This window comes from Arachis ipaensis, chromosome B8 (assembly GCF_059453495.1).
Source record: "Arachis ipaensis isolate K30076 ecotype BB chromosome B8, ASM5945349v1, whole genome shotgun sequence".
Taxonomy (NCBI): Eukaryota; Viridiplantae; Streptophyta; class Magnoliopsida; order Fabales; family Fabaceae; genus Arachis; species Arachis ipaensis.
Genome location: NC_142443.1, coordinates 23,480,065 through 23,552,153, shown reverse-complemented (window position 1 = coordinate 23,552,153; position 72,089 = coordinate 23,480,065). Strand labels below are relative to the sequence as shown.

Below are 72,089 nucleotides of genomic sequence, written 5' to 3'. Positions count from 1 at the left end.
ACGACCATTCCACAATGCATGCCAAGACACTAGTTATGGTGGACCCTTTCGTGACAAACCATCTGCACCAAATTACTATGATCAAGAGCCATTCCAGGGAGCGTACCAGGATGATGAATATGGTGGACCCCCTTGTAGTTACCAACAAGGCCCACCATATGCTTATGAACCACCTCCCCAACATACCTTTGAACCACCAAACTCGCAAGCCTCTTTACACCATTCACCTCCATATGACCCTAATCTTTATCCACCACACCAACCACCATATGAACCATACCCAGAACCACCACCTCAATATTTACCATCTCCATATCCTTATCAGGAAGAACCACCTCCGTATTATGAGCCCTTTACCCTAACAAATAAACCCTCCTATCCACCCCAACCTCCATTGGATAACAACACACTCATCTCTAACATCATTGATCTCACCTCTACACTCTAAAATCTTATATCCCGCATGAACCAACCCTCTACCTCTAATATTCAACCCTCAAGCTCTAGTGCACTTCCTTTTCAACCACATAATGATATTTCTATTCCATCACCACCCTCCATGGAAGAGCACCCACATCCATCAATCTAAGAGCAAGATGATCCCAATTATGCTATTGATATAGAACAGAAAAGAAGGAATCATCTTCGCAAATCCATACTTCATAAGAAGCTAGAGGAGGCCCTACAGATGAAGGTAGTAGAGACCCTTGAAGTCGAAGGAGTGGTTGAAGAATTAGTGAAGGAAAACATCAAGAATGAGTCTGATTTTGTCTTAGAGCAAGAAGAGACCCAAAATGTGGAGATAAGGGAAACCCTTGAAGATGAAGGAATAGCTGAAAGGAGTTGTCATGGAAAGAAAATCATCAAGGATGAGTACGATTTTATACTAAAACAACTGGACAAAGCAGTAATTATTGAAGAGAAAGAAGTGGTTGAAGACTTGGGAGATGCAGAACCTCCATGGGAAAGTCCAGTCATAGAACCTCCTTCCAAGATGTTTGAATTTGATGTTGAAGAGGGTGTACAACCTCCAAGGCATATCATGGCTAAAGACTTTGAAGAGGTTGATCAAGAGATGGAGATTAAAGAAGAAGAAGCACAACCTCCCATGCCCTTGGTGAGCAATAAAGAAGAGATTGAATTGGAGAAAAGCTACCAAGAGGATGAGATTAAAACTGAAGAAGCTTGCAAAGAGGTGGAAGTTATCAAGGAAGAGCACAAGGGAATGGAGCTTGAAATCACATTGCCAAAGTTGTTGGAGACCTCTCCCCAAAGCCATTACCATCCAATACAACATTCAAGTGGGTAAAACTCTTATCCTTAACTTTTACTTTTCCACTTGAATATGGTTTACTTGAAAATGATGGTCAACTTAGAGCTCTTTGTGGATTGAGGAGTAAGAAAGAGTCGTGTAGTAGTTGGAAACACAGTCCTAGGTTCATTATGATAGGAAGCTAAGAGCTGAATTATCATGGTTGGAAGAATGCTAAAGTGTATGGGTCTAGGAAGCTGTTTGGATGCCTTAGTAAGAATTCGGATTGCTTGTCACCCGGATAGAATCATCATGATCCACTTGAAGACGGGTGCAGAAACAAGATTTGGGATCCAGGCATACATGAGGATCAGATTTGGGAGCTCAAAGCTTGTGAAGAACTCCATCAAAGCTTGAAGAATCTACCTGGTATTGATAAAGTTTATTGGAAGTCCAAGCATTGCTGGAAGTTTCAAGACGAGTTCAAGCACAAGCCACCATGACAAGGAGCTCACCAAATGTCCAACTTAAGGACTTTAACTAAAAGTGCTAGGTGGGAGACAACCCACCATGGTATATTCTTTCCTTTTTGTTCTTAGTTTTATTCTATTTTATTTTTCATTCGTGTTCACTCATAATTTCTGCATAGTCATCCGCATATATTCTGTATTTTGCATTCTGCATACTGCATAAAAAAAAAAACACGCACGCGATGCGTAAGCGTCGCTGCCGCGTCCGCGTCATAGATGCGTTCTGAAGAAAAGAGAATTGAACAGAAAGTCACGCGAAAGCGTGGCTAGAGGCGTGCCTTAGGCACAAATATGATCACGCGACCGCGTCCCTGACGCGTTCACGTCGTTTGCAAAATAGCCTCCCCACGCGTCCGCGTCACCCACGCGAACGCGTGGCCTTGTGAAATCGACGTAAATGGGTGTATGGCAGTAAGTTATGATGGAGTGGGGCTGGAACCATGCTAGAAGCGCATGCCCTACCACGTGAACGCGTGCCCCATGCATCCGCGTCATTTTTAAAAGAAAGGCCATTCATGTGTGCGCGTCACCCACGCGCACGCGTCACCCTGAATTTTGGCAATATGCGTTTGAGACACAGAGTTGCGCGAACGCGAGACTGCTCTCGCGCCACTAGCACGAATCAAGTCACGCGTCCGCGTGACCAACACGTCCGTGTCACTTGAAAATATCGCAACTCACGCGATCGCGTGACCCACGTGTCCGCGTCGCCTGCACTGCACAGTTTATCCAGATCAGTGCCAGAATTCCTATCTTTTCTTCTCCAATCCTACTTATCTTTCTAATATCATTCTTTCTTCTTTCTTTTATCTTTTCTTATTCTTTCTTCCTCCTTTCTTACTTTCTTCTTCTTCATCCCTTTAACCTATCATCCCTCTTCACTTCCATTCTATTTTATTTAATTTATTTGCATGCTTTCATCCATTGCATTTTAATTTTGCTCATATTTTTATTTTCTTTTCTAAGTCTATTATTTTTCCATTGGTGTTAAATTTTCTTATTTAACTGTTACATCTTTTCTTGTATTATTTTGGTGCTTAGTGACTTATTTTCCACTGTTGGGTAATATTATTTAAGTCAATGTTGATCTTTTCTGATACTTGTATTCCTTTTGCATTGACATGAGTTTATATTGTCTTTCATTACCCACACTCTCTTCTTCTTTGTTGCAATTCTTGCACTATTGATATGCCGTATGCTTCTACTATTTTCTCACTACATGTTGTAGCTACCGTGTAATTGAGACTCTTATTATTTGGCATTACCCACTCATATTTTATTTGTTTTCTATCATTGTTTTTGGGTTCTTATTCTTTTTTTTCTCTTCTTTCAGGCTGGTCAGGCTGGCCACCGAAGAAGAAAAAAGGGAGAAACTTCTATATGGGGCAACAGACAAGTCCATCTGCACAATATCTAGAGAAAAACATCAGTTGTAGCAGCCCGTCCATCTGCACATCTCAGCATGCACCGAGGACGGTGCAATCTTTAAGTGTGGGGAGGTCGATACCGATCTCCGTGGGTTAGTAACTTCCTGTCTCAACACCAATGTTTTATTTTCTTTGTTTGTTGATTGTTGCATTTGCATGTTTGATTGCATATTTGTTTGATTTTGTGCATATTTTACTACTTGATTAAAGTAATATTTTCTTTTTAAAGAAATTTTTTATAGCATTTCACTAATTTGAATTAAAATTTTTATTGAACTTGTTTGAAGAAATATTATGCTGGAACATGGTTTAGAGCTCGAACATACAAAACCAGTGAGATTTTGAGCTTATTTCATTGGTTGCATTTTATCAACCAATATTTTATTTTTGGTGTGTGTTTTTCTCTCTAAAATTGTGATCTTTGTCTTGCTTAATTCTATATTTCTATTGTTTGATATATGCATGCACTTATATGATTGAGGCCTTTGTTCCAATGAGCTTACATACCCAAATGGCCTTAACCTTTCATTATCCTTTGCAAACCAATTTGAGCCTATTTTACCCCTTTTATTCTTTACTTTAGCACATCACTAACTCTAAGCGGAAAACAATAATGTCCTCAATTTGAATCCTTGGTTAGCTTAGACTAGTGAGATGCTTATGATTTAAGTGTGGGGAAAGTGGGTTTGGCAACGTTTGGTTTTGGAAATTAAGTATGTTAAACTTCTTTATGAAAATATGAAAGAAATGTTTAGGACATGTTCATGCATTCAATAATTTAATCATATGCATTAAGAAAAAAAAAGAAAAAAAAAATATATATATATATATATATATATATAAAGAGAAAAAGAAAAGAAAAATAGCAAATAAGTAAAAGCGGACAAAATGCCCCAAAGTAAGTGGTGAAAGCAATGCATATGTACTGTACTCGAAATTAGGATGCATGAATATGTGGAAAATATGGTTAATGGATAGTTAGATGTGGTATTATGATTACATGGATTGTCTAAAGTTAGGTGGAAAGTTTAAGTTAATTAAGGATTCAGATTTTAGTCCACTTGGCCAAATACAATCCTACCTTGACCATAACCACATTACAACCCTTAAAAGACATCTTGATATGTGTATTTGTGCATTAAATTTCTGTTGATTAGTAGAAGAAGAGCAAGCCTTAGAAAGCAAGATTAGTAGAGAATTGAGAGAATCAAACCTCAAACACCTGAGCGATTAGAGTGTATACACTTCCAGTGAGAGTTCGATGCTCGATTCTTTGTTCCCGGCTTTCATAAGCTATTTTCTTCTGCAAGTTTACTTGTACTTTATTTTGTGATTTGAATTAGTGAAATTCAGTTCATATTTGTTCTTAAAAGATTTATTTACTTTTAACCAAGTAGGTAGAAACATCTTAGCATGTAGTTGCATTCATAATAGGTTGCATTTCATACATTCTACCATTCATCTTCACTCCTTTATAGCTTTTCTTGAGCTTAGCATGAGGACATAATAATGTTTAGGTGTGGGGAGGTTGATAAACCACTATTTTATGGTTTATCTTGTGCTCAATTGAGTGGATTTTATCAATCTCTCATACACTTATTCATACAATTAGCATGTTTTACAATTTCCTTCCTGATTTTGTTCTATGATTGAAAACATGTTTCTTTGATCTTAATGTTACTAATTTTAATCGTCTCTTATTACCATTCGAAGCCTTGATATGTGTGTTAAGTGATTTCAGAGATTATAGGGCAGGAATGGCTCAGAGGATGGAAAGGAAGCATGCAAAAGTGGAAGGAATACAAGAAATTGAAGGAACTGCAAAGGTGTCAGCCTAACCCTCTCGCACTAAATCGATCATAACTTGAGCTACAGATTTCCAAATAATATATAATATGTCATAGTTGCCCTAATGATAAGTGACACAAACGCGTGATTCACGCAGATGTGTCGCAGTGACGAAAAACCAGCGTGGCAGATTTCGCCCCCAGCGATTTCTGGGCTGTTTTAAACCCAGTTTTCGACCCAGAACACATATATTAGAGGCTATAAAGTGGGGGAATCCATCCATTCATACAACAATTCATACAACATTCATAATTCACAATTTTAGATTTTAGATGTAGTTTTAGAGAGAGAGATTCTCTCCTCTCTATTAGGATTAGGATTTAGAATTTCTATTATGTTTAGGCTACTTTTCTTCATTCTAGGTTCAATGTTCCTTTAATTTAATTTCTCTTCTACTTTTTTTTACTTTATCACTTAGTTATTTATTTTTCCAATTTAATTTATGAATTTTCATGTTAGATTTGATTTCTTTTATTTAATATAATTTGAGGTATTTCAGACTTATGATTATTTTCTTTAATTTATTAATGCTTTCGATTTATCCAAATTATTTTCATTCAAGTAGATTTTCTTCCCTTTTGGCTTTGGTTAAATAATTGGTGACACTTGAGTTATCAAACTCAGCTGTTGATTAATATTTGAAGCTTGCTGGTTGATTTAGATCCCTCTAAAGCTAGTCTTTCCATAGGAGTTGACTAGGACTTGAGGAATCAAATTAATTAATCCACTTGACTTTCCTTTATTTAGTATGGGTTAACTAAGTGGGAGCAAAATCCAATTCTCATCACACCTGACAAGGATAACTAGGATAGGATTTCCAGTTCTCATACCTTGCCAAGAGATTTTTTAATTATTAATTTATTTTTCTTATCATTTAAATTACTTGTTCCTTATTTTAAAAACCCAAAACAAAATATAATTTTTTCATAACCAATAATAAATCATAATTCCCTGCAATTCCTTGAGAAGACGACCCGAGGTTTAAATACTTCGGTTATAAATTTTATTGGGTTTTGTTATTTGTGACAACCAAACTTTTGTACGAAAGGAATTCTTGTCGGTCTAGAAGCTATACTTACAACGCAATTAATTTTATAAAAATTTCTTTACTAGCAAGAACCCTCTCGTCAAAAATGGCAGCAAAATCCAATTCTCATCACACCTGATAAGGATAACTAGGATAGTAATTCCAATTCTTATACCTTGCCAAGAGATTTTCTTAATTATTAATTTAATTTTCTTGTCATTTAAATTACTTGTTCCTTCTTTCCAAAACCCAAAAATAATGCATCCATTCATCATGGAACAATTCATACAACTTTCATATACATAATTTTAGGATTAGATGTAGTTTTTAGAGAGAGAGGTTCTCTCCTCTCTCTTAGGATTAGGATTAGGATCTAGGATTTCTATTATGTTTAGGCTACTTCTCTTCATTCCAGGTTCAATGTTCCTTTAGTTTATTTTCTACTTTTATTTATTCTATTACTTTAATTGTTATTTATCTTTTCAATTTGGCTTATGAACCAATCATGTTAGGATTTTCTTAATTAATATAAATTGAGATATTTCAGATATAAGATCGTTTTATTCTATTTATGTTATTGATGTTTTCGATTTATCCAAATTATTTTCATTCAAGTAGATTTTCTTCCCTTTTGGCTTTGGTTGATTAATTGGTAACACTTGAGTTATCAAACTCAGCTGTTGATTGAAATTGGAGTTGCTAATTGATTCAAATCGCTCTAAAGCTAGTCTTTTCACAGGAGTTGACTAGAACTTGAGGATCAAATTAATTAGTCCACTTGACTTTCCTTTATTTAGTAAGGGTTAACTAAGTGGGAGCAACAAACAATTCTCATCACACTTGATAAGGATAACTAGGATAGGATTTTCAGTTCTCATACCTTGCCAAGAGATTTTCTTAATTATTAATTTATTTTTCTTGTCATTTAAATTAATTGTTCCTTATTTTAAAAACCCAAAATAAAATTCTACCTTTTTCGCAACCAATAATAAATCATACTTCCCTGCAATTCCTTGAGAAGACGACCCGAGGTTTGAATACTTCGGTTATAAATTTTATTGGGTTTTGTTACTTGTGACAACCAAACTTTTGTACGAAAGGAATTCTTGTCGGTCTAGAAGCTATACTTACAACGCGATTAATTTTAAAAAAATTTCTTTACTAGCAAGAACCCTCTCGTCAACTGTTCATGGAAATTTTAAAATAAAAAGAAACTTAAATATTAAAAAATTTATGATTTATAATAATGAGCCCATATCATATGAACAAAATTTATCTTACATAGGCCCAAAAGGTGGTTAGTGCAAGCTTCAACCCATTTCTCCATTTTTCAATCTAGAATTTTCTAGGCTTTGTACAAGCCTTCCTTTGAAGATTTCATCACTTGTCCAGTTTTGTCTCCCTGCTATCTACGAGACAAAATAACATAGAGAGCACATAATCATCATTTAATCAACAGAATTAAAATCAATCATTCCCAGTTCTATTCTTAGCTTGCAAAATCTATTTTCACACAGAGGTTTAGTAAAAATACCAGCTAACTGCTCTTCAGATTTTACAAATTAAATATCAATAGTTCCCTTTTGCACATGTTCTCTAATAAAATGATATCTCACTTCAATGTGCTTAGTTCTAGAGTGCAACACATGATTTTTTGAAATATTTATAACACTCATATTATCACAAAATAAGGGAATACTATTAATTTTCAGTTTGTAATCTTCAAGTTGAGTTTTAAGCCAAATTAATTGTGAGCAACAAGCAGATGCGGATATATATTCAGCTTCAGCCGTGGATAAAGCAATAGTGGCTTGCTTTTTTGCTTAACCACATATTTAGGGAGTTTCCAAGAAAACAACACATCCCCGAAGTGCTTCTCTTATCCACACGATATCCCACATAATCTGCATCACAATACCCTACTACACCAAACTCATTATATTTAGGATACCACAAGCCGACATCACATGTGCCTTTTATATAGCTAATGATTCTCTTAACGGCTGAAAGATGTGACTCTTTTGGGTGAGATTTAAATCTAGAGCATACAACCACACTTTGAACAATATCCAGCCTAGAGGATGTAAGATACAAAAGAGATCCTATCATTCTTCTATACCTTGTTTCATCAACATCTTTGCCATTTTCATCCTTGTCAAGTTTAGTATTTGGATGCATGGGAGTATTTGTAATCCTTGTTTGATTTGAAGTCCAAGAAAGAAAGTTAATTCTCCCATCAAACTCATTTCAAACTCACTAATCATTAGTTTTCCAAACTCTTCACACAATTATTCATTTGCCAATCCAAACACAATATCATCAACATAAACTTGAACAAGTAAAATATCATCATTAGATGCTTTTATGAATAAAGTAGTATCGATTGTACCCCTTTGAAATTTATTTTCCAATAAGAAGGCACTAAGCCTTTCATACCAAGCTCTTGGAGCTTGCCTAAGGCCATAAAGGGCCTTTGAAAGTTTAAAAACATAATTAGGAAAATCTTTATTTTCAAAACCGGGGGGTTGAGCTACAAATACTTCTCTATCAATAAATCCATTTAAAAAGACATATTTAACATCTATTTGGAACATTTTAAAACCCTTGTGGGCAGCATAGGCAAGTAGCAACCAAATTGCTTCCATTCTTGCTAACGGGGCAAATGATTCATCAAAGTCAATGCCTTTCTCTTGATCGTAACCTTGGGCCACCAATCTACTATTGTTACGAACACCATTACCATTCTCACCCAATTTACTTTTGAAAATCCACTTAGTACCGGTTACCTTTTTATCATTCATGTACGGTACAAGTGTCTAAACCTTATTTCTCTGAATTGGTTTAGCTCTTCTTTCATGGTCTTCACCCAAGAGGGATCTTCAAGAGCTTGTTTCACATTGAGAGATTCTAATTGGAACAAGAAAGTAACGTTGTTGGCTTCCACTTGCTTCTTGCTAGAGGACCTAATGGTTATGCCTGGTAAAGGATCTCCAATGATAAATTTATGAGGATAATTCTTCAAAAACTTCCATTCACGTGGCTTTTGAGAAAAGGCTTCAGGTTGACTTTGGTAAGGTTTGGATGAGTTCACTATTCTAAATTCTCTGGCCTGGTCAGAAGACAAAATGGAAATGTCTCCTTCATTTTAGGAGCAGTTTCTAGACTGACGTTTTCCACAGCTGGAACAGATTTGGGATTTGCTTGATTTTCTTCAGGGCTTACTTTTGCTTCACTTCCTGCATCATCATCTAGAATAGCGCTGGGTATGGAGTTAGCATCACAAAAAGATACATGTATAAACTCTTCAGCAGTTCTATGTTCTTTAAGGTAAAGTTTATAAGCTTTGCTAGTGGTTGGATATCCAACAAACATACATTCATAAGAGTTTGAAAGCATAATTTTTATGAGCTAAGAAAAGAACCCATCTATATCTAGAATAATCATCAACCACCACCAACCATAGTGTTTTCCTCCCAAACTTTGAGTTCTAGTAGGGCCGAAAAGATTAATATGCAACATTTTTAATGGCCTTTTAGTAGAAATTCCATCTTTGGGTTTAAAAGAGGATTTTGTTTGTTTGCCTAATTGACAAGCATCAGAAATAATATCTTTATCAAATTTAATATTTGAAATTCCTCTAACCAAATTTTTCTTAACAAGTTTAGAAATTTGGTGCATGCTAGCATGTCTCAATTTCTTATGCCAAAGCCATTTTTCAAGTTCTAAAGATGTAAAACATGTTACTTTTTTATCTTTTAAGTCCTCTAGAGTAAGTCCATACACATTGTTGCATCTTTTTGCCTCAAACAAAACATCACCGGATTTCTCACAAACAACTAAGCAATCTAATTTTCTAAAAATAACTCAATATCCAAGATCACATAGTTGGCTAATGCTTAGCAAGTTGTATTTCAAACCATCAATAAGAAAAATATCATTTATGAAGGATGAGAAATTCTTACCCACTTTACCTATGGCCACTATCTTTCCTTTTCCATTGTCACCGAAGGTTACAAACCCTCCATCATACTCGTCTAGCTTGATGAAGAATGTAGACCTTCCATTCATATGCCTAGAGCATCCCTTATCCAAATACCACATGTTGTCCTTTCTTTTGGATGCTAGGCAAACCTACAAAAAATTCTCAAGTGATCTTAGGTATCCAAATCTTTTTGGATCTTTTGATGTTAAACCATCTCTTTTGTCCAAGACCATTGTAGTTCCCAATTATTTTATACACTTTTCCTTCAATCATTCTTTCACTCATGAAACATTGAATAGGAAAATGATCATTCCGATTGCATAACCTACAAAATCTTTTATGTTGCTATTTTTTCAAATTTGTTGGGTTTTAACATCTTATGTCATCCGAAGTGGAAGCCATATTAGAAAGAGGGGATTTTTCCATAAACATTTCAGATTTATTATGAAAATCAAATCCAGCTTTATCAATCTAAGAGTTGATTCAAATTTTCAGAACTTTGTGCAAAGTTGGCTAGGTCCTCTTTTATACTTTTTACTTCTTTGTACAACCTTTCATTTTCTTCAAAACAATTTAAGTATGCAATCACAGAGTGTTGTTTCTCACAGCCCTTAGTTTCAGCCTTTAATCGCTTGTTTTCTTCAACAAGATCAACAGCGGTTTCGGCTTCCCTTAATTTATCTTTGAAAAAAATAATTTTCTGCCTTTAGAATGGTATTTTGAGACTCAAGTTCATAGTTTTCATTCAAGAAGCATCTAAGTTTTTCAGTAAGATGATTGATCATAAGATGAAGATCTTCAGTGGTAGGTTCAATGAAACGTACCTCATCTGTTTAATCGGCCATGAGACATGTTTGAGATTTTCTGTCTGATTCTTCCTCCTCCTCAGAGTCATTCTCCAAGTCTTCCCAAGACGCCATGAGTCCCTTCTTCTTTTCACTTTTCGGCTTGTCCTCTTTCTTCAATTTTGGACAATCAAACTTGTAGTGCCCAACTTCTCTGCAGTTGTGGCAAATGACCTTGCTTAAATCCCTTTTTGGTTTCCTTGAACTGCCTCCTTTGTTTCGTTCCTTTTGCTTCATCATTCTCCTGATTTTCTTACCAAACAAAACAAAATCATCGTTAGATAAATCATCACTGGATTCTTCATCCAAAGATTCAGTGACTGATTTGAGAGCAACCCCTTTCTTCTTTGTATCCTTTTTCAAATAAGTGTTTTCAAAAACAAGTAAGCTTCCTCTCAGATCATCATAGGTCATTTAATCAATGCCATTACTCTCAGCTATTACTATAGCCTTAGTTTTCCATTCTTTAGTGAGACATCTTAATATTTTTCTCACAAGCACAGATTCAGAATGTTTGGTTCCCATAGCATCCAAGCCAGTGATGATAATGTTAAATCTTTCAAATATTTCATCAATTGTTTCTCCTTCCTTCACTGAGAACATTTTGTACTCTCTGTTTAGCATGTCTATTCTGGTTCTTTTGACTTGGGTTATGCCTTCATGAGTGACTTGGAGCTTGTCCCAGATTTTCTTTGCTATTGTGCATCTTGATACCCGTCGGTATTCCTCGAAGCTGACAGCACAATTAAGCAGGTTGGCAACTTTGGGTTGAGCTCTATTTTTTCCTGTCATCGTCATTCCAATCAGCCTCAGCCTTGGGAACAATCACACCATTAGCTCCTGTTATGGTTGGGACTTGTGGGCCCTCCAGAATTATCTTCCAGAGTTTGTAATCTACAGATTGAACAAAAATCTTCATTCTCTCCTTCCAGTAGCTGTAGTTCTTTCCATTGAAGAACGGAGGTATGTTACTCGATTGCCCTTCTGTCAGAGTATAGGTCACTACATTATAACCACTGTTGTTCACCATCAGAATTTTTTCTCTAAGCTACAAAGCTTGCTCTCTTTGAGACCAAGCTCTGATACCAATTGATGGTTATCAGTGGCTAAGAGAAGGGGGTTGAATCTTAGCTACCTTTTCAGTTGAATATTACTTTTTCTTTCTCAAGGGAATATAGGAGATATTTTCACTTTTGTCTTGTGGTCAACTGAGAGACATTTTTATTTTTGTCTCCTAAGTAACAGAAACAGAAAAGTAGAAGGGAAGAAGAAATAACACCCAGATATATCCTGGTTTTGCTACAAGGTGCAATGTAGCCTACATCGAGTCTCCATCACAACAATGATAAAATTTCTCTATCTTTTACAAGATTACAAACACCAATTCTTCACTAGGATCTATCCAATCCTATCAAGGACAAATTCAGATTCTAACCTAATCCAAATTTGACTAGGACTCAAATCCTATCTTTTTGCCTCTCATTGGCTTTTTCTTACAAACCTCACCATGTTTGCCTTTTACCATGAGACTCAGACAGACAAAACTAAGAGAAAGAAACTAAATAAACTTCATCGAAGGAGAAAAAATCAGACAGTTTTTGGGTAGCTATGAGAACTCTGTGCTTTCTCACTTACTCTTCTTATCTCAACCCTTGGCCGTTCACCCTTAATATAGAGGGGTGAAGCTTCCAAGGTTGAAACTGGTTCTACCTTCACAGCAACTTCTTCTCCAACCTTAGAGCAGCAACGGCTTCAACAGAGAGGAGAGAAATAACCCGAATCTGCTGCATGCATGTCACTAGATCTCTCTCATTCTCATCCTTTCTCTTCCAACTTCTTCAAAACCCAAGTCTTGATTCTGATCGTTGATGTGGTTCTGACCCATGTAAACTTCACGTTCTCCATGGTTACCTCTTTCATGCATGAGATCTTGAGGCTTTCTTCTTTGATCCTTGGTAAAGCACAAATGAAGAAATAAACTTTTTGTGTGCTTTGACCGAGAGAGTAGCTACGGTTTGTAGCCTTCCTTTCTTCACTTTGATTTGGCAAAAACCTTTTTGCCTATCTTCAAAATCTGATCTCTGATTCTTCCATTTTCTTCTTTCTTTTTCTTAGATAAACACATGATGTGACCGAAGTAAGAGAGAGGAGAGAGAAGAAAGGAAAAGCTTTTGGTGGAAGCTTTCAATGAAATTAAATCAAACTGAATTCCAAGTTCCAATTACCAAGGGATGGAGTAACCGAAGCATGCTTTGAGAACCTTAGGTTCCTTTCATCGATTTATCCATTTTGGTTCATGGAATTGTGATTTGGGCTTGTCTATTCTTCCTTAGTCTCAAGGTTCAGCCACTTGATTTAAAATACTTTGGTATGAGGCCACCTTTGTTTGGTGATCAAGATGGGCTTTCATCAAATGAGCTATAAGGAGAAATAATTTTCTTTCCTACACACTAAACAAAAAACATCAAACAATCAATTGGAAATATTTTAATAAATACCTAATTTATATTTTAATAATGTTTGATCATCATTTCAGTTTTCTAAACTCAACAAACATAACTCTATCATCCATGATAATATACTTATATTGAATACTCTCAACCTCGGTATTATTTCTTTTGAAACAATGGAGAGGAAGAACAAGAGGAGAGGAAGAAGAGGAGTTTCAGAAGATCTGAGAATTGAGAGATGAAGAAGAAGTGGAGAGTTTGGCCAATCTAGGGTATATATAAACAAAGAAATCGGACAGTTCAAAAACCTGTTTACCATTTCAAATTTTTTAAAGAACTGAAATCGGACTGTCCGGTTAGTGTTCTATCGAAATAAAAAAATTAAAAACCTGATCGGTAGGTCCGATTTGCATACGCTAAAAGAGGGAAGATTATTTACTCCACACAAATCAAACTGTCTGATTTGTGTTCCTCTCTCTCTCATCAAAGAAATCGAACTGTCCGATTTCTTTTTCGTCAATTTAAAAAACCACTGCCGTCACAACAATGTATAACCCCTTAATGTCCATAACCCAATATAACACATAGCTAATTTTCATATAAAAAAATTTATCCTTTTATGTACGCCTTATCATTAAAATATATTCCACTTCCAACATTGTACAACATATCCAAAATCTTCAGTTTGCTTATTTATTTCTTTTACCAGCAAACACTAAAATTGATAACTAGAAAATTTAATATCAAATACTTTGATTTTTTAAAAATTTTTACTATTTTTAAAAATTACTCTCTTCAAATTTATTAGTTTTTCTGCCGCTTTAATTTGACCTGTCAACGACGGGCTAACAATGGGATTCAATGTGGCCACCAAGTGGCTCTAGTTTTGTTACAATATCACATGTTTAAGTCGGTGACAAATAAACTCCTAATTTAAGTAATATAAATAGAGTAAAATATCATTTTTACTCACAAATATTTAAAATATTGATAAATCAATTTATGAACAAATAAAATTAACTTTGTACTTATAAAAAATAAATTTTGGCAGACAAAACTAACCAAATCCTAAAATTTTATCTAAAATTTTTAAGTTATTCTTCTTGAGATAATCTATCTTACCTTCAATTCTCAATTCTTCACCACTATCACCACCATCCAAATTTCCAATCAATCGTTTCTCATCTATAGCTATCATCACCACCACCATGATTGCCATTACCAACACCACTACCGCCTCTTTCTCTTTACCCCGTGGACAACAAAATCTTATTACATGAACCTGTACACCATCTTAAATACTTCACTTTCTTCTTATTTTATTTATTTATTTATCTACGATCTCTTTTTTTTCATAAAGGAGTTGCCAAAGTATCCATCTCTCAAAATCACATACATATGAACTGTAATTGTACAATTTGCGAGTTTTAATTTGATAATGCAAATGTATTTCATTGTTAATATAGCTCGCAGTTGTTGCGGCCCTGTGCATGCAATATGAAGTTGAGTTTAGGCCAATATAAGCCTTGTTGTCAAAGCACCCCATGCACTTCTCAAGACTTCTATACCTAAAGTTAAACCAAACTAGCACAAGTATTTTTTAACTCTTCTTTAAAGTTTGATCTAATTATCCCTAGATTTTATTGAATGCTGCGATGGTAGTGGTGACGAAGAATTGGAATTTGAGGGTGAGGTAGGTTTGGTTAGAAAGATAATTTAGAAAATTTGAATAATCTTTTAGGGTTTCATTAGTTTTGTCCGTTAAAGTCTATCTTTTAGGTACAAAGTCAATTTCATTTTTTATGGGTAGATTTATCTGCGTTTTGAATATTTGTAGATAGAAACGGTAGTTTACTCAAAATATTGTGCTTTAATGAGATAGATATAGACGAATTTATCCCAAAATCATGAAATAATTTTGTTTTGAAAGAAAGCTAATTTGTCTTGATAGTATTTTTTTAAAATTTAATTGTTTTATAATAAAAATTTGTTAAAATTTTGTTTTTCTCCACACACATTAAGATTTTAAATTAAAATTTCGATAGAACAATATAACAAAAACAATTAAAAATATATTGGTGATATGTGAATAGTTTTAAATTATAATTTTATTCCATATACGTGTAGTTTTTCCAAATTATAACTGGAATGAAAGGGTTAAAAAAGAAAAGAAAAAACCTTTGACTAAACAAGGTTAATTTATTGACATATTATTCTTTTCCTGAAATTTAAAAGTAGAATCATTTTCTTATAATAGACTACGTATTTAACTGGTTGATGAAGAATGGTGAGAGAGGCAAAGCTATTCTCATCATCTCTATAGTATGAGTTTAAGTGTGGAGAGAAAAGAATAGAGACAGAAAAGTGAAGGGAGTTGAGTTGAGAGAAGAAGAGAGAGGGGGGATTTAAAGATGAAGAAATTGGTATTGACAGATTCTACATCTCATAAAATAAATCATAGTTAATTAATTACAACTAACACTCTTCTATATATAGTGTTTACTTCTCAAGCTAATTAACTTACTAGCTCTTTAAGTTGTAGGTTGCTAACATGACTCGAGAACCTTCTAATATGTAATTAATGTCCTAACCATACAAACCTACTAACTACTACTATACACGTGATCAATAGCTCCCTTAAGTAACGCTCCCTCTCAAACTTAGACTGTGTGTTTAATAGTCCTAGTTTGCCTTCACATGCTTGAAATGGTCTTAGTGTCAAAGTATTGGTTAGAATATCTGCAAGTTGTTCACTGCTGCTGATGGGCAGCAACTTGGTAACCCCTTCTTGCTATTTATTCCTCACAATGTGGTAATCGACTTTGATATGTTTGGTTCTCTCATGATATACGGTATTGGCAACTATGTGCAAAGCAAATTGACTATCAAAATATATTATCATAGGTTTCTCCCACTCTATTCGAAGCTCCTTCATCATGTATCTTAACCATTATGCTTCCATTGTTGCTGAAGCAAGTGTCATATACTCTGCCTCACAAGAAGATGCTACGATCGTGTCCTGTTTTTTGCTCTTCCATGAAACAATTGATGTTTCCAAAAAGAAACAATAACCCGTGACTGAATTTTTGGAATCTAAAAAACCTGAAGGAGTGAGATTAGTGGTGGCTGAGAAGAATAATTCTTTTGATGGTGCCTTCTTGAGATACTTAAGAACTCTCAGTGTTGCCTCAAAATTCTTATCCGTTGCGCAATCCGAAAACTGACTCAATTTGTTTACTGCATAACAGATGTCTAGTTTGGTATTTGTGAGATATAATAGCCGTCCAATAATCTTTTTATACTCTAAGCATGAAGTCAACAGGGTCCCTGAACTTTTTGGACAAGTGTGTATATTCCATAAGTGTGGAAACCGGTTTCGCTACTAGCATACCATAATTTTGAAAGAGATCAAGGCAGTATTTGCATTGGCAAACTGCTATCTCCCTCTTGCTGTGAGCTACCTCCATCCCAGGAAAATATTTTAGCTCTCCAAGATTCTTAATCTTATACAAATCATGAAGATATTGTTTCACATGATTAATTTTGGCCAAGTCATCACTTGAAGGGACAAGATCATCTATATACACAAGGAGTACATTGAAAGCACGGTCAGATTGCTTTGTGAATATACTATAGTCATGTTTAGATTGTGTATAACCATTAGCAACAAGTGAGGCATCAAGTTTGGTATTCCATTGCCTACTTGCTTGCTTCAAACCGTATAAAGATCTGTCTAATTTACACACAAGATCTGGTTCTGGGAGATGCAAGCCAAGAGGAGGTTTCATGTATACAGCTTCATCCAAATACTCATATGAAGAAATACTGTATTTATATTTAATTGATGTAAGTGTCAACCCTCAATAGCTGTAATAGACAGAATAATTCGAAAAATATCTTTATAATCCACGCCTTGTATTTTAGAATTCTTGGGCAGTTATCTTATTAACATTTTATATGATACTTAAAATTAATACATTTTGAATTGTTTCATTAATAGAAACAATTATATAAAACTGTAATTTGTCTTATGATATAATAGGGTAAAAATTGCATATATTAACCTAGAGTTTACATTACACCATCTGAAATATGCATGTTAATAGATGGGATGGATTTTGCAACTTTTATATTTAGGCATATTATGCTCTATATTTTATAAGAAAATTATTTTGTAGAATTTATTTAGATAATCATTTTTATAACTATTTCGCAATTGTAAGTTTTGCTATTAAAACCAATTAACAATTTAAAATCAATAATTAAACTTATCTAACAAAATTTTATCATTTTTTCACCAAAGAACATCACCACATTTCAATTGCATCTACAACATCATGTTATCGACTAAATCTCCATTTTGGTCCCTGAGATTCACGTAATTACCTATTTTAGTACTTGAAATTCAAAATTACCTATTGGTGCTCCAGATACAGGTCTTGGCACCATTTTGGTCCATAGCCTCTTTTCGGTGCTGAGACAGCAAACGGAATGCTTAAGTGGCACCCTCCTTGCCACGCTAGATGCAACAATGACTAGCTAACGTGACAAGATTTGTATCTATACCTAATGTGGTCCCTGAAACCCTAATTTATTCATATTTCTTTATCCTCCTTCCTTCTTCTTCTTGTGTTCTTCTCCTTCAATTTCTTTTTCTTCTCCTTGTTCTTCTTTGTCGTTCATCGCCATTAGTAGAGAAACCATGATTTGATGTAGGAGTACTACAGCTAGAAGCTCAATTCATTCTCCTTCGAGTGGTTGATAAGAGAAAAACCGTTGGTTAAGAATTTCTTCTCGGTTAGGAGGAAAATAGCTTCGTTGCAAGTATAATTCTCAACCGACAAGTAATGCTCAAATCAAATTTAAATTGTTGGTTGTCACAAGTACAAATCCCAAATAAGAATTAACCAAAGTATTTAAACCTCGGGTCGTCTCACAAGGAATTGCAATGAAGTGCTCAATTATTGGCTATGAAGATGCAAAAAGGGGGGTTTGATTGATAAAGGGGGACAAGAAAATAAATGATAAGAAAAGTAAAGCAAACAACTAAAGAGAGACATTCATGGCAAGGGTTGAGAATTTAGGCTTTCTATCCTAATCATGCAATGATTAATTCATCTTATTTTGTCAACTCAAACTAAGAAGAGGTATAATCAATACTTCCCACGAAAGAAATTCAAATAAGACTAGTTAATCACATCACAATAATAAACAAGAGCTTCTCCTATTTTGTTAACCCAAACAAGGAGAAAGGTATAATATTATCTTCCTTGTTCAAGAACGTCAAATAAGATTTTCACAACTCTAGATCGCCAACATGAGTTGGTTATTCATGACTTAAGATTGCCTATTCTCTCTTTCCAAGCCAAGAATGCTCAAAAATCTACTCTAAAGCCCAACTAAGCATTTTTTCAAACACTTGGTGGGTGCAAAAGGAAAACATGGTAAAAGTGCAAGAATAATAAATCTACCAACTACTAATTGCAAAGAGACAAGAGTATCAACTCAAATCAACAATAAAAGAACATAAAAGAAACATCAATTGCATTAAAGAAAACCAAATCCAACAAGAGCATTCATAAAACTAAAGAGAGGCATGAAAGGAAATTAACAAGAGAAAACAAGAGGATTACACCACTAGAGCATGAAATTATAGAAGGAACAAGATGAAAACAAGAATCAAAACCTAGATCTAAGATGAAAATAACCCTAGGAACCCTAATTCTAGAGAGAAGAGGGAGCTTCTCTCTCTAGAAACTAAACTACATGATGCTATCTTACAACTAATTGCTCCCCCTTTTGCTCAATCCTCAATTCTGCATGAAATAGCCTCAGAAACGAGTTGGATTTGGGCCTGGAAAGCTCAGAAATCACCTCCAGTGAATTCACTTTAATTGAGTCACGTGCCTGACGTCATGCATGCGCGTGGGCGACGCGTGCGCGTCGATAGCCAGACTCCCTTCTCACGCGTACGCGTGGGTGACGCGTAAGCGTGGCTTGCAAAACTTCTTTTCACGTGTACGCGTGGCTGACGCGTGCGCGTGGCCCTCAATTCTCCAAATGCTTATTTCTTCATGCTTTCTCCACTTTGCATACTTTTCTCTTCACTTCTTCCATCCAATACTTGCCTTATGGATCTGAAATCACTCAACAAACACATCAAGACTTCGAATGGAATTAAGGTGAATCAAAATTAGCTATTTTAAGGCCTAAAAAGCATGTTTTTACTCTTAAGCACAAAATCAGGAAGAATTATAAAACCATGCTATTTCATTGAATAAATGTAGGAAAAAGGTGATAAAATTCCCTAAATTAAGCACAAGATAAACCACAAAAATTGGGGTTTATCAAACCTCCCCACACTTAAACCAAGCATGTCGTCATGCTTAACCAAGAAAGAAACAAAGGGTATCAACATTTATTCAATGTAAACTATCTAAATGCGACCTACCTACATGCAATCTATCTAAATGAATGTAACTACTTGGTCAAAATAAATCAATTCCCAAGAATACATATATGCACATGAGGGCTAAAGATATTAACAACCGGATCAAACCCACAATTGAGTTGAGTTATTGAAAGATTTTTTTTAAACTTGCAAGAAAATATGATCAAGGGTGGAAACATGTAATTGAGTAATCGAACCCTCACCGGATGTGTATCCGCTCTAGGCACTCAAGTGTTTGGGGTTGATTCACTCAATTCTCCCCTAATCATGCTTTCCAAGATTTGTTTTTCATCTAACAATCAACAATTATTTCATGCATGCATACAAATATCATGAGGGCTTTCCCATAGGTTGTAATGGGGTTAGGGTCAAGGTAAGGATGCATATGGTTAAGTGAGCTAGAATTTGAATCTTTGATTAACCTAAACTTCCCACCTAACCTTTGACAACCTATACAATTTCAAAGTTAACCTAACTACCCATCCTTCACTTTTTCACACACTCATGCATTCTCTTTTTGATCACTACAAATATGCATTGATTCTTATTTGAGCTTCACTCTGGGGCACTTTGTCCCCTTTTTATTACTTCTTCTTTTTCTTTTCTTTTCTATTTTTTTCTTTTCATTTTATATATTTTTTTTCTTTTTCTTTTACTTTTCTCAAACTAAGATATATACACAAGAGCATCAATGCATATGGTTTACACATAATTGATACATGAGTATGTACTCAAATTCCCAAAATTTTGACAAAAATACAAAAATACACTCTTTTATCCCAACCAATGTTTCCAACTCTCCCAAACTTAAACAATAAGCACTCTCACTAGCCTAAGATAATCAAAGATCCAAACAAGGGACATTTATTGTTTTTCACTTAAGGCTTGTAGTGTGCTAAAATTAAGAACAAATGGGTTAGGCATAGGCTCAAAATCGGCTAACAATGGTAGATAAAAGGTAAGGCTATTTGGGTAAGTGAGCTATTTGAAACAATGACCTCAATCATATAAATGTATGTATACACAAAATAATAGACATATAGAATCAAACAAATCAAAGATTACAATCATAGAAAGAATAATGCACACAAGAATGAAAATAAGTGTTTATATAATGTAACCACACAATTAGGCTCAAAACTCACATGCTTGTATTCTTAGCTAAAAAACACGATCCACAATGTATATAATTCAAGCAAGTTCTATTTTTTTTGGGTGCCCTATAGATAGAATTCTTGAAAAATTTCATCATTTCGACTAAGCTTATTATATATATATATATATGCAAAACAAGAAAATGTAACTAAAAACCCTAAAAGGCCTAAGAAAATGAGATGCAAAAGTGTTGGAATTAGAAATTGTCACACAAAAATGCCTAGTGGTCAGACGACCTCCCCACACTTAAAAGTTTGCACCGTCCTCGGTGCATCCAAAGATGAGCAAGGGGGTACGGCGACTCTCTGGGTTGCTACCTTCAGCTAGTAGGTCAACCGGTGCTGTGTGTTCCTTCTCTCCCACTTTCATTTTTGTCTATGATGACTCATCTATGACAAATAAAAAATAACACAAAATATGAGAGATTGCAAAAGCAAGGAAGTGTAAATTGATAATAAGCAGCAATGAATAGCAAACAAAGCTAATGATCCAACACTTATAATGAAAAACAAAAAATTAAACTAAAATTAAACTAACTAAATAACTAATTAGCTATACTAACTAATGGTTGATGGTGTATGGTAGTGTTGGATGATGGGTGAGAGAAGGGAAGAAGAGAGGAGAAGAGAAGAGATGGAAAAGAAGAAAAGAAGATGGGTGAAACAGGGTAATCCACGCTTACACGAGGTGTGACGCGTAAGCGTGGATAGGTGAAATGGGAGCGACGCGTATGCGTAGGTCACGCGTACGCGTGGTGGGTTATTCAGAGAGCCGACGCATACGCGTGGGGTGACGCGTACGCGTGGGTGGGTTTTGTGCTAAAGGCACAAATCCAACCCAAAACTCGCACAACTCTCGGGTTTTTGTATGGAAAATGAAGATTTTTGGATCCACGCGTACGCATGGGGCACACGTATGAATGGGTGACGCGTACGGGTGGGTTGGTGCTCTGTTTTTCAAAATTTTTCCAAGTTCTTGCACCAAACTAAGCAATTCAAACCTCCAAACAGCTACCAAAATATCATAAAACCTTATTTAACCTACTAGACTCCCAAATAGACTCAACTAACCCAACAAAATATGCAATTAAACTAATTTACCAATATGTACAAAAGAGAAAAAGAAAAGATGTTACCATGGTGGGGTGTCTCCCACCTAGCACTTTTGTTTATTGTCCTTAAGTTGGACTTATGGGGAGCTCCTTGTCATAGCGGCTTATGCTTGTATTCATCCTTGAACCTCCAAGGATGCTTGCTCCTCAAACGGTTGTTAGAATTTTCAACCGACTTCACCAAACTTGGGTGAGGTTCTTCCCAAGATATGAGCTCCCAAATTTGGTCTTCATATTGTGATCTGGGATCCCATATCTTATTTTCACACCCGTCTTCTAATTGATCATCATTGTTCCATCCGGGTGGTAGGCACATAGAATTCTCAAGTGAGCACCCAAACATTCTCCTAGACTCGAGCAATCGAACTCTACACCAACCTTTACAATTCCACTTTGAGAATGAAACCATCATGAACCTCGAGTGATGTTTCCAACCACTAATCATCTCCCTTTTTCTCTTAAGGCCGCAAAGAACTCTAAGTTGACCATCCGTCTCAAGCAATCCATATTCAAATGAGATAATAAAGCTTAGAGATAAGATATTTACCCACTTGAATGAAAGGATGGATGGTGACTTAGGAAGGGGAACCTCCCCTCACTCAGACAATGTGAGGTCCACTCTCTTGTGCTCTTCCTTGATTGCCTTCACCTCTTGACAACTTTCTTCAACCTTAACCTCTTCCTCTTGGTAGCTTTCTTCCAAATCAAGCTCTTCATCATTGCTTATCAAGGGTATGAGAGGTGAAATATCTTCTTCTTTGATCTCTATGTCAAGTCCAATGGGAGAGGATTCAATTGTAGATAGGAATTCATCAATGATTGAATCCATCTCTTGATCAACCTCTTCAAAGTATTTAACTATAATATGACTTGGAGGTTGTACACCCTCCTCAACATTAATATCAAGCTCCTTGGATGAAGGCTTTCTAATTCTACATTCCCATGGACTTCTAACATCTCCTAGGTCTTCAACCACTTCTTTTGGCTCTATTGTTTTAACTTCCTCCCTTTGTGGCAATTCTTTCTTCAACTCTTCTTCTCCACCTTGAAGCTCCAAATTCACCCCCTCACTATGCTCCTTGATTGCTTCTCCACATTCAACAATGGGAGTGCCTTGATCGGATAAGCTTAGGCGAGAGGAGACCATGTTGCTAACGGCTTCCGCCACGGTAGCCATCACGGCTTCTAACTTCTTGAACTTCTCTTCTTGCCTTTGGATATAAGAGCTAATGTCTCTTTGTTGTTGTAGCTTGAAGGCATTGAGAGTTCCACCCATTGGAGGTGGTGTGGGAAGAGATGGTTCATTATTTGAAAGGAAGGACTCATAATTGGAAGGTGGTTCACCTTGGTAGGGGTCATATGGAGATGGTGTATATTGAGGTGGTTCTTGGGAGTAGTTGTGGGAAAATTGTTGTGGTTCCATGTATGGTTCATATGGCTCATACGGTGGTTGGCATGGTGGATATGGGTTAGGGTCATATGGAGGTGTTTGGTGGTAGGGGGCTTGTGAGTATGATGGTTCAAAACTAGGTTGAGGGGGTGGTTCATATGCATATGGTGATTGTGATTGACAATCACAATGAGGGTCACCACATCCATTAGATTGATATGCATTAGGAGTGGAATTATACCTATAAGAAACTGGAGGTTGTTGCCACGAAGAGTGATTACTTCCTTGAGGCTCCTCCCATCTTTGATTGTTCCATCCTTGATGCACATCCTCATTGAAGCTTCTATTTCCTACAATATAATTTGAACTCAACTCATAGTTAAAGGGGTGAGAATTCATAGTGACAAATGAAAACAAAAACTAACAAAAATGAGAAACAACTCACTAAACCTAACAAAAGCTAACAAACAAGCAAAAGACAAACATATTCACATATTCACAATAGCCAATAATGTAACACCATTACAATTCCCCGGCAATAACACCATAAACTTGATAAGAGCAAAATCGTCGGTTAAGAATTTTTTCTCGGTAAGGAGGAAAATAGCTTCTTTGCAAGTATAGTTCTCAACCAACAAGCAATGCTCAAATCAAATTTAAATTGTTGGTTGTCACAAGTACAAATCCCAAATAAGAATTAACCAAAGTATTTAAACCTCGGGTCGTCTCACAAGGAATTGCAATGAAGTGCTCAATTATTGGCTATGAAGATGCAAAAAGGGGGGGTTTGATTGATAAAGGGGGACAAGAAAATAAATGATAAGAAAAGTAAAGCAAACAACTAAAGAGAGACATTCATAGCAAGGGTTGAGAATTTAGGCTTTCTATCCTAGTCATGCAATGATTAATTCATCTTATTTTGTCAACTCAAACTAAGAAGAGGTATAATCAATACTTCCCACGAGAGAAAGTCAAATAAGACTAGTTAATCACATCACAATAATAAATAAGAGCTTCTCCTATTTTGTCAACCCAAACAAGGAGAAAGGTATAATATTATCTTCCTTATTCGAGAACGTCAAATAAGATTTTCACAACTCTAGATCGCCAACATGAGTTGGTTATTTATGACTCAATATTGCCTATTCTCTCTTTCCAAGCTAAGAATGCTCAAAAATTTACTCTAAAGCCCAACCAAGTATTTTGTCAAACACTTGGTGGGTGCAAAAGGAAAATATGGTAAAAGTGCAAGAATAATAAATCTACCAACTACTAATTACAAAGAGACAAGAGTAACAACTCAAATTAACAATAAAAGAACATAAAAGAAATATCAATTGCATTAAAGAAAACCAAATCCAACAAGAGCATTCATAAAACTAAAGAGAGGCATGAAAGGAAATTAACAAGAGAAAACAAGAGGATTACACCACTAGAGCATGAAATTATAGAAGGAACAAGATGAAAGCAAGAACCAAAACCTAGATCTAAGATGCAAATAACCCTAGGAACCCTAATTCTAGAGAGAAGATGGAGCTTCTCTCTCTAGAAACTAAACTACATGATGCTATCCTACAACTAATTCTGCATGAAATAGCCTTAGAAACAAGTTGGATTTGGGCCTGGGAAGCTCAGAAATCGCCTCCATCGAATTTACTTTAAGTGGGTCACGTGCCTGACGTCACGCGTGCGCGTGGGCAACGCATGCGCGTCGATGGCCAGACTCCCTTCTCACGCGTACGCGTGGGTGACGCGTGCGCGTGGCCCTCAATTCTCCAAATGCTCATTTCTTCATGCTTTCTCCACTTTGTATGCTTTTCTCTTCACTTCTTCCATCCAATACTTGCCTTATGGATCTGAAATCACTCAACAAACACATTAAGGCATCGAATAGAATTAAGGTGAATCAAAATTAGCTATTTTAAGGCCTAAAAAGCATGTTTTTACTCTTAAGCACAAAATCGGGGAGAATTATAAAACCATACTATTTCATTGAATAAATGTGGAAAAGGGGTGATAAAATCCCCTAAATTAAGCACAAGATAAACCACAAAATTGGGGTTTATCAGTGGTAACTGGGCCAGATCGTAACCGACCATCTCTCTCAATCTCTTGGCGACGGTGGCTACTCTCTCTGCTGCCGCCGACTCCTCCTCTTTCGATCCTCACTTTTCTTATCTTCTTTTCCCTATGTTTTGTCTTTCTCTCATTCAAATCCGCATCTTTACAAGAGCAAAGGTTATTGAAATTCTCTTTATTAAAAAAGTCTATCTTTTCAAAATAACCCTTTTTCTATTGTTGAATTTGATTTTAAAATAGGTTTATAAGTATTGGTGTTGTTTTAGTATTATTGGTAGTGGAGGTGGATTGTATGTGAGAAAGGGTGGCTATGTGATGGTGGCAAGGGTAGAGGATTCAGATGAGGTGGGGTGGACCTATGAAGTGTGTTGGTAATGGATGAGGCTAAATGGTGGGAGTCATGGTAATGATAAGTAAAGATGGTGGTGGATGGTGGTAAAGGGATGGTAGTGACAATGAGTGGTGGTGATGGTAATAATGGAAAGAGAAATGTAAGAAGAAGAAGAAGAAGAAGAAGAAGAAGAAGAAGAAGAAGAAGAAGAGGAGGAGGAGGAGGAGGAGGAGGAGGAGGAGGAGGAGGAGGAGGAGGAGGGTAGCGTCAATAACGTGCATAATTAGGGTTCAAAGGACCAAATTGGATCCTAAATCAAATTTTGTCATGTCACCTAGCCGTTGCAGCTCTTAGCGTGTCAAGATTTTGCCACCTAAGCATTTCATTCACTAACTCAGCGTCGAAAAGAGGCTAGGGACCAAAATAGTGTCCGGAGCTGTATCTAGAACACTACTATGGGTAATTTTGAATTTCAGAAACCTAAATAAGTAATCGCGTGAATCTCAGGTATCAAAATAGGGATTTGGTCTCATATTATTAGATGCAAAATTTTAATCAGAATTTTAATATGCATGTTGTACAAATAAATTTTTCAATATTTCTATTAAAAAATAATTAAATTTTCAATATATATTATTATAACACAAATTTCAAAACGTCATTTTATGATTTTATGATGGCTTCTTTCATGGTCTTTTTTTACGCTTTTAATCCGTATAATTTTTGCCACATTAAATAAAGATTCATTTGTTCGCTACTTGACGTGTGACATGTGACATCGTGATAGAGATGTCAGCCACACAACAGCTATGAATCCTTTCAAAAGTAATTAATAAGTAAAAGCCATAGAAACACCAATCTATTTAACAAAATAATTCTTAGAGACTTCATAAAAAAATTAAGACCAAAATATTAAATTTAAAATTTATTTAGAGTAATACCCTAAATAGGTCCCCAAGGATTTGGCGGTTCGATAAATTTGTCCCCTAGAAAAATTAAGTCATTGGTCTCCAAAATTGTTAGATATATACCATATACGTCTCTGGTCCAGGTTTAGCCAGTTAACCAAACACTCTCTCTCCTACGTGGAGGTGATCAGTGTGACGTGTCAGGTTTAATACTATGCATCGCTTTCAGGACAAATTGGTCCCTGCACACATGGCCAAAATGATGTCGTTTAAGTGCTTCTCCAAACGACGTCATTTTGAGTGGGATAGATTAGTCCCTAACCTTTCTCCTGGAAGTGTTATAAAACGACAGCGTTATGAGAGGCGTAATACGTTGCCATTTCAACCCTTGTCTCTTTGTCTCCAATTCATGTATCTTAGTATGTGATAGAGAGTTTTTAGCTTTGAAGAAGGTGGTGGCGAGTGGAGGCAGCACATCAGTCGCAATTCGGAGACGTGGTTGATAAAGTATCAATGATGTCTTCAGTGTTGACAGTAGTTTGATTGGCTTCCCAAGGGGGCTACTCAGAAGATGAGAACATTCTAAGTGCAAGTGCAGGACATAGGACGTAATATCCAGGTCTTGCACAGCAAAGAACCCGAATATGCTATTCTTTGGTTGTCCTCACTTTAAGGTACTTTAGAGTGGTAGATTTTTGTGGTGTTATAGTTTTGATAATTGGTTTAAGACTAATGTTATGAATTCTGTTTCATTATTGGATTGTAAGAAAAGCAAGGTTATTGTGATTTTTTTGTATGGTTTGATGAGATTTTTGGGTATCTGATGAATGATGTAGTTGAAAGCAGTAGATTGGCCTCTGTGGAGACATGCGTGGGTGAAGAATTTGTTGCAGGTTTGAATTATAGCTTGGAGGAGAGAGTAAAAAATTGGTGGAGATGTTAATAAAGAAGAATGAAGATAGTCTAAAACTCAAGAAAGATAGTGTTTTTCAGGTTGTTTAGAGGTGTAATAATTGGTGCACTTGTAGTTGTAATTTTATTTTATATCTATGTGGTGCTTATTTAAGCAATCAGCATTGTATGTTTGTCGAAAAAATATTGTATTGCAATGGCTCATTTTAGTTAAATGGACATTAGAGGTTGACGATGATGCTGAACAGAAGCTAGTCTATATCCAAATCAGAGTATGCATGTAAGTAACTTGGCCAAGTAGATATTATAAAACATAGTATATAATCCAAACCAGAATATGCAAATATCACGTATCAAAATGTTAACATAAAGTAGCATCAAAATAGAGTATGCACATAAGTAGCTACGGTTATTAGCTATATAAAACAAACCAAAGAAGGTTTATTTCCTTCTACACACACTGGTAAGACAAAATTAATTAAAAGTGGAGGTCTATTTTCTTCAAAATAACAAAACAAGGTCTTGTCCCCTTCACAATAAGTTTCAAGAAAGCATCATTTCTTCTTAGAGAGATTCAGTCCGGGAGTTGGACTAAATTTGAACATTATGGAGGTTGTGCCACTACTTACAACTGCCATGGTCTCAGCACTCACACTCTCCTAAATCTTAGGCATAATTATTGCCTGCTTTGAACGTCTAAAAGGCTGCTGAGCCTGAGGTTGAGCCAATCTTCCGTGATAGAATTGTAAACAATTATGAGTATTCTAGCATAAGATATACATGAACTCATTTTCAATTAGACTATCCTACCAAGACTGAGAGTCCAAGACAGAAAGATATTATTATCTAGTGTTAGGAATAAATAGTGAAACAAATTATCAAGCATACTTACACTTTCAGCATTTACATTCATTCTAATATCTGGTACAGCAACATTTGTTGGTGCCTCAGGCTGAATTACCTCATACATGAGCAAATTTATTAAGACAATTCAATCCTTTATAATGTATCTTGTATGTCAAATAGGTCCTTTAATGTTTATGATATAAGTCAAACGGATCCCTAATCAATTATATTATATGTCAATTTGGTCTCTATAACAGAGCAACTAATTGCTGTAAAAAATCTCAATCCTAAACATGTTATCACATATCTCAAGCTCCACAATATATCACATTTAGTATAAGAAGGTAAGTGTTAATCATGAATACATGAGTTATTAGTGCTGATTGAGAAACCTGAACCTCTTCTTGTGTTGCAAATGACTTTTTCTTGAATTTTCCCTTGACTTTTCCTTTAGCAATAGTCTCAGCCTTAGAAGCTCCCTTGTAGGTCTTAGCATTATGGCTAGGCTCTCCACATTTTTCACATGTGACTTTGAAGGTCTTTTTTGCCTTAGTACCCTCTGGTCTATCTTCCACTGGATCTAGTCTCCTTCTCTTTACTAGGCGATCTATTGGCCTCTTAATCTTGGGAGGGATTGAACTTATTTCTCCATAATTATCCTAATACTCTTCACTATTAAAAGGGCTAATGAAATGACCATATGTTGCTCTGAAAGCATCCATCTTCAGCCACTTGTGCACATATGTGTCTGCTCTATTTTCCCTTTTAGCAATAGCAGCCATGGCATGCATATATGGAATACCTATAAGTGATTATTAACTACAATTAGATATACAGTTTGTCACAATAACAACTAAAATGTATAAATTTAAGTGTTATACCTGTAAGTTACCACATGTTATATGTACATGTATGTGTTGTTATCCAAATGCACTCCCAGCTTCTTCATGTGCATTTGTACCTCCAATACATGTCTGGCATCATCGCCAGCACATTAAGTAGTCCAGTGCTTTGTGTCTTTCATAATTACTTCCATCATTTTTTGTTGTACAGGAGCAACTACACCAGTGTATGTACTTAGAGCCTTTTTGTATTGTGTCATCCTCCGTATAATGTAACATTTGAGCTCCTTTAGCATTGTTAGGATAGATTTTTTCCTATGGTGCATTATCTTGGCATTCCACGCCTCTGTCATGTTATTAGTGATGTTGTCTAGCTTATGCCAGTGGCTGAATTTTGACTTAGTCTAGCATCCTAGATCCAATTTTGCAAGGTAAGCCCGTGCGTCCTCGTTCATCCTCTTCAGGCTTTGCGTGTTCTCATTAAACTTTGCAAATGTTAAACCTTTGGCACAAGCTCAGACCACGTTCTTAAGCTGTGTATCCTTGTATTTATTTGTGAAATTTTTCCAAATGTGCCTAAGGCAGTTTCTGTGATGTGCGTTAGGCGTAACCTCCTTTAGTGCTAGCAAAAGACCCTACATCATACTTCAAACAGACCTGAAAATAACAAATATAAAAATACTAAATATAAAAAGTATCTACAGCTAAAAGACATTAACACTAAACCTACGGCAGCAGATAATAACATACATAACCATGATTAAAATAGCAAGAATAAAAAACATTAAGATAGTAAACATAACAAACATTAAAAGTTAAAACATTAAACCTATGTGATATTCGGGGATATCTTTTGTTGATCGCTGATGAAGTTCCAACCATCGTCAGTGCATTGCCCAAGATCATCCTGTAACAATCCCAAAAAGTATTTCCAACTAGCCTTTGTCTTACTATCAACTACTACATACGCAATCACATAAAAATGATTGTTCGCATTTTGTCCTACAGCTGACAATAACTGTCCCCATAAAAGTCGTTAAAAAAGCATCCATCTAAATCTATCAAAGGGCGACATCCAGCCTTGAACCCCTTTTGCAAGCATATAAGCAAATGTATAATTTATCAAATAACGAAGGAGATTGAAGTATGAAATCCACTGCCAACAGTGCAGATGAACTTGCATTGCTCTGTGTAAACATATAATTTGGATTATTAATTAAGAACCATAGGAAACACATAACAAAATGATTATTATATATATAACATAAAAATTTTATTATGAAGTGTTACTTTTTGAAATAACATAACAAAGTATATATCTTAGTATGACAAGAATTCACTTAATTATACTCCTAATTCATACAAATTAAACATTTGAGAATGCAATTTATTTCTTTCTTAAGAATCAAATGATTAAATTTCAACATGACAAACGTGCAGACAATTATTGAATTTGTGTAACTCAAACATTCTCAATGTTTTGTTCCCAATAACACGTAAATACTTTATTGAGATTTTTATTAGAAGATAAAGATTAAGGACTATAACAAAGAATGGTTCTAGTGAAATCTGATATTGATGGTTGTCTAAGAAGTAATCATGACATTGACTAGCAAAGAAAGTCAATGTTAAAGTAATTTAAGCCAATGTTCTCAAATCGTTGAAATCTCGGGAAGTGTTACTTTTTGAAATAACATAACAAAAAATACATGTGTATCTCATTCAGGTAGTCTCGCAGCTTTTCATATCGCGCCTTCTCGTTACCAACATACTTCTTCCTAGCCATCCGAGTCCTCTGTACAATATTTTGTCACTGAGTATGACATTGTAATCAACCTTCATGTGATCCCATACCTCTGTATGTGTCAAACGTGGCTGACTCAACAATCTCTTTTCTAGCTTTTCTACTATCCAATTTTGATCTGACATATTGCTGCCAAATTCTCTTCCACACGTGTGAGTGGGGTTGTAAGTCTTTATTGATACTCACCTGACTGTGTGTTCTTTGAACAGTATATAAGCCAGAGACAATCATGCTTCTCCGATTCACCATTTTCTCACCTTGATTTGCAATGTTTTAATTATCTGCTGCATTAGCTTGTCCTTCTACCTCACTGGCAGTAGCTCCATCATTGGCATTAGCTCCACAATCTTTATCCACTACCCCATCATTGTCTTTATCACCTTCACCTTCAGACTCATTTGTTGCCACCACCATATCAGCTTTGTCATCTCCACTCCTTAGCAGCTTTTAAATTTGCCTTTTCTTTAGCTGCTTTTCTTGCCTTTGCCTTGACTTTTTGCACTTCCTTTCCAGGCGAGAATTCTCCATGTATACAAGCAGCCCTAACCCTTCTCTTATTGTAAAATATCCTCTTACCCTCTGCTATTGTGAAGTCCTTCAAAGCTTGCTTAAACTGTTCAAGTTACTCAAACTCCATGTTCAGCTGAAATTGGACCTCCCCAAATTCTGCACTTGAATTAAACCAATCAAACCCATTTCCTCCATCATCACTTGAGTCTTCTGGAATCAACAATTATTCAAACTCATACTCAAACTCAATGTCGATTCAGGTAACAACTCCACACCAAGTTCTTCATCAAGTGTAGCAGGTTTTCTGGACTTTGATGCAGTCTCATTGGCACTAGCAGGTGTAGCATTATTTTTGTTGTCACCAGAAGGTCCATTAACAACCTTTTCTATTCCAGCAGGCCCATAATCACTCTTATTGGACCTGGTAGGCCCACCATGACTCTTTTTCTGAACAGATGGTCCAGCTACCTCTTCTCTTCCAATGCCTATCCTTTTTGACTCATCGTTGCCCTTGCCAACTGGCCCATTAACAGGCTTACCAACTTTTGATTTCTTATGCAAGGTCTTCATTAGAGATTTCTTCTTCCCATTATTCTTCCCTTTCTTTACCACCTCCAACTGACTTTTCTTCCTCACTTGAATCCGAAAAATCATATCCGGAAGGTAAAGGCTAATACAGTGCATCTTCTATAGACTCATACCCATCATTACTATCAGAACTCTCAATATTTACATCATTGTCAACACCATCATCCTCAGCACTAACCTCTTGCATATCCACCTCCTCAACACTAACACCATCATCATCATTAATGAACTCCGTATCTTCCATGATTCGATGGTCAAAATAGATGTAGAATTCGTTAGTATCCTCATTTAGCATCTTGTTCTTTTGCAAAGCTCTGATCTTTTTGTCTCCGTGAATGGGTGAAGACCGGATTCCAGGTCAGTAGAAGTAGGATCATACCAATATATTGCTTTGTACTCATGGTAACCCAAGTCTAAAAAAAGTTTCTTCAAGTCAAAGAAACATATCAAGTCAATGTCCATTGGGAGAAACTTTTTGACTTCTCCATTGATGTACACAAGTATCCTCTTGTTGTCTCTAACAAAACTTTCACCAAATACCACGTCTTTGCTCTTCTAAATATCAAAAAATAAAAATCTATCATAATTTAAACAAGAAACAAACACATTACAACAACATTAAAATAGAATCCAATTTTTAACACCGACATTGTTAACATTATTATGAAACAGCATAACCTAAATCAATTTACAACTCTGACTTAACCTATAACAACACACTATCTATGATCTACCCTACACAAGATATGCATATTCGTCATACTTCAATCTTCACCTTCAATTTAATTCAGAAAAAAATTAGTAAATTTACCTCCAACAATAGCAATATGCACGACACACCACTGCCACCAACTAGTCGCCGTCAAACCACTGTTACAGACTTCAATCAACGTTAATGGAGTTGAGGAAGATGAAGGGTTACCTTGTAAAATTTGGATGAGGGTGTGGGGTTTCAGGTAATTTTACATAGAGAAAGGAAAAGGGTGTGCGTTTTTATAGTAGGTCCGCATTCAAAATACTGTCGTTTTATAACACTTCCAGGAGAAAGATTGGGGACTAATCTGTCCTACTCAAAACGACGTCGTTTAGAGAAGCACTTAAACGACATCGTTTTGGCCACGTGTGCAGGGACCAATGTGTCCTGGAAACGACACGTAGCATTAAACCTGACACGTCACACTGATCACCTCCACATAAGAGAGAAAGTATTCGGTTAACCGGCTAAATCTAAACTAAAAATATATATAGCATATATCTAATAATTTTAAAGACCAAAGACTTAGTTAATTTTTTTGAAAGACAAATATATAAGACCACCAAATCTTTAAAGACCTATTTAAAATATTACTCATTTATTTATTTTTCAAGTTACAAAGCAAACATAAGTAACTGTTGTATGTTACGATCAAGACATGGCTTATCAAATTGGTCAGCCACAAGTGGCAGCTGCTCAGGGAGAAGGGCCAGGGTGCAAAACTGGCAAATACTGTACGGCTTTTTCTTCATCTTCTTCTTCCCCTGCACTGCACAAGATGCAGATCAAATTTTTCATTTTTATAGGACCGTCCTGTTTGTACTAATCTGTTTGTTTGTTTTTTCAGTTCACCTCTGTAAACGCTAGGATAACATAAATAATTCATCTCATGCCAGAATTTAACATTTTCCATGTCTATGTATGGGGTTTTGTGGGCCTTTCCTTTTTGTTTGGACCTAATCATTCTGTATTGGACCCAATAAATTTTCTCGACATTAACAGCGTCATATGTAACATTAGAAATTTTCAGGGGAATATTAGAGCAAATCAATTCTCTTGCTATATGTTTGTCTTAGTAATTTTTTAAAATTTTATTTGAAAAAATTAACTGACCCATTTTTAACGACATGTGAAAATATAAACGGCTAAAGAAGATTGATTCATTCTAATTAAGGATCAATATATATAACATATAGACAATATGTTTTTCTTTAGATAACAAGTGTGAAAGATAGTAGTTTTATTTATGATAATAGCTTTATTGAGGACAATTTGAAAGATATATTGTTATATATTAAGAACAGTTGCCCCAAGATAAACTAATGTATCGTATGCTATAATAATCTGATTGTATAAATTCAATTTAATTTTATATCAATTTTATGGATTTTATAAATATGTGTACTCTGTTCCAACGAGAAAATTGAATCGTAAGGCAAGAAACTAGCCCCTTCTACCGTATATATTTAAGGCAATTTACATAAATAAATTTTTTGCTTTTCAAAATTTATGCAATTGCATTCTTTTAAACATAAAGACACAAATACATTGTTTTATATATCTATAAAAATTTCTACCAGCAATAACGGTTGATGGGAAACACATAATCCGCTATAACCAGCTGCGGATTACATGTAAATAGGGGAACACAAAAATCGCTAAAAGTTGTCACGATTTCTGTTTATTGATGCTTGGCCATAAACTGCTACTGACAATAGCGGTTTATGTGTATTGAGACACGTGCGTAAACTGTTGCGCTAGAGGCAGCAATTTACGTGGAGAGTGAATGCCTATATAAACCGTGGAAGGCAGCCGCGGATTACTCGTTTGGAATCATTTTGAGGTTATTTAGAGAGAGAAAATTTTAGAGAGAGGTCAGAGCAACTTGAGAGTGGGTCCGAGGTATCCGAGTGTCGACCTCTAGCTGGATATCATGGCAAACGAACAGAACTTGTACCGATTGAACGGTGTTGCCCATATTGCCAGTGCCATTGGTGACAAGGTCAGTTATATTTTATTTTTTTTAGCGTTAACATTTGTTAATTACAAAAATGATACTAAGGTAGAGGAACTAGAATTTATAGTTTAATCCTTATAGTTTGAAATTAGGCTTTGCATGTTAGGATGTAAAATGTAGTAGAGTTATACATACGAATCGGTTTTTTTTTTTTTTTTGTGACTGAAATAAATTAAACAAAGAAAAACAAAACAAACAAAACAAGGAACTGCCTAAATAGAGGGACAGTCTCGTTCAAGACTACTCTTAAACTCCTCCCAAGGTGAAAGAAGCTCCACATGCGAAAGTTGTAACTTCATCGCCATCTTTGCCATAGTATCTGCCACCGTGTTTGCATCTCTCATAATCAAACGAAAGTCAACCCGCCAATTTCAATGCATGATATATCTTATTTTGAGCACCAGTGGATCAATAAACCCAAAACCATCTTGAGTAACAAGATTAAATGCTTCCACACAATCCGTCTCACAAATAACATCTCGTTGACCCACATCCCAAGCTAAGAGATATCCTCTCCAAATAGCAAATAATTCTCCTTGAAGAATATTATTACTCTCAATCATTCCCAAACACCCCCTCTGCCAGCTCCCATTACAATCTCTAATAACACAAGTAAAACCAACACTATCACCCGAACCAAAATAACTAGCATCACAATTAATCTTAAAAGTACCAATAGATAGGAGATTCCAAAAAATACATACGAATCGGTTTAGGTAGTGATTTTTGTTTCCTTAATTTCCAAATATGATTAATTAACTGAATTTATTTTCCTTTTATCAATCTTATTCCTTGTGTTATTGGTTTTTTTTTTTTTTTTAAAATTCTTATTGTTTATGCTCATATGAGTCCCTTTTTTATTATTTATCTTTTTTTATTTTTTATAATTATTTTTTTTAATCTTTTTGTTTTATCAAAATTTTATAATTGTGTTTGTTATTTATTTTATTTATTATTATTATATTTTTATTATATGAAGTATTATATTCACTATTATTATATTTTTATAATTGTGGTTGTTATTTATTATATTTACTATTATATTATATTTATTATTATATTAATTTTTATAATATAAAATTTTAATTTGATTTGACGATTGATTAATAGATTAATAGTTTAATTGTTTTATTGTTTTTTTGTTGGTTGATGGTTTAAGCAATTTGTTATTATTAGATAAGAGGATTTGTTGTGGATAATAGAATTTAATTGTTTTGTGTATATCTTTTATGTTGTGTGAAGTCAACTAGGTGTATTTATAGTGTGAGACGGCAATAAAATATGTCCATGTATGAAAGGATCATCTCGTATTCAGAGAGGGATAGATTGTACCACTTGGCCAGGTTAAACAGCCACTGGTTCTGGTTGGACGAGCCATTGGTCAGTGCATTCGTTAAGAGGTGGCGTCATGAGACGCACACCTTTCATATGCCTTTCGGAGAGTGCACAGTGACATTGCAAGATGTGGCGTTTCAGCTTGGGTTGCCTGTCGATGGGAAGGTCGTGAGTGGTTACCTTGGTGAGTTTGAGAAATTCATGGAGGGTGGCCGGTAGCTTGTGAGAAATAACACTCTTCCTCCACTTTTGGTCTTTGAGGGGTTTATATAGGCAGCCACACTCACACATACTTAACGTAAACCGCTGCTACCTCCAGTAGTTTACGCACGTGTCCCAATACACATAAACTGCTACTGTCAGCCTAATACACATAAACTGCTACTATCAGTAGCAATTTATGCACAACCCATTTTGAACAGAAACCGTGGCAGCCTCTAGAAATTTTTGTATTTCTCCATTTACATGTAATTCGCGGCTAGTTATAACGAATTATGTGTTTCCCGTAAATCGCTACTGCCAGTAACGATTTTTATAGATATATGAAACAATATATTTACGTTTTCTTGTTTGAAAGAATGTAGTTACATAAATTTAAAGGACAACAAATTTATTTATGTAAATTGCCATATATTCACTGTCTAATTTATTATTCTCCCGGAACTGAACCTAATTAGAATTTTCAATGTTTTTGGTCCAATTGTGAAAAACTTAATGGCAAAGCACTTTTGCTGTTTTGCAGTTTGGTCTATATTTCTAAAAGTGACACACTTTCCATGCTACTTAACCTTGAAACTTTTAATACATATATATAATAGTAAGATCCAAATTAATGATCTATTATTATTATTATTATTATTATTATTATTATTATTATTATTATTATTATTATTATTATTATTCGTGGAAGAGATAGAGACTGCAGAATTCTTATCACAATTTTTATCAAGAAATATTAGTAATTACTATTTTTTACATTTATCTTATAGAAAATAAATATTGTCAGTCTTGTTTTAATAATATTAATTATTTTTTATAAATTAATGCAAAATATATAATAAAAAAATATCACAAATGGAATAACATTATTATGTCAAAAAAGTATAAGTAAATAATGAGAATATTAAATAATATGAATAATAGATATGACAGATGTTCAATTTAATAAATATACAGATGATTATGTTTATTATTTTTAATTAGATTGTTATTTCTTTTGATTCAATTTATTCATACATAGTTAACAATAGCTAGATGTTCAATTCACCAGATGTACAGATGATTATTCTAATGTTAATGTTTAAAAAGTAATTTGAAGATGGAATATTTTTTTACTTTATTAGATTAATTCTAGAGTCTATTATTTACATTATTTACAAAAATTATTATCTACCTAACAAAATTCTATTATCTTATATTCGAATCAACACCAATTAAACGTTTTAACCAAAAAATGTTAACCCTCAATTTTCTCCATTTTATTTACAATGAGGGATCTTATAACTTTTTAAGATATAGATAAATCATGAACATGTTTATCATCTGACAGAAAGAAAAAAAAAAGAGATATATATCCACATTGATTGAACCTAACAAAGGAAAGCAAGGCTTTGATTTTGGAATAGAGCATGTATTGATGGATGGCCCAATACTCTTCTTGTGTCAGGATTAGAACTCATCAATTGCACATGCACCATGTGGTCCTCCTGTTACTATAATTAATAATTTTATAATTTATTTATTATTAATAATATTATTTATATTTTATTTTATTTTATTTTATTTTATATTTTTTTGGAAATGATATAAAAATTATATCTAATGTTCCTACTCAGTGAGGTTGAAAGCAAGAAGCTAGCAAACATTGAATATGTAACAAAGCAACAATATAAAACAAAAACAAAGTAAACTAATGCTTTGAGATGAAAAGAACCTAAGAAATCAGTTATGAATCCATTATCCATGTTAGCATAATTTGCCAAACAAGTACATTTCAAGCAATTTCTTATTTAAAGTGACATCCTCACAGCCATGAGCTCATGTTTAAGTAAATTGCTCAATTAACTGCTACAATTATTGAATTACGTATGAAACAATACAAGTAACTTTGAAGAAGGGGGTATGTTAGTTACATAGATTTATTATTCATTGTACAAAATATTTAGAAGAGTGAATTTAATCTCTTGTTTTTTTTCTCCCTCAATCAAAGGTCCAGTTTTGACACATGTATATGTAGTCATTACTAAGCATTTTTAAGACTGCAATAGAAGAAAACAATTTTAAAATAAGGTAGTAGACTTCTAATTTAATATTAGGTAAAAAGATATGTTAATTATTTACTAAAATATGATTTTGTACATAAAAGCTAATCCAACAATTTAAAAAAGAAAATATTGGAAACAAATTTGTTATTATAAAATGAAAAGAGATCTTTGCGCTACTCTTTGTACACAATTTTTTTTTATATGCTTTTCTTTTATTGTATAAAAGACAAATTTTTATTTTTTATTTTTATTATTAAAAATAAAAAATATACAAAAGAGAAGTATATAATACTATTTTTTTTTAAAAAAAATTATGAGCTATTTTATCTTATATATGAAATCGAATATTGAGACTAAAATGTTATCTACCCAAGATAACTAAGACTATATAGTTAAATTATAGGAAAAATCTTTTTTATTTTGTGTTTAGTAATTAGGCCATAGCTAATAACACAGCCAACTACTAACAAACTCACAGTTGCAACAAACAAATTCTTGAAGAACATTTGTTAGATGCTTCACCATATAAATTCACAGGATTATGACTCTCCAACAAATAACAAGTTACACTCCATCATATCAAATCCCTCTCTCACAACCTCCGTCCACGCACTAAGTTGGAACTGTACTGGAAAAGAAAGAAATATCACTAACCACCTACTTTTGTTTTTCCATCCATCTATTCAATCCTGTTTATTTCAACTTTTTTCAATTTAGTCCAGCATCACATGGAGGGAAGAAACTTGCATCACTAAAGAAATAAAGAAAAGACAGTGACACCTTAGTGAGACTAAACATTCAAACGGAAAGCAACTAATCAAATTTGATCTCCTACAATTCAACCACAATCAAAGGCTTTTTTTCCCTTGTAGTGATTTATTAATACTCATTAATAAATCCCATTGTCAATTTGGTCAAAAAACTTTTCACTTGTATCAAAAACTGAGAAATACACCACAAAACAAACACCTTTGAGTTTTACTACTTACTAAATATGTTAAACTTGAAAACATCAAAAAGATTTACCAACTTCAATAACTTCAAATCTAGAATCATCAAATTTGCACTAACACTCTTAACAAATTGTGCTTTTCTAACTGAGAAATAAATTATTGCATCTACCTTCACAAATCAAATTTCACTAACATAGTAATAAACAAATCAAATACAGAAATACTACCATAAACTACATCATATGCCATATATTTCATTGCTGTTGATAAAAATCAACATCATATATTTGCAAGTAACTTTACAAAAATCAGTCACCATTTCCATCATTTACCAAATATGACAAAATATCAAAGTAACTTCCCAAATTATTACATATCTCTCTACCTTCCCCCTAATAGACTATGACTACTAACTCCATTTAATTTCCAAACAATACCATATCTGGTTCGACTTCGCCTCGCCAGCCACCTTCACATACCCACCAAAACTCAACAATTAGAAAAATATATATATATGGTAAAAAAAAAAAAAAGAAAAGGAAATACACTCCTTAGTGTAAAATGTTTAAATATATATAATTTTTTATCTATGTATATGATGTAAATTAGCAGGGTCTGAACTCTGAAGTCCATCCAGTAATTTGATTTGATTGGATTGTATTCGATTTAAACCGGATCAACCCATTAAAATTCTATTTTAAGAATCGATTGTGACACATCAGCATGCCACATTAGCATAATCTCCAATCCAGGCGAACCTCATCGGCGGCAAGGCCCTGAACGTGGTGGCTGGGTTTCCGGAAAGTGACTATGTGGCTGCTGACCATGAACGCCGTCACGCGCTCCGAAACCCTAACATCCTCCATCTTCATCTCATGGAGTCTGGCTACATACTCCGGCACGTGCACCAGGTCCCACACAACCCCCATCCCACCAGGCTTCAATACCCTCACCATCTCTGCCACCGCTCTCATCCTCTCCGCCGCAGCCTCCGCCGTCTTCACACCGTGCTCCTTCCCGACCGTGTGCACAAACGCGCCAGACACCACCACGTCGAAGCAATTGTCCGGGAACGGCAGCCGCCGTGCGTCACCCTCCCGGCACGTGACGTACTCGGCGACGCCTTCCGCCACGGCGGCCCGTAGGGTGGCGAGTGTGGTCCGCCGATGGCGATCAATTCCGACTACGCGTCCGGAGCTGCCTTCTTTTTTGAGGCGGGAGGCGACGGCGTTGAGAAGGATACCGCGGCCGCAGCAGCCGAGGTCGAGTGCGAGGCGGACGGAGGACCAGTCAGATACGGCGGCGACGATGCGATGAGCCATCCGGTGGTGTAGTGGTAGGGCGGAATAAAAAAAGTTTGCAGCGGCGAAGAAGAGGCAGAGAGCGAGGAGTGCAGTGGCGGAGCCAGTTAGACCTGCGGCAAAGCGAGCCGAGCCACGTGGAACTGCGGCGGCGGAGAGAAGACGCTCGAATGAGACGCAGATTCGGTCGAAGTAGATGAGATACAGCACCGACATCACTGAGAAGAGGATCGCTTGGCATAATAATATGATTAAGGTTTGCCACTGCTCCATGCCGTAGATCGCGTAGATCTGCGCCCAATCTTTACCATTTCCTGTTGATTTTCCCATTCTTTTCGTCCTTGAGTTTTTTTTCTCTTTTTTTTTTTTTTTTGAGCTCTTTCTGTTTTCACTTTTCAGCAAGCGGCTGAGTAGTGGAGTTTCTGCAATTCAAGAAGTACTGTGTGAGTATGTTTTGAAGAGGGAGTGAAAAGCAATTTAGCTTGGTGAGAAATTTTCTAGGAGAAAGAAAGAAGATAACAGTAAAATGCATTACTTACATTACACGAGAATTGCGAAAGGCTTTAGAGGAAGAAGAAGAAGAAGTGGAATCAGATCCAATTTTGTTGAAGTCATCATGTTCATGTTAGTGATTCTGATACACAGCTGTGGAACAATGATAGAGTTGACGAAGGCAATATCTCATGATTCTGCGTTTAACGCGCTTTGGTTCGTCGTTTAGCGTTTCCACAGTGTCAAAAAAGCGCGCAAATTTTGGGTAGTGCGGGGTGGGAGAGAACAAAACGGCAGCCTTGTTCTGCGTTTTGGTGACTTGCAGCGACAAGAGGCTTGCACGGATACCGAGGGAGAAAAACACAAATGAAAAGAAAATGCGACAAGAATGAGAAAAGAATTGGGGGGCCTTGTGTTGGTTGGATCATGGATGTATGGGTCAAGAAGGGTTTTATATAGTGTTGTACGGTGGTGGTAGTAGAGGTGGGAGAGAGAAAGAATGTAAAGAAGGGTACCTTCCGTTGATTTTTTGAGCCTTTCAATTGAATACTTCACTGGGTTCACCGGCTTCGGAAGTTGCCGGTGATTTTCTGATTTTGGTTTTTGGATATGATGCAGGAAAAGAGGTTTGGTCCCTGTTAATAAAAAGACTTTGGGAGAAAAAAAGAAGAAGAGAATTTTCAGATCATAATTGAGTTTTTTACATATACTTTCTAGATTTAAGAGAAGAAAAATAAAAGAAAGAATATAAAGAAGTTCAAAATAATTGAGACTTGATATTTGATCTGATTAGTAATTGTAAACCTAACAAGTAATTGATTCTAGAGTTTGACGTCTAAAATAAATTTTATTTATTACTTTTAAAATATTTAACATTTTTATCGATAGTCTTGTTTAAATGTTATGAGAATGTATTACTCCTATTTCTTAATTATGAAATATATTATAAAAAAAGTTAAAAATTATTAGAATTTATTATTCTTTTATTATTATTTTTAGTTATTAATTTAATTTTTTTAATTTAATAATCTAATAATATATTTTAACTCATATTTTTAAAAATAATATTATACATTTAAATTTTTTTGTTAACCAAATCTAGCCAAGTTAATCTAACATAACAAAAATAAATTATAATTAGTATTATTTTAAATCTTATTATTTAATTTAATTAGATTTAATTCATAAAAAAATTAAATGCGTAACATTATTCTATTTTTAAATATTAATAATTAATTAATAATAAAAAATAATAAATTATGATTGTACTCTAACATTCTTCATATATTATTTCTAAATTGTTATTTTCAAAACTAAAATGGTAAACATTAAAACAAACACTTTCCTAAAGTATTGAATTCATCAAAAACGAATAGTAGAAAAAATTTTACTAAATGAGACTAGTGTTTGAGTTAATTATGTATTATATTTTGGATATGATCAAAAGATTCACTCCTCCTTTTATTTATTTATTTTTCCCCTTTTTTTCATCATTTATTCACACAAAGTGTAAAGACAAAGATTGATAGTTAATTATAGACATATTGATACGTAATAATTAATGTCTAAATAATTTGCCTAAATAAAATATTTTTTTCTAAAATTATTCAAATGTTCTAATTATAATTGCATTTTTGTCTTGTTATAAATTTATATAATTCGCTAGAGCCTAAAACAAATTACCAAAATAATATAGCTAGTTTACTAAAGGTAGAAACGAACTATGAAAATATTCTACATGTGTAACACCCTACCATACAGAGTCTTATGCTTAAGTCATAATTCAGAGATGGCAAGGTATTACGACCTCTAAAACAAAAATTTAGTACGTATAGTATTATGAATGATTGATTATAACTAGGAGCCTTTGAAGAAAAAGGGGTAAACAAAAACCGTAACTCGAAAACGCAACACTCCGAATGATAACGTAACGAGCAAAGGATAAGCTAGCACAAGATCATATATATAAAGAGTGTCAAAAACAAGAATATCAAGACTCAAAATCCGGCTGCGAAGAGAACCGGTCCGAGCATGGCAATATATACATATGATAAAATAAGGAAACCCCAAAGGAAACCCAAAGGGACACAAATACAGAAAACCTATTCTCCAAAAATTCCCTCTAGAAGGAGTCATCACAGTTTGTATTATTTAATGGAGATAAAAGTATCTAAACAAGATATATAAACCAAAACAGAGTCCCGACAACAAAGGATCTTCGCTAATCCAGAAGTCTCCAGCATGCTTCAGCGAGAAACCTCACGTCCTGCATCTGAAAACCACAAAATCCGCATGGGTGAGAACCAGAGGTCCCCAGCACGGTAACAGCTTCCACATATATAATACATAATAATAGAGGAAAGCCGAAGGCAATCCTAGAACTTCCTCCAGATAATATCAAAGCTTATAAACAAGCTAAACCGTAAGTGGCAACTGACTAAAGATTCTTCAGTCTAACTAATACTTCCCTTTCCAATTCCTTTAGACCTCCCAACCACCAGCAGGAGTATAATATAGCAAACACAGTTATATCAGACAAGAGATTTACAAATAGGAACAGATAAGGCATTTAGGCAATTAGCAAGTAATATGCAGTCAAATAGGCAATCTCAAACAATTCATGTAGTATGCTTATGATGCATGCCTGTCCCTAGTGGCTGATGATATCATCTGTCGGTTATAGAGCCAACCCGACAAGTCCTGGTAGCTAACCATTGGACTGTCCATCTGTCGTGCATCCCCAACTCGAGTTATACTCATCATAAACTTGATCATAATCATGATCCATATCCATCACCCTCACTGGTGAATATTTATCCATCACCATCATTGGTGAATATTTACGGGGGCGAGCTCATCCGGGCCTTTCACAGTGCCCGGCCACACTTACGACATTGGGTTAACAGAGCTTCGAGTCTCAACCTGGAGCACATGGTGGCTAGCCATTGCTACTACCCAGGGAAACCCTCATCTCCAATGGTGGAAGTGCAAACATTCACAATTCAATCAACAGCATATATGCATTTATACTTGGCCATAAACATGGCTCCGCCGTAACACGGCAATAATCCAGCCATCCGGCTCACGGTTAAATCCATAACCAGCCAATTCATTAACAATTACGGCCTTTCGGCCCATGGCATAACAAGCACTTCCACCGCCATTCTCCGCATCTCACATAATCATCTTTGATCCTCAATGATCATTCATTTTTCCCTTGCTTCACTCGTAAGTTACCACATTCACTAGCCCTTTTTCTCATGCTAGGCATATCATAATGATTTAAGACATAAGTGGTGAGATCGGAGGCTTAGAAGTATGAAATTTGGCTTTTAAAACTCAAAAATCAACTTTGGGATGAAAACAGGGCCACGCGTACGCGCACTCCACGCGCACGCGTGGATGGCCTTAAAACTCATCGACGCGCAAGCGTCATACGCGCGAACGCGTGGGTTGAAAATTAGCCAAACGGCGCGCACGCGTCAGCCACGCATACGCGTGGGTACTCTTGCGCCCCAGGCACAAAACTGGCACAACTTTGACACAACTCTCGGAAAAATGGCTGGGCATTGGGTGCAGCACATTCGGCGCGCCCGCGCACATCACGCGCATGCGTGGATGGCGCTTCCTGGAAGAACGGCGCGTACGCGCCAAGTGCGCCTACGCGCGGGGGGTCATTCTGCTAAAAATTTTCTAAGTTAAAAACTGCATAATTCAAATATTCAACCCCCAATCTTCCGACGGTCATAACTCTCTCATTTTAAATCATTTTTCACCCGTACTTCAAACGGCATGGACATCCCGGATCCAATTTCATTTCTAAACAGATTTGGCACAAATCAGAGATCTGTAGTCCAAGTTATGTCCCGTCAAAGTATGCCCAAAAACCATGTTTTCATTCAAAACCACAAAGTGCCATTTTCAAAACAAGCCACTTTCAACTCTTTTCAAAATCAATCAAAACATGCCAATTTCAACCCTTCTCTTTGAAATCATTCAAAATGTACCAAAATCAACAACAAGCCATCCTCAACTCACACATTGATATTTTACCAAAATTCCCAAAACCACATCCAACCATTTTAACACTTCTCTATCAAATGGCTAAAGGACAAACACAATATCACGTCATACATCCTTCCTCATCCCAATTTTCCAACAATGCCATTTCCAATCAACAATCACTATACATAATCAACATCATACTCACCATCAACATGGTACCACCCACCAATTCAACCTTAATCATCCATCAAGCATATATCACAACATGCATTTCTTATATATCACACAATCAAGGCATCAATATTCATAATCACATATATGAACACATCATATATCTCAACCATTCAACAACACCAACAATTCAATGCCTATCTTAGGGCCTCTAGCCTAAGTATTTCCTACCACATTACATATTAGATACGGGAAACCGAAACCATACCTTAGCCAATTTCCCAAGCTCAACCGGAGCACTTCCAAACCACTTGTCCACAAGCTCTCAAGGTATCAACACCTCCAAGAACAGATTTTATCACACAAAACCCTCTTCCAAGCTTTCCAAAATCACCAATCAAGCTCCAATATTCACATATACACAACCTAAGCCACAATCATCATACCCATACACAACATCTCAATGCCCAAACCTCATAGAACAACAAATTACACTAGGGTTGAGAATTTTACCACACCCAAGGTCCAAGGAGACAAAATTAACCTTCTCCTTCAAGAGAGTTGGGTCCTATAACATCAAAGAACCCAAAATCTCAACATTTTTACTCATGAAACTCGAAATCAAGGGCTGGAATTTCGAACAGTAAAATGTGGCTTACCTCAAGATTAATTGTATGGGTTTTGTAGAGCTCTCCGCGATGAACGCGTGGCTGCAAACGGAGCGGCAATCGGAGCTCTAGATCAAAAGTTATGGTGGTTTAAAGATCAAGTGAGAGATAGAACTTGAGAGAGTGTTCTTCCCTCCATGGCCTCTCTTTTTCAGCGTGTATTAGTGTTGTGTGAGGAGAGAGAGTGCTGAAAACTAGGGTTTTGGTTTAGTTATGTTGGGCCAAGGGCCCACTTTGGGTCCGGTTGGACCGGTTTGGCCCGTTCGGTCCAATCTTGGTCCGATTTCCATAAAATTGGTACCGAAATTCTCGTCTCAATTTCCTCTATCATATTAATCCATAAAAATAACATTTTTAGCTTTCTAGAATAAATTCTCATTTATGGGTTAATTAGCCGTTAATTAACCGGGTCTTACAACATGAAGCTAACTTATAAGAGGCTACAATGAACTAACTCGAGGATACAACACACGAGTAGTTCATTGTTGGTAGTTCATTGTCGGCAGCGGCGAATTACTTGGGAAAAGCAGAATTCATGGCTCATTAGTGAATTATGAACAAGCTTGTGATTCGTTTGAGGGAGCAACCATAAATGTATAAATATAGTTTAAACGTGGGTGTGTTGTAAAATGACCAAATACAATGTTTAATGATATAATTTTTTTAGTTTTTATACACCACAAAAAAAATTAAAAAATGCTCTATAGAGGAAATAAAATTCACTGATAAAGATCCAATGGTGTCTTTATCCTTCAATCAAGTAGTTTCATTGATCTGCAAACCTAACATATTATAGAAATTTAAAGTGTATGGTATCAAGCAAATGAAAAAATTAATTTATAAGATCCCAATTTCTATAGTGTTAGATTCTATAAAACATGATTCGTTTGTGATAGCAACTTAGCAAGTGACAAAAATTTGTAATTTTTATTTCACTGTCAAACTATTTTTTAGAGGTGAGAACTACTAAGTTGGTAAGAGCTTTGAGTTTAATGCTTGTGATTGCACTGGCCTAGAATTGATGGCATCTCCATCTTTTGCAACTAGCTTAAACAGTAACAATGAGAGTGCTTTTGATATGGGAGATAATTATTTTTTTGGAGAGCTTAGGATTGTAATGGCAGTTTCACATCATATGATCCTTATTTCTGCAGAGGGTAGACAACCAAATCCGATTGAAGAGGCAACGCAAGAGGATGAATCGGACGAGGAGTCTGTCATGATAGATAAGGATAATGACGATGATAAAAAGATTAGAGCACTCTAGCCATACAGCAGAGTCCATCAAATTTCGAAATTCCAACACTCACCGAACTTTTCGATTCTAAACTTGAAAATGATAGCATAACAAGGATTTTCAGACTTAGAATATGGATTTGAAGGCCAAGTATTGCACGATACAAACGCTCCAACTGAGTTTTAAATTGGGCAATCCTTCTAGGATAAAGTGAAAGTTGTGCTTAGTGTCAAGAATTATAGCATTCGTCGTGGAGTTGAGTACAGAATATTAAAAAAAGATTTAGACATATGACGACAAATATATTTGAGTTTGTTAATTCTGTCATAAACAAAGAATCTTCCAATCACTTCGTTGATCAAGTCCACTTATAGTAGGTTGGCAGAACTATTTGTTCTCAAGGTAGTAGATGAGGCACAATTGGAGATAGGCCACCAATTTTTTCATGTTCTAATAGAAGCCATAGAGCGCAACAGAAGGACACGAAATGCTTCATAGTGAACCTATACAATAAATCTAATTCTGAGTTTATTGTGCTTCATAATGACCTTGTATGATAGGTTTAACTACTCACTTGATTCATACAAAATATTATGATTCTTCCTAGTACTAATAATTCAAAATCTTTAAGAATTATTTCTATTAGACAAATTAATCATTATGCTATTTATTTAGTTATTCTAAGGTTAAATTGCTTTATTTTAGAAGAAAAAAGAATAAAAAAGAATATAACATTTCATTTTAATAAATTAAATTTAAAATTTATTTTTAGTATATTAAATAATAGGTAGTAGAAAAATAAATAATTAAATAAATATTTTACATATTACAACAAAATTAAACTCGAAAACTATTATCATTTTGTTTTGATTAAGTGCGGAGTTGGATTTCCGATATTTTTTCTCTAATTAATGCGAATAAATTTTTGTGGTTACTATTATATAGAATCTTCCTTTTGAAAACATGACATTTAATTCGGCGGTAAATTTAACATTATTATGGTGCTTAATTTCAGGATGTTACATTAGGAAAACATTTATTTTTATGCTTAATAATGGTAAGTAAGAGAATTTTGGGTGAAGTTTGCTCACTTCCTTGCAAAAAGTGTTACTCCTTTTGTGTTAGAGACATGATTATAAAGTAATACGTTACAAATACAAATTCAGCTCATAATTCAAGATGATTTTAGTGCATGAATTCTATTATTTTCACAAATTTATTTTTCTCGTTATAATCCATTTGTTTCAAAGTATAAGTCCTTTTTAGTATTTTTTTAGAAAAATAAAAATATTAATATATATAACCATAATTACGTTTAGATATATTAGATTTTTTTAATGTATCTAAAAATATAGTAAAAGTAATTTATATTTTGAAATGGAGATCCTAATAAAAGTGATAATTATTCATATGAAGATTCTTAGGTAAAGATGAAGTTGAAAATTATCAAATAACTTGACTAAATTACTTGAAATAACGCATGTCTACATCTCAATTATCATTTTTATAAAAAGACATTTTCATTTGATTTTTTTTTTACCAAAGATAGAGAGATATCTTCATTTGATTAGCAACCTAGAAAATAAAAAATACGAAAAGAAGATTAGACCGTTGTTTGAGCAATCTAAAATTCTCTAACTTGTTCCCTAATATTGTCATTAGATATTTATCCAAACTGAAATATGATCATCTACTTATTTTGTTGGATTTTCAGGCTAACTCCGAGGATAATAAGAACATACCCTTTAGATTTTTAGCGTCATGGGTCTTGCACCATGAATATGGGGCATGGTTAGAAGCTGTTTGGATAATAAAAGCAGCTTATTTAAAATATTGCCAGATTTATTAAAACGATAAAAGTATAGAACAAAGGTCTTTGGACATATTTTTAGAAAGAAGCAAAAGATCATTTTTAGACTTGAAGGGATTAATAAGAGATTGTCCTTTGCCTACAATTTTTTTTTAGATAAACTTCAAAAAAATCTTTATAAGGGATAAGAAGCTTTTGCTATCCAAGAGGAAAGTTATTGACAATAGATGTCTAGATGTAATCTGATCAATTTTAAAGATGAAAATACAAAATATTTTTATTAAAAGGCGAATGGGAGAAGAAGAAGAAATAGAGTCACCTCCCTTAAAAATAAAGAAGGGTTATGGGTTGAGGATGTAAATCAGCTAAAAGCTTGGGGTGTTGACTGTTATAAGTCCTTTTATTTTAGTGATAGAAATTTGAGTATGTTCCCTGTTAGAAAAAATTTTATGAAACTTATGAACCTGGACTATAAAGACAAAGCTAGAGAGGTATCACCCAAAGAGATAGTCTTCAGTATGGGAAGCTGGAAGACACCAAGAAGTGACAGGCTCCCTATAAAACTTTACCGACAGTCCTGGGGCATTGTGTTAAAATCCTTGATTGGTTGGGTGAACTTGATTTTCAAGGACCCGAGCAATAATGTCATGGTAAACTAAACCTTTATAGGTATCATTCTTAAAATTTTCTCCTAAAGAATTTTGGACATTTTAGGCCTATTAGCCTCCGTAATATCAGTTATAAAATTGTTACTGCTTCTAGATTGAAGGCTTACATGCCTATTTTGATCTTGAATGCTCAAGCTAGTTTTATTCTAAGGAGGGTTAGTGCTGATAATATTCGTGTGGTACAAAAGATTATCCATACTATGAGACACAAAGATCATAGCAAGGGGCTCATGGTAATAAAAATAGATATTAAAAAATCCTATGACAAACTTAATTGGACTTTCATGATAAATACGTTAAGAGATGCAGGTATTCTCAATAACATTATAAACATCATCGCTCACTACATCTTAACACCTTTCATACACCTCCTGTGGGACGAGTCACCTTTTGATAATTTTTTTCCTACAAAAAAGTTTGACAAAAAGGTCCTTATTCTCCTATCTTTTTGTTTTATGCATAGAAAGGCTTTTTCAACTTATTTATAAATTTGATTATGAAAAGAAATGGGAACTTATAACCCCCTCTAGAAATGGACCTAAGATTTCTCATCTCTAGTTTGTAGATGATATAGTTCTTTTTGCAAGAGCTAGTGGGAAGCAGATTCAAGTCATTAAAGAGGCTTTAAATCTTTTTTGTGAAAGCTTAGGTCAAAAATCAACCTTAGCAAATTGTGCGCATTCTTTTTTAAGAATGTAAACCGTACGATTAGACAGCAGTTAAATCAAGAATTGGGTATAGCACTAATAGCAAACTTAGAAAGATATTTGGAAGTCTCCCTCATTCATGAAAGATGTGAAAAACATCATTTCTAGTTTATTATTGACAGAATTTAGGAAAAACTGTCAAGTTAGAACAAAAAATCTTTTCTATCATTTCTAGTTACTGCATGCAAACTATGAAAATATTCACTATAGTTTGTAATAAAATTTTTAAATTGTGCAGGAATTTCTTGTGGAAAAACAAAAAAGAAGAAAGAAAGATTCACCTTCTAAGTTGAGACAAGATTTGTAAAGCTAAAACAGAGGGTGGGTTAGACCTTCATCAAGTCCAAGACTCTAATTAGCTTTTCTTTATGAAATTTTCTTGGAACCTTATCCATAATATAGGGATCCTTGGGTTCAAGCGATGAGAACCAAGTATAATTGTAGCGATAGTACCATTCCTAAGGTGCGGATTAAGGCTAGCAATTTTAATGTTTGGAATGGTGTAGCTAGAATTTGGAATAAATTTTAAAATAACCTAATTTGGAGAATAGAATATTATAAGAATATCTCCTTTTGAGATGACCACTAGGTGTCAGAAATCCTGAAGTTGAAAGAGGCAACAATCAATGAGATTAAAAATGACACTTTGGACAAGAAAATAGAAAATTATGCTATCGGAATGGGAACTAAAAGTGGGAGATTAATGGCCACGTACTTCTTGAAGAAGTGGTGGACCACACATTAAGATAATTAAGGCCCCGAGTGAGAATCTGAGTGCAAATTGTATCAGTTGGCTTGCCAGAACCTAATGGTACTTTCACAATCAAATCTGCCAATAATGCTTATGTTAGAAATACGGAAGATGTAAATACATGTTTCAAAGACATTTGGAAACTCAAACTTCCACAAAGACTCAGAACCTTTGCTTGGCTTCTTCTACATAATACTTTACTATCATATTCAAAGAGACAGAAAAAATGACTCAGAATCTGCTAATTGCTCCAGATGCCCTAATCAAAAAGAGACTTTACTTCATGTTCTTCATAATTTCCCCTATATCCAAAGCATGTAGATGAGTAGTGTCGACAACAGCTGCCATAAATATTTCTTTAATCAGAATCCACAACTTTGGTTAAGGTCCAACTTCTCTGTGGCTACTCGAATAATAAATGGGATCTCATGGCCCATTAATTTCGTTACTACCTGAACACTGCGTGGACAAATAAAAATGAGCTCATTTTTAACTAAGGAGAAATTCCAAGCCCCACATCCCACAGATAATTATCAATTTGGCAAGGAATTATAAAGAAATTATCACATTGACAGAGCAGAGTAAAAGAGCGCTTAGTCCCAATAGGACAGAGAGCATTAGTTGAAAAAATCCCAAGAAAGGTAATTACAAGTTCAACATGGATGGATATGTGTTTATAACCACTGGTACCGAAGCTTGTGGAGGTCTCATCCGTGACTCTTCGAGGAGAACGGTGGAGGATTTAGTGATAAACATCGGTCAAACCTCCATAACCATGGCTAAGCTAAGCTTTGGAAAATTTATTGGACCTCAAGCTTGCTATAGAAATAGGTATCAATAAGCTGGCAAAAAAACTAATTTAGCTTGCACAATCCAACTTGTGAAAAGAAGACAAACCTATCTTCATACTAACACAACCTTGTTGAAAGCGATTAAAGAGCTCATGGCAGGACCGACTAACTATAACATATCCCACATCTATAGAGAGGCCAATTTCATAGCAGATTCTTTGACGAAAAGAGTTCAGGAGATTGATCATGTGTTCACTTCTTCAAAGCTCCACCTCTATTTCTAGTCCCCAGCGTGGATGCTGATAGGATAGGGATAATGTTCTCTAGGTGTTTCGATTCTTATTTTGTTTTTTGTTCCTCTAGGTCTTTAGTCCCTTTGATAATAATAATAATAAAAATTTCAACTCCGCTAAGGAGACAATGGAGAATCTTTACAATGTATACAATGGGCTCGTTGTTTAGCCCAATATGAATAATTAGTAAAAATTAGCCCACAAGTCGCCCTAAATTCAAAAAATTACAATTAAATTATTTCACAAAACCAACCATCCAACCTTAATTACAACCCCCTTTTTCACCCCCAAATCCTCCTTCCTTCATAACAGCACCCACCCACCGCCTTCTCTATCGAAAATCCAACCCTCATCGGAGTGCAGCTTCAACCTCAGTCAACCCGCCTCTTTTGGATGCGTGTCTTTGTCGCCGACACCCACCTTTCTTCCCTCACGTCCGCATTTTTCCCATCACAGGTCTCCATCTCATCCGCTGGCATCGTAGGTCGAGGCCGGCATCGTCGTTCTGGTCGCGCCTTCTGGTGAGTGGCTTGCCGCTCTCTCCTACGACGGCACCCATCCTGGTGGTCCCGTCCTCCCTCTGCCGCCATAGCACCGCAGATCATCACCGTGGTTTACGTTGAACAGCTCGGGCTTTGTTGCTGCTATGGCACCCACCCCCTACTGATAAGGTTGGTTAATGAATATGTTTACCTGATGAATTTGATCTTGCTTGTAACTCGATGTTCATGTAGAATTTTTTGCTGAGTTTGTTGATGTTGTTTTCGTAATTAAGAACACCATGGTAGGGATTCGAATTTTTTGGGAACGTATTAACCAAGTTGATGCTGTTGATGGTTGCATTGGTGTTGATTTAAGCGCGGAAAATTTTGTGGATGCTCGATTTAGTAATTACAGTAGTTCTAGCTCACTGTGTTGTCGTTTGCATGCAATGTCACTTAAATTTGTTGAATATAGTTGACCTTTAGTTGACATGAGACGGATGGTTACTTTTAGAATTATCCGGATGGTTGATTTTCAATCAAGTGATTTGTATTTGTGTTGCTTTTTTTTTTAGCTTGTTTGAATCATGTAAATTTTGTTAGTTATGATTTTGTTGGTGAGATATAGAAGTTAACTCAATTTGTGCAGGTGTATACTTCCAACCTTGAATATCCTATAGAGACATGGTTAGGAATGGTTAGTAATGTAATGATTTGTGATGACTTTTAATCAATTGTATTTTTTTTAAGTTTACCAAGGTAAGTATATGGCTCTTCTTATTTTAATTGGTGATAACTCATTTATTAAGCTAACGTCCTTGTATTACTTGCAGAAGTAAATAGCTTATATTGATTTGGTTTGATTAATATCATGATTTTTATATGCTTGTTTCTTATCTATATGGTTGTTCTGGTTTGCGCTATTCTGACTTTCTTAATTCTTTCCTTACTTCAAGTTCATATTTGTTTTATTGTTCAGTTTTATTTCTTGTTCATATATATTTTTTTTAAATAAAAGTTGTGCAGATTGGTCTTTGAGTCCTTTTGAAGCTTCTATTAAGTTAAATTATGTACGTGTGTTTCTTATATTGAGTTACGAACTCGTAATTTTTTTATGAACCACACAATTGTAGGAGTCTTCTAGGTGTTTGTGGTGGCTTACAAGTGCTGATGGTCGACTATAACGCATTGTGCTTTCTTGATATCTTGATGCGCCCCTATTTGAGCTGATTTAATTAGTTCACATAAGACGGATGGTTACTTAAACATGTATCCGGATGATTGTTTTGAACTCAAATAATCAGTTTTTTTTTTTCATTTTTTTTAGCTTTTTTCAATCATGTTTTTTCTGTTTACTTTCTAATAGCCATTGCGCAGATTGGTTTTTTGTGTCCTTTTAAAGCAACAATTAAGTTAGCCTATGTATATGTCTTTCTTAGATTGGGTTATGAACTTGTAATTTTTTCACGACTCACGAGAATGTAAGAGTCTTGTTGGTGTTTGTAGTGGACAACAAGTGTTGATGGTCGATTGTAACACATTGTGCGCTTGTTGATATTGTGGTGTGCCCCTAATTGAGCTGATTTAATTAGTTGACATAAGTCCGATGGTTACTTAAACATGTATCTGGATGGTTGATTTGCAATTAAGTTTTTGGGTTTTTTGTTGCAATTTTTTTAACTTCTTTGAATCATGTTTTAAAGCAAGAATGTCAATGATAGTCATTTGGTTAGATTTTAAAGCAATAACAAACAATTTATTAAGACAAATTCAAGTAGCATTAGACCATTAGTAATAGAATTTTGTTACACATGATATCTTTTAGTCCTTTGAGTCTTTTTGGTTTTGCCTAGTAACTTTGGATTGGGTCAAACTCAACAATGGTAACGTTTATAAGGATTAAATGTCATGATATGTTGTTGTGCTTTACATGGTTATAAACTGAACAGATTCTTGCATTAGATTGTGAATAACCTAATGCTTTATTCACTGTTAACAATGTTCCAACCGACCAGAATTTTACAGTCCAGAAGAAAATTCAAATGGATAAAAAGGTAATACACTATTCACGACATGAAACAAACGTGTTTGGAATTGCTTATAACGTGATGTTTATTTTTTTTCCGACAGAAATTAGTTGAGATGCGTTGTTACAGGAGCAATTTGTTTTCCCACTTGGAACAACATAATGAGAAAGCGAAGTTGGCCAAGATCGTTGATACAACGTGCTGAAGAATTACCACATGCAAAAAATGTCAACAGGAGAAAAAAGTAGCATAATTAATCTTATGTATAAGATTAGAATTGCATGTTGAACTTATTTACTGGTTGGAGTCTTGAGAATTTGTTTATGAGACTTGATGAGGACTAACATGTGGTTGCTCATTTATTTTCTGAACTTGGATGAATATGTTGGTAGAATATCTTTCAAGCATGACTTACTTATGAGTTATCAAAGTGACCATCTATTTAGTGTATGAAAGTAACCATCCGCATCCATATTAAATTGACCATCTAGTATATTATGTCTATATACAGGAATTTTTTTTTCTTCCTAGAAAATGCAATGACTTGATAGTGTTAAAATTATGATCACTGTTCTTTTTCCGAAATTTCGTGATTCCTTTGGAATACCTACTAAAGTTAACATGGGTAGAAGACCTGAGAAACAACCATCTACGTAAATAGTAACAACAAACATCTTGTTACGTATCGACATGAACATCCAATGTATGTGAGTAAAAATAACCATCCAATTGTAAGAATAACCATCCAATCACTGACTAAAATGACCATCTACATACCTGATGATCGATATATATATATATATATGAAATTGTAAGAAATTTAATAACCATACTCGTAAGAAAAAGAATAACCATCCAACATCATAGTGAAATAAGCATCTGAATTACTCTCCATTAGACTAGTACATTGAACTTAATCAAGTATAATTACTTGCAACAACTACAAACAAACTTGAAACCCATATACATGAAACTGAACCCACTCAATCCGTATAACAAAAGCAACACATCTAGCATTTGCATGTAGGAAAAATAATATTTTCAAAAATACTAGCTAATACAGGAATAACAATCGAAAACTCTATATATTCATCTGAATAAAAAATTAACATACTCGAACCTATGTCCAACACAAACTAACTATTGCCAAAGGAGCTTAACAAAGACATGAACCCACTGAATCATTGTGACTCATTCCGGCCAATGGGAGCATCCAATCCTATATTTCCATATGCCTCCAAACAAACACCCTGCAGAACCACACAGAAATATGACAACAATTCACTACCTGCATATTAATATACTAACTAACCTTTCAAGGTTAAATAATTAAACACAAATATATACCGGGGCGACATTCTTCTTCTGCCTCCACGCAGATTTTTTGAAGGACTTCTCCAGGGCGGAAACAATAGTCCTAATAATAATAATACTAATAACTAATTTTGTTATTTAATAGAATATACTAATAAGTTTTTAGCGAGGCTATGGCCCTCATGAATAGGAACATCGTTGATTGCTCGTTGAAGGGCAAGGTGTCCAATGAAGCTAAATCTTAGGCTTATACATGCAAGGTAAATTTGATTAAACAAATACATACATAAATACATGTACGGGATTACAAATTCTAAAGAGTTTCAAACAACATCAAATATATATAACATGATTCATTATTATCTTGAATGCATCGAAAATTATTATCTTGAATCTAGTTAACCGATTGATATAAAATAGAACACTCCACTTGCACTAAGAATAATCATCTAATTCATAACAAAATAACCATCCGTTGACGATGCATCAACATACATTGCTAACCTTATTAGCTTGCTCACCCTTCACGTCGCAAGGGTTGAAAAGATTGTCGGTTGCATGCGTGGAATTGTCGTCAGTGACTGAAGATGGAACATGACATAGCGGTTCCACCAAATTGCACTCCATTTACGTGTGTGCTTGCTATGGGTGATGGACGTATGAAAACGTCACACTTGTATGTCCCTTATATGTTACGGATGAAGACGTCGGAGGGTGAAACGTCGTCGGTTGGGGGAGGGGCTTTTCCGACTGGCACGTTCAGGGCTATGCGAACGACATAACCTACGCGACAGTGCTGCTCGGACGTTCGCAGTGCGCACGGCGGCGTCTTCCAAAGCTATGGGCGATGGCGGCTGCTGTGGGTGGCGGCGCGGTACCGGTGAGAGAGGATGAGACTGGGCGAAAAGCAATTCTGTTCACATGAAGGAGAGGGAGGCAGTTTTACAGTGTTCACTGTTTTAAATCCTTATTTGCGTTGTATTTCAAATTGAAAATAAATAATAATTAATTAATTAATTTAATTATCATTTGATATTAATTACAAAAATATCTCCATTGTACACATTATATACTAATTAGATTGACTTCTCATACTTTCTCTAAAAAATTTTATGTAGGTAGCTATCTAAAAGAATTCAATAAATTTACTAGAGTGTCTTTTATACATTCATTATTATAAATAAAAATGGATTAATGAATCCAAAGATATTTTAAAAAATATATAATTCTTTAAGATTTTGAAAAATAAAAAATTGTTTTATCTCTAGATATTTTAAAATTAAATTTATAGTTAGGTAATATTACAAGATTTTTTCTTTAAGATAAAAATTGAGATCTCTCAAGAAAGTAATAAATTATTTTTTTGATTCTAATGTTAATAGGATAAATTATCAAAATATAATGAAAATCACAAAAAAGAAAAATAGTTCCCAAACAATCACAGCTTAATCATTGTATACATAAAAGAAAAATAATTTGTACATCAAAAAATATATTATGTGTATATAAAAAATAATTATTAAATTAATTATTATATATATATATATATTATTTTACAAATATTTAATATATATTTTATATTTTAATATATTTTATATAAATAATTAATTTGATAGTAATTTTTAATATATATACACATAATGTTTAATTACATTTAGGTTGGAAACCGACATTTTACTTAGCTTGTTATATACTTGTATATACATTACTTGGGTTCACTTTTTTTCTTTTCCTTTTTTCCATTTTAGCCATGTCGTACCATGTGAGAATATAAAACACAAGGGTAAAGTCGAAGGTGTTATCCGGATAGCAAATCTGCCACGGATAGGGATATGGTGATTTCTTCCTAAATTGGAAATGATTGAGATATTTGTAATTTAAAGTAAGTTGACGTTAGGGGTACAAATATTTTTGTGGCCAAGTATAATAAAGGTAGCACAAGCTAAAAAAAAAAAAAAATCTTATGCATATGTATGTATCACATGCTTTTCTTTTTCCGTGTTTTTTTTAACACATAAAATTTTATTAAAGAATATATATATATATATGATATAAAAGTTATTGTACATAATACAAAAATCTTTACACACAGTACAAATTCATCAATACGACAAAAAAAATTGTATATAATATAAAAAATTGTCATAAAAATTTGTTATTAACGTATTTTGTTGGTTGAGTAAGTCAATGTTCTGAATATGTGATTATTCAAAAAATTTTGTATTATGAACAAAAATTTGTATGTTGTATACCAAAATTTTTATTCTCTACTTATTTTGTTAGTTAGGTGTTAATGTTCTATATATGTAATTCTTCAAAACTTTCTATGCTATATATATATTAAAATTTTTATATTGTGCACATAATTTTTTATATTGTACATCCAAATTTTTGTGTTATCCATATTTTGTTGTTTGGGTGTTAATGTTGTGGTAATGTGGTTTTTTAAAAAATATTTTATATTGTGCACTCAAATTTATGTGTATATCTCAAAATTTTTGTGTTATGTATCAAAATTTTTATAATATGTATATTTTGTTAGTTTAGTGTCAATATTTTGAACATGTAGTCTTTAAAATTTTTTGTATTATATATAAAAATTTTTGTATTATATACTAATATTTTTATACTGTACATCAAAATTTATGTGTTAAATAATTTTATTGAATATATAAAAAAAAAGAAGAAGAAGACAATAAAACTAATAATAATAAAAGATGATGACGAGAAAAAAAAAGATGGCGACAATAATAATATTATTAAAAAAAAAGCATTCAGAAGAAGAAACGAAAAAAAAAAAAAGATAAGACGACGACATTAAAAAAGAATGTATATATCTTACTTAATTGAACATAATTAAAAAATTGAAAAAATATTCGACCTGCCTAATTTTATTATTTAAAGTGCAGTACTTCCTCATAATGTTCATTTAATTTTACAATCTATTCATTCTAAATATTCAGAAGTCTAACAACTACTTTTAAACTCCCATTTATATGTAATAAAATGGAGTTTAAAATTATATAACTACTTTTTTGTGCTTTTAGTTTATCATATTGATTTGCTGTAAAGATTGGTAAGTGGGATGCTTCCTACTCATAATTGAGTAAAGTAATTTAGGGGGGAAAATACATAAGACACAATTTATATTGATGATTAAATGAATGGGGAAAAAAAAAAGTAATAGCAACCATCCATTCATGCTCTCAAAAGATATTGTAATATCATCAACCTTTAAATAAATTGAAGAGACATTCTATATCATCCAATTAACTACTCTCATAGTTCATAATTTTTGACAAATATTTTAGTTAGATACTTTTTATTGTATATAACTAAATATTTCAGACTTAGTTATTAATTAGCTTCAGTCATCATTTTTATAAGACCTTGGATTATTTTGATTCGTCTCTATGTATTATTCTTGATCATGTTGTCACATGTATTCAAAGTTGAGTGACAAGTTTTATAATTCTCATAGAAATTGTGTTAATTAATCTAAACCAAAATCATAATGTCTTTCAATTTATCATGGCAAAGTTCCCCAACTTTCATGACATATTGTGATTTGCTTCAAAATCAAACTAAGTAATCAATACGTAACCCACTTTAAATATTTTTTTTTTCTTTCGCTCAAATGATCTTAGTGACAAAGATAGATAGATACCTGATAGTGTCCTTCATTCAAATCTTCGCAGTTACCACTTCCTCCTTTACTTATTCTCTCTCTCTTTCTTTTTTTTTTTTTTTTTTTTTTGCCATATGAATATTGTGATATATAATAACTCAAAGTAGAAACACAATAAGTTGTGCCCGTACCTTGTGCCCTAGACAATTGGTAACGAAATAGTAAATACCACCATAAGTACTTTTTCTTGGTACAACATGAATGAGACAATTTTGCATTGAATACTCAATTCAATTCAATGAGGGAGTGCATTACACTTTTTTTTCTACATTCATTTCAAATCAAAATAGTACTATCTTTGGGGCCCCCATAAATAAATAAAAAAAATAATTACACAAATAAATTCCTGCAAATTTTAAAAGCGAATATTTTAGTTTTAAAAAAAATTAATACACAAAAATATTTTAAAGATTTTATCCGGGCGGATCAATTAGTTCCTAGTCTATTTTCTAGCAAAATAATTATTCAAATCAGTCTCCAAGAACTTTAAAAGCGGATATTTTAATTTCTAAAAAAAATAAATACACAGGTCAATTTTCAACGTTTTTTTTATCAGATAATGGGTTAATAGTCAAGTTTATCCCTGAAAGATCACTCATTCTTTAAATTAGTCCTCAAATGATATTTTTAGTCATATTAGTCTTTGAAAGATAAAACATAAGTCAAATTGGTCCTTTCATTAGTTAGATGATGATGTGTCACGTTAAGTGCCACATGTCACTAGATGATTGGTTGACGTGTCAAGTCAGTGACACCTAGCACGCCACATGTCAAGTGACATGTAAAAAAATTATTTATAATCAAAATAGTTCCTGAAAGTTCAAATGTAAGTCATTTTCATCCCTAAAATTTTAAAAATTAATCAAAGTAGTCCTTATATAATTTTTTTATTTTTTTTATAATATTAAATTTAAAATATTTTTTTATAGTACTAATTTTAATATTATTTTTAAACGTTAATAAACAATATTTTTTACATAAAATAATAAAAATAATTAAATTATTATAAAATTATTTTGTTATTTGTATTTTAAAATTTTACCTTTTCAAATTGTAATTTTTTATAGTGAAATTTTTTTATTTAAACAAATTTATCAAATTATTGTTGATTATATATTTAAAAATTTAATATTTTAAATCTCACTAAATAATATAGTAGTTATTTTAAATATTTTAATCTTTTATTTAACAAATAAGTGATCCCACAAATCGATTTTTCAATTATTGAGTTCTATCATATAAATTAAACAATAATACAAATTATAATTTTAAAAAATTTAAAAGATTTAAATTTTAAAATAACTACTATATTATTTAGTGAGATTTAAAATATTAAATTTTTAAATATATAATCAACAATAATTTGATAAATTCGTTTAAATAAAAAAATTTTACTATAAAAAAGTTACATTTTAAAAAGGTAAAATTTTAAAATACAAATGACAAAATAACTTTAATTATTTTTATTTTTTATGTAAAGAGAATTTTGTTTATTAAGGTCTAAAAATAATATTAAAATTAGTATAATCAAAAAATATTTTAAACTTAATATTAGGAAGAAAAAATTAAAAAAAAAATTATATAAGGACTAATTTGATTAATTTTTTAAATTTTAGGGATAAAAATGACTTACATTTGAATTTTTAGGGATTATTTTGATTATAAATAATTTTTTTACATGTCAAGTAGCATGTGACCTAACACGTCAACCAATTATTTGGTGATACGTGACACTTAATGTGACATGTCATCATGCTACGTGACACTTAACGTAACACGTCATCATCTAACTAACGGAAGAACCAATTTGGCTTACGTTTTATCTTTCAAGGACTAATATGACTAAAAAAATAATTTGAGGACTAATTTAAAAAATGAGTGATCTTTTAGGGACGAATTTGACTATTAATTCTAAAAATAATACACAAAAAAAAATAAATTTGAAGAACAATTAAAAAAACCAATAATAAATAATCAACTAATATATTTTGGATATGTAATTTTTCAATTATTTTCAATGTGAAAATAATTTTAAAATGTATAAATTTTTTGAGAATTATTGATTAATTTTTATTGTTCTATACAAATCGTAAAGTTGACAAAATAGAATATATATATTTCTTTAATAAGTAAAAGAAAACAATTGAAGTCAAAGCCTGAGTTTAGAGGTCTTTTGTTTATTTTAGTAGCTAGTATAGACTTTTGCCTGTGTATGCATGTGAACATTTGAAAAAGTAAAAGGCACCGTCGTCAATACAAAATCAACAGAAGTGTTTGAAAACATATATAGTGCACAACTAATAATCAATAATTCAATAGGAAAAATGAGTAATTTCATAATTATTACAGAGAATATCATACAGTAGATATGGGTAACACACAAACCTTGATTTCTAAATAAAAATGACGGGACGTTTCATAGACTGAGTTGTTAGATTTATAAAATGAAATAATAAATGGTTTTTTTCTTGTTTGAGACAATTGTCTAATTATGAATAACCATGTTATTGTTATTTTTTTTAATAAAAGTAGAAAGATTTGAACCCACAATTTTTAAATAAATATAAAAAAATTATACTATTTGACTTATAATTTATTGGCGAATAACCATGTTATTATTAGAAGTGTTTATTCTGATAATAAATATCTCGAAAATTATATGATAGATAAAGATATAATTGGATTTATTTCTGGTAGGAAAAAATATAATATATCTATAATAAACTAATACATACTATAAATATTTTACATACATAACATTATACTAATATTAATGTCACTAAAAGTATATGTATAAAGTGTAAACAATCTTACTTAACCAACGAATTATAATTCAAATGACATCTCATATTTATTTAGAAGTTGCGAATTTGAATCTTACTTTTAATTTAAAAAAAAAAAACACACTACAAGAAAAACACCCATTCAGGTACATTTGAAAAGTGTAGCCAAAAATGAAAAAAAATGATGCCTTAGGCTACGGCTATGCTTTTTGGGCTACGGCTACGCTTTTTGGGGTGATTCTTATTCGGCCGTTGCTTATTCTCAAAGGCTACGCTTTTCTGCACCAAGGGCTACGCTTTTAGCGTTTGGGAATAGGATACGCTTTTCAAGTGATGCTGTCCAGGACCAAAGGCTACGCTTTTCAGCTTCCATTTTTACTAGAATAGGCTACGCTTTTCAGTGCTACTGCATCACTTGTAAAGCATAGCCACATTGTATACCTTGGCTACCGTTTATAAGTGTAGCCTTAGGTCCTACTTTTTTTTTTTTGTATACCATAGCTACTGTATATAAGTGTAGCCTTAGGTCTCTTATTTTTTTTTATTTTCTATATATATATATATTAATAATTTTTTTCTAAAACCTAATATTTAATAATATAATTATATATATAATCCTATATTTTTAATTAAATTAGTGAAATATTATAAAATAAAAATAAATACATAATAATACTATGTAATATTCTTTAAATAATAAAAATTATCCTTAAACAAGATTTAGATTTCCATAATAAATTAGTAGCCATAAAATCTTCTATTTGAAAATAATACAAATTATTTCTCTAAAAATAAATTAGCTCAAGAAAGTATCCTGAAACGACTAAAACGGATCATCAAGGCCACATTTAGTATGTAATTTCTCATTGTGTAACTGAATGCCTTCCTTTATTTAAACCTAGGAATTCTAATGATGCGCCATCTTCCAATCTAATTGGTTATTACAACAGTTGACAAATTGCAATGAGCCACGAAAATACCGCAGCATATATAATCCACATGCAACAAAAATAATTAACATGAAATCAGTAAACTACTCTAGACAAATGAATAATAGTCCCCATTAGTATTTGATTTTTGTTTATTAGAACATTACCATTTACCACTATAAAGTAAACTGTGCTGATTAAGAAAGCAACAATCATTCACATACAGATCCAAGAATCAAGCAGCTGACTGGTCAATAAATACATTATGTAGCCTAACTTATTTGAGAATAAGCATACTCAATGGAAAGGTTTCTGCCATTTAATCACCAAATACAGCTAAAATCAATATCTAACTATTCTAACCCTTACCTCTTTGTTGATCAAATACACAAGACTTGTCCCTGTTTTTCTCTTGAGCCCAAACCTTAACCGTTTCAAGAACCAGAATTTTGGTTACATTTTATAAGGCCATTCGACCAAATTAAACACAGAGGAGAGAAAATCACTCATCTCTCTTTGCTTGTGGTGGTAGGTGTGTTAACAGAAATTGAATAAACTGAAAAAAATGGAGCAAGAGAATTATTAGAATTTTGAATTAGAGGAGAAAAGAAAGAAGATGAAGTCGCTGTCCTCACCTAGCAAAGAAACTTGAAGAACAGTTGGATGAGTGGAATGCAGCTCCCTCTTAAGCTTCAATCAGCTCCCTCCTTGGCCATCATTCTCTTTCTCTTGGTGCTATGGTTGATGAAGAGCCAAAAACTTGAAGAACGCTCCTGTTTTTGCTCCCTGGTGCTTTGGCTATTCTTCTGTTCCTTGCCCTCTCTCTACTGTCTGTGAATTCATGAGGGAGACAGATAGAGACAGACAGAGAATGGCCCTCCATTCCTCCTCTGATTTCTAAACGTGAAACCCTGTTGACCCTGCCATTCAATATTCACTCTTCCTCAAAGCTTTCTGCTTTCTCACGCTGAAATTGCACGCAAGCCGTTTATTATTTATAATAATAATGATGGAACCCCATTTGGATAAATAATCTGGGAAATTAGGGCAATCACTTGATAAAATTTGACTTCACTAGTTCACTAGTTCACCATCTACACCCACATTTAGATCCTTATGCAACTCGCCTGATTAGTACGACCATTGCTACACTTATGAACAATACTTATCTTCAAGAAATGGAAAAGAGCTGCAATAAGGGACTGAACCGACCACTTACAATTTAGAAACATGCAAGATTACAGCTCTTGAATCAAATTCCTTCCTATCAAGTTCTACAGTGATCAGAATTTGAAACTAATCGACACTAACTTCTGAAACTAAAATAACTGTTATAACATATGCTAGTCTAATAGATATAGTGCAGCAAATTGTCAAAATCTGAAACAAACTAACTTCTGATTTCTAACTAACCTGACAGTTACAACAAATCAACCAACTCACAAATTATCCAACCCAAAGCAAACTGAAAGTACCTCCTGATTGTCACCCTTAAGATCTGAATGTGGCTCAGCAATACTACAAGCAATTCCTCTCTTCCCTCTTTATTCCCTCTATGAGTGACTTGTTGAGTCCCTAATAAATAAGAAGACAATCAGAAACTATTCAGATTGGAGTCCACCACTTAGGCCTTTAGAACCCCATCCTCCAACCCTTGTATCAATGGCATCTTGGAGTCCCATTTCCCTCAGTGTTATATTAGCTTGTTCCTTCTTCTCAGAAGTGGACATGGAATCTGGAAACTGGAGCTGAGCTGAGTAGTATAAAGTTTCCCCAGCGGTCAAAGTTGACAGCATAGCATCATCTTGTGTTACATATCCCTGAAAGAAAAATAATATTTATTAAGAATGTGTATTTGTATTTCAACATATATTTTATATGATCGTTAATAATAAAATAATAACCTGATAAGGCATCAAGAAGTGTGGATTTGCCACAGCCAGAAGGACCCATTATGGCCAAAAGCTTCCCCGGTTGAGCATAACCGGTGAGACCCTGCAGAATTGGTTTCCTTTTGTTTCCATCTGCAACAGTAACCCACAAATTCTGCCATGTCACTGTTACGTCTTCCTTTTCTTCTTCCTAATAATCAATACTATTCATATTTAGAATAAATATGTCATCACTCTCTGTTATTCAGATTCGCAACACCAACAGGAGCAATTATAAGTTACACAATTATAAGTTACACAACAACAACACCAACAATTAAATCATAATAACACAATAAAAACAAAAAAAAAATAATAACAGACATATCAGAATTCGAACTCAGATGAGGGCCAGAACTCAAACCGAGTTGAGGGAGAGGGAGCAGTGGAGCACATGCGATGAAATTGGAACAGACAACAGCGATAAAGACGAGCTTCGACGGCGCTGGAGCAGTGGGAGTGGGGATGGCGGCTGGACCAGATTCGACGGCAGCGACACAGCTTGAAGAAGAGAGCAGCGGCTAGGGTTTTTCTTTGAGAGAGAAGAACTTCAATGTCTCGGTGAGTGGTGAGTGAAGGTGAGAAGACGAAGGAGAAGGGCGACGGTGAGTGGGGGTGAGCAAAGGTGAAGACGAAGGAGAAGGGCGACGGTGAGTGGTGGTGGCGTGAAGCTTTCTGAAAGAGAGGGAGCAAGGCACGGGTCTGAAGGAGGAGAGGGTTTCTGAAAAGAAAAACAAAATTCATTAAGTATACATGAATATATTAGAAAACACTTCAAAAGCGCACCCAAAACTTGACATATAGGCTACACTCTAAAAGCGTCTTCTTTGATACGAAAAGTGAACCTATAGATATCAATCTACGGCTACGCTTTATAAGTGATTTCTATAATACCTAAGGCTACACTTTTTAAATGATGCCATAATTATGTATCCTTTTATCTTATAAAAAGGCAACACGGAGAAAAGCGTAGCCTATTCATAGAATAGGCTACGCTTTTTCAAATGTAGCTTAAAAAAAGTGTGGCTGAATGGGTATTTTTCTTGTAGTGACATCAATACTACAACGAATACGTCGTTGCGTCCCATTCGCGTATGTTGCCGGAATTTTCTGTCATCATTAAAGTTTTCTTTTGATAGCCACATCAGCATTTTTCATTCACTGAGACGTCATTTTTTTATGGTCGGATAATTCCGTCAAATTTTAAAATTTTTCAAAAACTATTTTATCAATAACAGAAATCAGATACCATTTTATCAATACTAGAATTTTTCGAATACCAATTTAGTATTTATCTCTAAAGAAAAGATGCCCCAATTTTGATTATTGCTGGTGGTGCCAACAAAATTCCGAGAATGTTTTATTTGGTCTTATCGTATAGGTAGGTAGCAGATTTTGAATAAGTTTGAAGCAAGCTAAGTGAAATGCTACCAATAATATAAATAAAATAAAAGAAAGAAAATCTCATGGTTCATAGAACCATTTCAAATTGTCAAAATACAGGACTCAGTTATTTTTCTTCCTCAATACTCTGCGTAGAGGAATGGGTATGTATGTCCAACTTTGTGTACATCTTAGAAATTTCCAATAACTATTAAAGATATAGATTCATGAGATTCTTCATTTTCAGAAATTAAAGAATATGACAACATACATTATATTTTTCAACGAGTGAATTAATTAATGCAATAATATACTATCCACAAAAAATGTTCTTATCATACTTATATTCTCACAAAATCTTCTCATCCTTTTTTTAATGGGTTTTTTTATTTGACCATTTAATTAGAAAGAGGAAAAAGTTTTTTTTTTGGGTATAAATGTATTATTTGATATATTTTTTATGTGATATTATAAGAAATTTATAAAAATAAAAATATACAAACTTGATTCTTATGGTAACTAACTTGAATTAATCGAATATTAAATAAATAAATGTTAAATTTTATTTTATATATAAAATAGCTTATTAATTAATAATAAATCTTTAAACAAAATTTAAATATATAATAGATTAATCTTGGACTATCGAAATTACTGCTGTGAGAATTATAAAAAAACGAAACCTTGATTCTTAGGATACGCATAAATGTTCCTCCCTAGCTAATTGCTTGTTGTCGGTGATGAGTTTCTAAGAATTTTGTCAAACACGTTAAGTTCAAAAATAGGAATTAACCCTTGCATGCAAGTGCACAATAATGCTTATTGATGTTATTTCTTTTTTTTTTTTTTAAACTTCTTGATGTTATATTTATATACATATGGAGTTAATTAATATAAACGGCATAGTCTAAATAAATCCAATATTAACTTAGTCTTTAAGGTTTTTTAAATCCTCTAGAAGAAAGTAAAACATACATGACATTATTATGTGTACAAGCGCATATATATTTTAAGCTTTAAAAGTGGTGATACTTACATATAACCATTTTTGATAAAAAAAAAATTATTATCTATTATCTAATCTTTAAGACAGTTTACCAACATATAATTCAAATAGGAATTGATTATTGTATAGCAGCATAAGTACTAGTACCATGTAGGTAAGGTGTACATGATTAGGTCCAGTTTGAAGATTTGTTATGAATTCGAACATTTTAAAAAATTAATTTAGCGTAATTTTATTGGATTTAAGATTAGATAAAAGTTTTAAAAATAAATCTAATCATTATTTAGAATCAGATCTGGATCAAGGCGAATTCGATTTTATTCGACTCAGGTATATTTTAAAAAGACTAAAAATGGTATATATATTTTAAATTAATTTTAATATTATATTATATTAATTATAAATTTATTATTGTGTTTTTAATCATATTTGATAAATTAAAAAATAAATAAACAAACATAAAATTAAAATTTATGAACAAATTTAAATATAAATATAAATATAAATATCAACTTCACAATAATAAATATATTTTTTAATAAATAAATATATTATTATTTTTTGATATAAAATTTATCAACACTTAAATTTTATCGGTTTAGATCCAATTTTAATAACTCAAAAATAATATAAATTTACTAAATTTAAAATTAAATAAAAATTTTAAAAATAAATCTTATCATTATTTAAAATCAAGTCCAAAGTTAAGAGAAACTCGGCCAACCATGTACACCCCTACATGCATGTATATATAAAACAAAACAGGTGAAAGCGAAAAACACTCTCACCAGATGCTAGTAACCGCAAATCGTGCACTTTAGAAACTCTGAAACACCGACGACGGCACATTTTGGATGAGAAAAAAAAAATATAAATTTTTAATATAAATTTATATTAAAAATTCAATACATTCATTGGATTCTTGACCCCGCATCACACTCCCAAATAGCAAAAGTAATTATTATTATGTACATAATAAAAAAATTATTATTATTATTATTATTCATGATATCTCTTATTTTATTGTAAATTTAAATTTTATTTAAAAATTTATTATTGACCATTAAATTATTATATGTAAAAAATAAAATTCGAACTTCTAACACTTATTTAAATAAATGAGTTAATTAATTACTCAATCAATTTAAATTGATTATTATTATTATTATTATTGAAAGTCAAAACAAGCTCAACACACTCGGTGGAACATACAACAAAAATAAACCCTAAGCCACTCTTATGTCATCTCCGATATAGCCATCAACAACACGAGTTAGTTTCACACCATTCCTTCGAGCTACAAAACGATCTAGCAATGCATTTCACCACGATTGTTACCTTATTATGAAAAATGAATTCATTTCTACACAACCAGATATTTCATATAACTGAGAAGAATCTCACTAATCATGTTTTACGCTCATCTTTTCTCATAGGCATCGTCCTCCAATCCTCAAAATGTTCTCTTATGGACCCTGGGATGCACTAGGCCCAACCTACGTGAGCAATTCATGCGCACCATACCTGCCAAGCATACTCAGACGTAACAAACAAATGTTACACAGATTCAACTTCCTTGTTACACATCACACAAACATTATCATTCTGATCAATGATGCCGAATCTACTCAAATGATCCTTTGTATTAACTCGATCTACTAGTACAAACCAATTAAACAACTCAATTCGAGGGGGTACTAGTCCTTTCCAGATTCCATTTGTGAACTTATAACTTAGGATATCATCCGTCAAAGTCTGTTTCTACAAAACTTGCACAAATGAGTTAGTAGTATAAACATCTTCCTTGTCAAATTTCCACACCACTCTGTCTTGTACACCTGCTATCAATCTCAGAGCGTGCAAGATATCAAGCAATTGATTCAAACTGTCAACCTCCCATTGGCGGAGTTCCCTCCTCCATTGGAAGTTCCACACCTACTCTATCCCATCCCAAAATCCACAGTCCTCAATTATGAATCCTTTGTTATTTGAAACTAAGAAAAGCCTCGGAAAGGAGTTTTCAACTTCCCCGACTGTAACCATGTATCCTCCCAAAATCTAGTGGATCTACCATCTCCTACTTTCATAGCAAGTCCATCAATCATCTTCTGTCTGATAGTTTGCTCTTTTATTTGCAGGTTACATATATCTTTCCACGGGCCCCCTTTTGCTGGAAGAACTTGAGTAGACAATAACTGGGTAGGGTTCAGACTATTGCACGAGCACACAATCTTCTTCCATAATGGACAGGCTTCCTTAGAAAATCTCCACCACCACTTGAACAATAAGGCGGTGTTACGAACCATCGCATCTCCCACACCTAACCCTCCTAATTTCTTTGGTGCCTGTATCATCTCCAACTTTACAAGAGCCAACCCAACTTTTCACCACTACAGGTGGCATTTTATACAAGCTGAGATAATAAATAGGTAGGCTATTGATAACTGACTTAATGAGGACTAGCTTCCCTGCTTTACTGAGAACCTTTGCTTTTCACAAACTAAGTTTCTCCTCTACCTTATCTATTACCGGCTTCCATATTTTTACCAGTTTTGGATTTACTCCTAGATTAATACCTATATACTTCACCGGTAGAGTTGCGCCCGGCACCTAGTAATCCACTCATCACTCCTAACTGCAATTTACCGGTATCAGACTGGACTTTTCAAAGTTAATACTCAATCCGGACATCACTTCAAAACACCTCAATATTCTCTTGTAATTTCTCACTGTTTCCTCCTCTGGTGGATAGAACAATATAGTGTCATCAGCAAATTGCAGGTGTGATAACTCTATATTATCCCTACCGACTAAAAGAGGAGATAATCTCCTATTTCTAACCGCCTCCCCAATCATTCTATTCAACACATCCACAACGAGAACAAACAGAAACGGTGATAAAGAATCGCCTTGCCGCAGCCCCATTTCCATCTTGAACGGTTTCGATGGTGACCCGTTAACCATTATGGAGATAGATGCTGACCTGATACACTCTGTGACCCATGCCCTCCATCTTCTACCGAACCCCATCTTTTCAAGTACAATATCAACAAAGTTCCACTTGACTCTATCATAAGCTTTTTGAAAATCTAATTTGATGATTGCTGACGCTCTTTTTTTCAATTTTAGCCATTGTACAGTTTCACATGCTATTAACGCTCCATCATGTATCCTCCTACTCTTAACAAAAGCACTCTGTGATTCTCCAACTAAGCCTGGCATTACGCTTCTCATTCTCCTTGCCAACACTTTTGATATCACCTTATAAATGCAACCAATCATACTAATTAGTCTAAGATCCTTTATCTCCTTCGCACCCACAAATTTCGGTGCCAGCACTACCCAAGTAACATTGGAATCTGCTGGTAGCCTCGCCGTTTCAAAGAAAGACATCACAACTTTAGTAAATTCCACTCCAATCTCCTCCCAGCACTTTTTTATAAAGTTCATATTATATCCATCACTTCCCAGTGCCTTAGATGATTTGCAATCCCATACTGCATCCTTTACTTCCTCCTCCAACGGTAACATCTCTAACGCTTGAGCTTCCTCCATCTCCAACCGATTGACTAGACCATCTTGAAAACTAATATTTGGCAAAGCTTCCTGTTGGAACACTTTCCTATAGAAATCTCTAGTGGCGACCTTAATTCTTGCTTGGTTCCTTACCAACCTCTTGTTAATCACTAAAGACTCAATCCGATTATTCCTTTTTCTTGCTGATGCAATGTTGTGAAAATATCTTGTGTTCCTGCCCATCCCCTTGGCATGTCGAGATCTGGACATTTGTTTCCAGTGTATATCTTATCTCGTATACCAAACCTCGTAACATCTTACTACCGCCTTTCTTCTTGCTTCTACTGTACCATCATAGACTCTGTTGTTGACCATGTCGTCTACTTTCTTGATCTCGTCCTCAAATTTTTTATCTTTTCAGGTATATTTCCAAAGTGCTGTTTGTGCCATCTACCCAGCGATTTTGACAATGCCTTCAGCTTATCCAGAAACTGTGCATCTCCCAAACCCCTCCATTCTTCCTTC

General features: G+C 34.0%; 1 protein-coding gene across 1 annotated transcript; it reads right to left on the bottom strand.

The window, feature by feature from the left end:
* Window positions 1-39,909: 39,909 nt before the first annotated feature.
* On the bottom strand, window positions 39,910-41,591 carry LOC107614214 (uncharacterized). Its single transcript, XM_088496907.1, has 3 exons — window positions 41,452-41,591; window positions 40,370-41,334; window positions 39,910-40,080 (listed from the first exon to the last, which is right to left on the bottom strand). The coding sequence occupies exons 2-3, from the start codon at window positions 41,240-41,242 to the stop codon at window positions 40,021-40,023; spliced, it is 933 nt and encodes a 310-aa protein (XP_088353033.1). The 5' UTR covers window positions 41,243-41,334; window positions 41,452-41,591; the 3' UTR covers window positions 39,910-40,020.
* Between the last annotated feature and the right edge of the window lie 30,498 nt (window positions 41,592-72,089).

Bases quoted from the DNA above. Each gene is read 5' to 3' on its own strand.
- LOC107614214 (XM_088496907.1), bottom strand. From the start codon at position 41,242: ATGGGAAAATCAACAGGAAATGGTAAAGATTGGGCGCAGATCTACGCG. The intron at 40,081-40,369 runs GTTCGCCTGGAT...GGGTATGTGAAG, and splicing joins AGGGCCTTGCCGCCGATGAG to GTGGCTGGCGAGGCGAAGTC.